This window comes from Henckelia pumila, chromosome 2, assembly GCF_033568475.1.
Source record: "Henckelia pumila isolate YLH828 chromosome 2, ASM3356847v2, whole genome shotgun sequence".
NCBI classification, from domain to species: domain Eukaryota; kingdom Viridiplantae; phylum Streptophyta; class Magnoliopsida; order Lamiales; family Gesneriaceae; genus Henckelia; species Henckelia pumila.
The window spans coordinates 149,683,291-149,755,379 of NC_133121.1; the positions used below are offsets into that span (position 1 = coordinate 149,683,291).

The 72,089-nt window shown below is 34.2% G+C and overlaps 5 protein-coding genes and 1 pseudogene across 9 annotated transcripts; 4 read left to right on the forward strand and 2 right to left on the reverse strand.

The window, feature by feature from the left end:
* Positions 1-25,231: 25,231 nt before the first annotated feature.
* On the reverse strand, positions 25,232-27,164 carry LOC140878668 (protein FAR-RED IMPAIRED RESPONSE 1-like; annotated as a pseudogene).
* Positions 27,165-29,655: 2,491 nt separating this feature from the next.
* Positions 29,656-33,074, forward strand: LOC140884751 (uncharacterized). The gene is made up of 5 exons (XM_073291599.1): positions 29,656-29,808; positions 30,936-31,049; positions 31,667-31,746; positions 31,979-32,103; positions 32,596-33,074. Exons 1-5 carry the CDS (start codon positions 29,756-29,758, stop codon positions 32,665-32,667), a joined length of 444 nt encoding a protein of 147 aa, XP_073147700.1. The 5' UTR covers positions 29,656-29,755; the 3' UTR covers positions 32,668-33,074.
* Positions 33,075-33,860: 786 nt separating this feature from the next.
* Positions 33,861-37,316, forward strand: LOC140883455 (uncharacterized). Of its 2 annotated transcripts, none has more exons than XM_073289923.1 (8): positions 33,861-34,077; positions 35,071-35,183; positions 35,869-35,940; positions 36,068-36,103; positions 36,290-36,335; positions 36,477-36,561; positions 36,667-36,724; positions 37,118-37,316. In XM_073289923.1, exons 1-8 carry the CDS (start codon positions 34,017-34,019, stop codon positions 37,166-37,168), a joined length of 522 nt encoding a protein of 173 aa, XP_073146024.1. In that variant the 5' UTR covers positions 33,861-34,016; the 3' UTR covers positions 37,169-37,316. The 2 variants fall into 2 exon arrangements, with proteins under 2 accessions (XP_073146024.1, XP_073146025.1); XM_073289924.1 differs by having other exon boundaries at positions 33,861-34,064.
* A 7,867-nt stretch (positions 37,317-45,183) lies between these two features.
* Positions 45,184-48,385, forward strand: LOC140883064 (uncharacterized). The gene is made up of 8 exons (XM_073289371.1): positions 45,184-45,339; positions 45,739-45,851; positions 46,606-46,677; positions 46,832-46,867; positions 47,118-47,163; positions 47,271-47,355; positions 47,876-47,933; positions 48,045-48,385. Exons 1-8 carry the CDS (start codon positions 45,261-45,263, stop codon positions 48,093-48,095), a joined length of 540 nt encoding a protein of 179 aa, XP_073145472.1. The 5' UTR covers positions 45,184-45,260; the 3' UTR covers positions 48,096-48,385.
* Positions 48,386-48,846: 461 nt separating this feature from the next.
* Positions 48,847-51,637, forward strand: LOC140882804 (pentatricopeptide repeat-containing protein At1g80150, mitochondrial). 2 transcript variants are annotated; one of them, XM_073289009.1, is made up of 3 exons: positions 48,847-50,754; positions 50,909-51,094; positions 51,277-51,637. In XM_073289009.1, exon 1 carries the CDS (start codon positions 49,331-49,333, stop codon positions 50,555-50,557), a length of 1,227 nt encoding a protein of 408 aa, XP_073145110.1. In that variant the 5' UTR covers positions 48,847-49,330; the 3' UTR covers positions 50,558-50,754; positions 50,909-51,094; positions 51,277-51,637. The 2 variants fall into 2 exon arrangements, with proteins under 2 accessions (XP_073145110.1, XP_073145108.1); XM_073289007.1 differs by having other exon boundaries at positions 48,847-50,686; positions 51,277-51,635.
* Positions 51,638-52,030: 393 nt separating this feature from the next.
* On the reverse strand, positions 52,031-54,188 carry LOC140883628 (DNA polymerase zeta processivity subunit). 3 transcript variants are annotated; one of them, XM_073290175.1, is made up of 6 exons: positions 54,011-54,188; positions 53,607-53,874; positions 53,437-53,517; positions 53,242-53,354; positions 52,949-53,138; positions 52,031-52,371 (listed from the first exon to the last, which is right to left on the reverse strand). In XM_073290175.1, exons 2-6 carry the CDS (start codon positions 53,635-53,637, stop codon positions 52,172-52,174), a joined length of 615 nt encoding a protein of 204 aa, XP_073146276.1. In that variant the 5' UTR covers positions 53,638-53,874; positions 54,011-54,188; the 3' UTR covers positions 52,031-52,171. The 3 variants fall into 3 exon arrangements, with proteins under 3 accessions (XP_073146276.1, XP_073146273.1, XP_073146274.1); XM_073290172.1 differs by having other exon boundaries at positions 54,006-54,188; XM_073290173.1 differs by having other exon boundaries at positions 53,954-54,188.
* Positions 54,189-72,089: the final 17,901 nt, after the last annotated feature.

Below are 72,089 nucleotides of genomic sequence, written 5' to 3' on the forward strand. Positions count from 1 at the left end.
ATCGGGTTTGGTTTGATAATGCATGGTAGTTAAGGATCGCAAGAATATATATTAGTACAAATTATGATCGAATGGTTAATACTTTGGAATAATTTTGACTTACTGAGTCCAACACATGAACAATAACAGTACACATGCGGCTTAATTGATTGTAAATTTTTATACTTCATGGGATAAAATTTTGGACCACTAAGATCAATCTTGCCAAGTGAAAACAAATTAGGTTAGAATTCTCCTAGCTTCAGAATAATTCCAAATTAATTTGGAACAATCTCGAACATTTTTGGAACAAAAAAATAGGTAATTGGGTATGAGAAACTCATTGTTTGAACATGCACGAAGAGGTTATGATTTCGTACATAACACACATTATGATGATTATGATGAGTTTTCATGGTCGTATGAATTGTCGCCGAATTAAATTAGTACTGGTCTAATGTCATGTGTACTACTTTGGCAAATGTAGAAGATGAATACATTATTCATTATTCAATAAGATCACATGTAGTGATATCATTCATTGCTCAATGTCTACAATTGTGTAATTAGATGTATTTCTAAGTTTCAACAGTTGTTGAATGTGATATTTAGACATCGAATAGCCAAATTTGTAAGACGAAGCTTGTATTTGAACTTCAATATCAAAAGAGCATGTGTGATCATGGGTCTAGCACAACACATGAGCAAAAAGAGTACAAATGCAGGTTAATTGCACATATAATATTCTACTTCTCGTGATAAAATTTTGGATCACTAAGATCAATCTTGCCAAGTGAGAGTAAATTAGGTTCAAATTGTCATCGATTTGAATAATTTCAAATATATTTGGAACAATCTCAGATATATGTGTCACAAAAAAAATAAAATTAGGAATGAGAGATTCATTCTTTGTACACACACACACAAAGATTTTTATGATTTCGTGCATAACACACATTATGATGCTTATGATGAGTTTTCATTGTCGTATGAATAGTCGTCTGGTTCTATTAGTGTTGATTATCTAATATCATGTACACTACTTTGATAAATAGAGAAGAGGAATACATTACTCATTATTCATTGATATCACATGTGGTGATATCAGTTATTTTCCAATTTATACAATTGTGTAATTAGGTGTACTTTTAAAATTCAAAATTTGAATACGATATTTATAATCGATTTACCACATCTGTAAGACGATGCTTGTATTTGAATTCCACTATTAAAATAACATATATGATCATGGGGTCTAACACAACACATGAGCAAGAAGAGTACAAATACGGCTTAAATGCGTATATAATGTTTTATTTTTTGAGATAAAACTTTAGGTCACTAAGATCACTTGCCAAGGGAAAGAAAATTAGGTTCAAAATGTACTCTTTTTGCCCATGTATTGTGCCAGACCCCATGATCATACATGCTTTTTTAATAGTGGAGTTTAGATACAAGCATCGTTTTACAATTTTTGTTATCGATTCTAAATATCATATTCAAATATTGAATTTTAAAAGTACATCTAACTACACAATTGTAGAAATTGGATAATGAATGATATCACCACATGTGATATATATCATTGAATAATGAGTAATGTATTTCTCTTCTAAATTTGTCAAAATAGTGTACATGACATTAAATGACCAACACCACGACAATGAAAATGAATCATAAACATCATAATGTGTGTTATGCGCCAAATCATAACAGCTTCGTGCATGTGCAAAGAACGAGTCTCTCATTCCTAATTTTCTATCCTCTTATACCACAAATATCCGAGATTGTTCCAAATATATTTAGAATTATTCTAAATCGGAAACAATTCGAACCTAATTTACTCTCACTTGGCAAGATCGATCTTAGTGACCCAAATTTTATCCCGAGAAATAAAACATTATATGTGCAATTAACCTGCATTTGTACTTTTTTTGCTCATGTGTTGTGCTAGATATCATGATCACGCATGCTCTTTTAATAGTTAAGTTCAAATACAAGCTTCGTTTTACAAATTTGGCCACTCGATGTCTAAATATCACATTCAACAACTGTTAAAACTTAGAAATACATCTAATTACACGATTGTAGACATTGAGCAATGAATGATATCATCATATTTGATATCATTGAATAATGAACAATGTATTCATCTTCTAAAATTGTCAAATTAATACACATGACATTATATCAGTATTAATTTAATTGACCACAAATCATACAACCATGAAACTCATCATAAGCATCATAATATGTGTTATGCTCGAAATCATAACCTATTCGTGTATGTGCAAACAATGAGTTTCTCATACCCAATTACCTATTTTTTTGTTCCAAAAATGTTCGAGATTGTTCCAAATTAATTTGGAATTATTCTGAATCCGGGAGAATTCGAACCTAATTTATTTTCACTTGACAAGATCGATCTTAGTGGTCCAAAATTTTATCCCATGAAGTATAAAAATTTACAATCAATTAAGCCGCATGTGTACTGTTATTGTTCATGTGTAGGACTTAGTAAGTCAAAATTATTCCAAAGTATTAACCATTCGATCTTAATTTGCAATCAATTTATGTTAATATATATCTTGCGATCCTTAACCGTAACGCCCTGAAAAATACCCAATTAAATAATTTATGATAATTGGAATTAAATTTCCAAGTTTCATAAATTAAAGGACTGAAATTGAAGTTTGGAGATAGTCATGGACTAGATTGCAATTTTGGGAAAGATCAGGGACTAAACTGTATGGTTTGACCTATTAATTGCATCAATTATTAAGATTATATGCATGTGATATGCATTCACCCATTTTCATAAGAAGAACCGTGAGGGAGAGAGAAAGTCATAGCCAATGTTTTTCAAGCTTTTCAAGCCCCGATCCAAGGAAATCCAACCGATAGAATTTTGATTTGAGCACGGTTTTGCGATCCTCGCAACAAGAGCTACGTTTATCACTTAAGTATGATTAAATTCCACCGAGTTCTAATTTTGAGATGTTTTTGGATTCGGGTTTTTATGGTATAAATATGTTCTTGAGATAATGGAGATGATATATTTAAAACGGTTTGAGAAAATACCATCGTTTGAACATGTTTTTGATTTTTGAAGTATTTTCTGAATTTCTGGAAATTTTGGATGATGGATTTCGAAATTTAAGGATGATTTTGATGATGATATTATGATGGAATTGTGATAAAATTGATGTTGAGAATTTTGGAAATACTCAATTTTTAGACATTATGCCGTCGGGTTGAATTTTGAAGTAATTGTTAAATGATTATTTTAGCAAGGATGACAAGGAATGATATTGAGAAATAATGTTGTCCATTTCAGATTTTGAATTGGAATTTATTGAATTGGAATTGCAAGAAATCGAGTTGTTTAGAGTTAGATCAAGATTGAGATTGATTATTGTTCGAAATGCGATTTTTGAATCGAACAAGAAATTGATATGAATTTCATATGAATGTAGCTTTCAAGACTTGAGCATTTTCGGACTTGGAATTGAGGTATGGATAGACAATGAAGAGCTTGGGATTGAAACCTCGAGAAGATTTGAGATTCTCGAGCCCAATAAATCACACACTTATTTGCTATATTATTTGAATTATATGAATTGATTGAATATCATGAAATTATGAATTTGATTTTATTCGATGATTATCGATATATGATTCATGCTAATGATTTGATATATGAGATGAGATGCTCAGATTGAGCAGAGATTTTGATATATTGAATTGCATCATCTCATTCATATTGAGCCAGACTTTGTTCAAATTTGATGGCAGACTTGCCTAGATTGCAGCAGACGTTTGGGTCTATATTTGAGTAGCATGGAATGTAGAGCAACTTCCATGACCAGAATAATCTATATAGGAGTGCCGAAGTCCGGGGTTGAGAAGCTCAACGCCCACCCCGATTGGGAGAGTAGGTGGTGACGTTGTGTTTTCTTTTTCCTTGGGATCCCTAAGATCGAGATTCAGACTGAATCAGAGAATTAATAACCCCATATTTTTGAGCATGCATTTCTTCCATGCATTATCCATTTGATATTACTTATGGATTTATATTGATATCATTGAAATGTTTAAATGCTCATTTGTTTCTGTCATTCATACTGAGTTTTTATACTCATCGGTTTTTCGGCTGTTGCTTTGTCTTGTGTGTGTGCATTGCAACAGGTTGTTCGGGGTCAAGCTTTAGAGAACCTTAAAGATTTGAAATGAGATTAGAAGTGGAGCTCGGGTGTGGGGACCTCGGGTTGCTAATCTCATCTTAGGGCAATAAACGATTAATAAGCAATTAATCATAGCCTAAAAGAATATTCAAACCAAGAGCTAAAAAAAAAAAAAAATTTATTTTTTTTAAAATGAGCCCCTCGCTCGATCGGTAAAACTTGCCCGATCGAGCGAGCCAAAATATTCTGCTCTCGGGTCTGAACAAAAATGGCCTCGCTCGATCGGTGAAATGTTACCGATCGAGCGAGCAACAAAAAGCTCAACCTCTGTCTTGCAAAATAAGGCCTCGCTCGATCCGTCGATATTAACCGATCGAGCGGGCTCCAAAATACTGGAAATCTGCTGCATCAAAAAGGCTGTCAATTAATATACATGCATTGGCAAATAAATCATATCTCATAAATACATCAATTCAAGAGAATATAAACTAGGATTTATCAACTAACAACATGTACAAGATCTCTGTTTTCTAACATGTTGGCATACAATACATTTCATCTACTTAAAACCCGAGTCCTCACTTGCTAAAACTGTTCTTGCTGCTATCCAAGCCAACTCTAGCTTGATCATGCTCCAACCTGATGCAATGCACACATACAAACAAAGCAACAGCCGGATAGCTCCGGTGAGAATAAATCTCAGTATAAATAGCATGCATATACATCATTTAAACATATAACTAATTCACATCTTGAATTAACATAACATGCTAGCATTTATAAACGCATAATCTAAACCATAGAAGTCTCTAGGTTAATGCATAAATGCAATGCATGTGCCAAAGGATAGGCTAGCAAAGCTGATATCAATAAAGCTTGGTTCTTTGGGATCCCGAGGAATAAAATAGCTCTCAAACTACCGACACTCCCATTCGAGGCAGCATCAAGTATTTTACTCCTCTGACTTTGGTGCAACTATAGTGAGTCTTCTGGTTCTGAACATAAATCCATATTCTGTGCCATGATTCAAGCTGACTCTAGAAATAAATCTACATTCCATGCCACTCACTACAGCTCTCCAAACGTCATCTGCACTCTAGGCGATGGCTGCCCTCTGTGCTATTAAGGCTGGAGTTCAAGATGAATGCAACATAAGCTGTATGCATTAAAAGCTATAAAACACCTTGAACACTTGCTCAATAACCAACTAAGCAAAACAAAGCAGCTAATCACATAAAGATAGCAATAAATCTGCAAGCATCTCATAAAACATGTAAAACATGTTCAATACAGCAAATAATACAAATCAGCTTACACGGGGTAAACATTTACATAAATGTTCTGGGAAATTCAAGAAAATAGCTATCCTGAATAATCTATCCCATTTATGTAAACGTACACCATAACATATATAAAAACAGGCAAGTATGTGATTTTAGGCAACTCGATAAGCAAAACAATCTCAAGTTATTCTGCCCATCTTATTAATGTCTATTCATACCTGCATTTCTGATTCAAATAGCTGACACTCTGTCATCTAATTCTTGATCAACTACAAGCTTTCCAAATCTGACATCAAATTCTGCTCATTTCAATCAGTGCTACTTGAAGGTATTCTTGATTCAACTTCAAACACTTCAAGTCATACAAACTCGAACTCATCAATTCAACTTCGATAAGCTTCAATTCAAATCTGAAATAATGTATAACATATCTAAACATCAATTTCCAATCTGAATCGATGTTTCTTTAAAGCTGATACATTTCAAATCTGACTAATACAATCGGAATTCAAACCGACGTCGCAACTATTCGACTTCGATAATTCTTTCGATTCAAATATCATTATACCTTCATTCTAAATATAACCACATATTCAATTCATCCACTAAACACTTGAATATGAGCTCTAGACATATAGAATGAATAACAATTCAAAATCTTGAACCGGCGGCGTAACGATACGATTTCGATCGTTCCAAAAGCTTAAACATCAATATTGTCATCTATACAATATATTATCATCACCAATTCCAACAAAAAAGTCACGTGAATATAAACCCCAATATTCAGATTTTGAATAAATCTTTCAAAAATCGGAAACATGTTCAAACGACGATCTTTTCTCGATCCGTCTTAGATATGCTATCGTCGTATATGCGAGAACATATTCATACAATCAAATCTTAATTCTAACAACAACTTAAAATTCAAACATGGTAGAACTTCATAAAACTTACGTCAAAACGTAGCACTCAAAGCTGTGATCGCAAATATACGATCAATCGAAAATTCTAGGCGGATCAAAAGATATCGGAGCTTAAAAAGGGTTGAAAATGGCTTTGGGAACCCTTTTCTCATCTCTCTCGGCCATTTCTGGATTTGTGGGTGACTTAATCTGATTCCCACGTTTAAACATAAATATATATCCACTTATTTGCATTTTGGCCCCTAAACTTTGGCCTAATTGCAATTCAGTCCCTGAACAAGCGATTTAATTCAATTTCAATCCTAAATAATTTAAGATTATTAGAATTCAAGTCTAAAATCTAAATATTCTCAAATTAAATATTCTTGGATTAAAATTAAATCATTTCGGACATTATTGCATTTTAGTCCCTGAATTGCTCAATATTTGCAAATTGGCCCTTTCTCGGATTTTATCCTCAAATTCATTCTTGATATTTATCATCTTGAAATTCACATCTTAAATTCCATAAATATCAATTGCAAATATTTTTAATCTTTTAATTTAAGAATTTCGGATAATAAACTTCTTAAAATCCGAAAATCCTCAAATTAAATATTTCTGACCCAAAATTGCAATTCCACATTTCTTAACTTCTTCAAATAAATATTTTCTCATATCCGAAATTTAAATCTTAAATCCCGTCATTAAGAACTTAATATTTACGGACCTTACATTTCCTCCCCTCTAAGGAATGATTTCGTCCTCGAAATCGCATCGATCTTACTGCTGATTCTTGTAGGCTGTGTAGCTGACTGAAGTAATACTAACTTCAATTCTCTGAGCTATCGATACCTATTCTGATATCTTCTCTTCTATCATAGCTTAATCTTCTTTCTGATTGCTTCTGCAATCCTATCAATTCGCATTCACATATAATCACTGAGTCAACTTATATCTAAGTTGCTCTTTCTTGTGATCTAACTCTGCATCAATTACTTTGTCTTGATTACAATTTTATCAACTTCTGTTGCATCTGAATTGAATACACATACATGTTCTAGCTGATATTCTTCAGCCAATGCATATGGATAACAATTCATCTATCTGATACTTCATGCTTGAGTATTAATCAATAAGCTAGATCAAATACTCATAGAAATCAATTCTGAAATTTCTTTCTAAATCTACTGATGCTCGATAAACAATTTTTGAATTGATCATTTTGCTCAGGCTTCAAATATCTATATCTGTTGCCCATTTTCTAGCTCAGTCACTGCTGTTCTATTTCTGTTCAAAACAATCTTCACATTCTCTATCATTTCTTGACTCATAGCTGGTCAAATAGCTGATAGTTCTGAAAGATCATTTCTATATAAAGACATTTCTGTGTTTCTGATCAATCAATCATCAAAATACTGTCTTTATAGCTATTCAAGAGCTCTTACAGGAATCATAGTAATCAAGTGGCACATAATCAATCAATTAGTACCGAATCTAGTACTCTAGTTCTGAGCATATCCTCGGAAATCTGGATAATCACATCTGATAGTCCACTAATCAGAGGATGGTATACTGAAATCTCATACAACCCAACACTCAGAACATCTGACAATCACTGCCACAATCTAGAAAACCAATCTAAAGTCTCTATCTGAACAATAGATTTCACTCATTCCTGTAATCTGATCATCTTGCTAAATGCATAACCATTATCTTTTATGGTTGTATCATATCTAATACACCATATTCTTGAATCTGTCGAAATCGACTAAAATCTAAATTTGCATAATCATGATGATTCAAGTAGATTTGAACTAAAGTTGTTCGTAAAGTTGATCTTCTTTCAACTTTTATATAACTAATCTGTTACATAACTCACTTGAGTTCTTCTTTTCTGCTTCTTTTACTGGAATTCTAATATTGGTAACGTCAATTCTGTCGTATCTGCTTTCATTTCTTTCACTAATACTTATTTCCAAGTAATACTACATGTAAATCATACATGTTTAGACAACTGAATGGATATTCATCTGTTGTCATATGCCTCTTTCAGAATCTGATATTCCATATCTAGAATATTTGGCATAATTCAACAATTAGTCACTGCAAAATTCATCTGTTCTGCTCTGCTGTCTTATCTCTTATCTTAATCTTGCATTCTCAATCAATAGTCTATTGCTTGATCTAAAATCAATGTTTCTTTTATCTTTTCAAACCAATCAAGTTTAGCTTGGATCGCAACAATTCTGATCTTTTAAATATCTGTCAAGCACAAACTTACAACAAATACAGATCTGTACCCAATAAATCCATCAATTAGCTAAAACCCATAAATCTTGCTGATGGTCTGAATCTGAATTTCTATCAGTTACGAGCCAAATACTTCAAAATATACTGAATAAACACATCAAATCATCAAGAATTCTCAAATTTCCAAACAAAGGAACTCGCTCAAGGAAATGTCAGTCAAAATCAAATATTCTGAATGACAGCGAGTGAATCAAAGTAGACTCTAGCAAAGAAATAAGAGTCAATCAATATCAATCGAGGTCAAAGAATACAACCTCTGCATCGATATCAAGAAATTCAAGAATCATGATTTCTATGATGTAATAAATATAGCAAAATTGAAGATATAGCTCAATTGTAACTGATTGTTCTGATTCTCTAATGATATGAGTTCATTTATTAATTTTGAGCTGACAATAGTCGAATATAATCTTTTCGACATAACTTATCGTCATAGCATCATTTCGGTACTACATAATTCTTTTCTACTCAATCTGCTAGCTGTTTCTGAAGTTCTTCAGATCAAGTAATGCTCTTCTATACAAGTTGTCATAATACTTTCGTACTAGACACCACTCTAAAAAGAATTGCATTCATGTCATAGAAAAGTCGAAATAGGCTTGAACTATTTCTGTACATTCTAACCACTAACATAGCTGTCAATTCTAGGTTAATGTTGTACTAGTTCAGTATATCGACTAGACTTCTACTGACATTCTTCTACAGTCAACATGATCTAATCAGTACCGAAATAACAAAATCTTATGTCTGAAACTCATATCATACATTTCTATACATTTCTGTTGCTTTACCATTGCACAAATTTCTAGCTTAATATCCCATATCTGATATCAGTACATTCAATCTTATTTCCTCAATTCTATATTGCATCGTCTATAACTAATCTTGCACATGCATTCCATCTACTTAAAGACAAAATCTCAGCAAATACAATAAATAAAGGCTCATCAGATACAGATTATAGCATAACAAATCACTGATCTATGAATGTATGCTATATAATCAATATACAAGTGGTTAACTAGAATTAACTCACTTACCTGTAAGATTCTTATCTGATACAACTTGAGCCGCATTTTCTGTACTTGCTTATTGCCTAAGCAATTATCTGTCATTCAACTATTCTCTTGATCTGTTTCAGCTAGGGGACTTATGCTTATAGTTATTCATTTGCTGACGTTGCGATTGAATCAATCTTTGCTGATGTTGCCACTATTTCTTGCTGTTCTTGCTGCATAGCTATACTGCTATGGACTATCTGGTGATGATCATAATTGTGAGGCGTGAATAAGAATTCAACTCTGCCTCATACTACCGGTTCATGATTTTGTTTTTTTTTTTTTCTGGCTTGAAATCAACTTGTACTTCTATTCTGCAAAGTCTACTGTTCTATCTTTTGTAGCATATATGGAAATAAACAATTCTGTTTACTTACCTGCCAAACAATTGCAATACTTTTTCTGGCTTCACCAACTTCTAGCTAAGTCCTGGAGTTGATATAAAATCAAGCTGATTCTATGTTCATCTAAATATGCTTCTCTTGAACAGCTGATCCAGCTCGTCAATTCAACCCCTTTCTAGACATAGCCTATGTTGTATCTTTCTGGTTGGTGATCAATAGCTTTGGAGTTGTTCAACTAACATACTCCTAAGTGTACTGAATTCAAATACTTACCTCAACACTGTTCTGTGCTATCTGCTATTCTGTTCTATCTGAGGTTCTTATGCTATCTGCACAACCTGTCTGATTTGATAACAGAAGCAATATATATGGCAGGGATTATAAAATACAATTACAGTATAACATACATATAATCTCATGCTTCTGACTAGAACACATACTTGCAAAATATCATGCTTTTTCCAATAATACATGCTTGCAACGAATTCATTTATGCTAATGAATTCAAGCAATCAGGCATACATATCAGCATATAAGCATGTAATTCTGATCTCAATAAAGCAAGTAGTGTTCAATCAAATAATCATAGTCGCATACAAAGAAGCAAAAACAAGTAAAGCATAATCATGCAATACTATAAATGCATGCGACTCAATCTATCCCGCTCAACTTATATCTTAGTCCAAGACTTTACGCTCCAAGACTTTACGCTCTGATACCACCTGTTGTGGGGACCTCGGGTTGCTAATCTCATCTTAGGGCAATAAACGATTAATAAGCAATTAATCATAGCCTAAAAGAATATTCAAGCCAAGAGCTAAAAAAAAAAAATATTTTATTTTTTTAAAAATGAGCCCCTCGCTCGATCGGTAAAACTTGCCCGATCGAGCGAGCCAAAATATTCTGCTCTCGGGTCTGAACAAAAATGGCCTCGCTCGATCGGTGAAATGTTACCGATCGAGCGAGCAACAAAAAGCTCAACCTCTGTCTTGCAAAATAAGGCCTCGCTCGATCCGTCGATATTAACCGATCGAGCGGGCTCCAAAATACTGGAAATCTGCTGCATCAAAAAGGCTGTCAATTAATATACATGCATTGGCAAATAAATCCTATCTCATAAATACATCAATTCAAGATAATATAAACTAGGATTTATCAACTAACAACATGTACAAGATCTCTGTTTTCTAACATGTTGGCATACAATACATTTCATCTACTTAAAACCCGAGTCCTCACTTGCTAAAACTGTTCTTGCTGCTATCCAAGCCAACTCTAGCTTGATCATGCCCCAACCTGATGCAATGCACACATACAAACAAAGCAACGGCCGGATAGCTCCGGTGAGAATAAATCTCAGTATAAATAGCATGCATATACATCATTTAAACATATAACTAATTCACATCTTGAATTAACATAACATGCTAGCATTTATAAACGCATAATCTAAACCATAGAAGTCTCTAGGTTAATGCATAAATGCAATGCATGTGCCAAAGGATAGGCTAGCAAATCTGATATCAATAAATCTTGGTTCTTTGGGATCCCGAGGAATAAAATAGCTCTCAAACTACCGACACTCCCATTCGAGGCAGCATCAAGTATTTTACTCCTCTGACTTTGGTGCAACTATAGTGAGTCTTCTGGCTCTGAACATAAATCCATATTCTGTGTCATGAGTCAAGCTGACTCTAGAAATAAATCTACATTCCATGCCACTCACTACAGCTCTCCAAACGTCATCTGCACTCTAGGCGATGGCTGCCCTCTGTGCTATTAAGGCTGGAGTTCAAGATGAATGCAACATAAGCTATATGCATTAAAAGCTATAAAAACACCTTGAACACTTGCTCAATAACCAACTAAGCAAAACAAAGCAGCTAATCACATAAAGATAGCAATAAATCTGCAAGCATCTCATAAAACATGTAAAACATGTTCAATACAACAAATAATACAAATCAGCTTACACAGGTAAACATTTACATAAATGTTCTGGGAAATTCAAGAAAATAGCTATCCTGAATAATCTATCCCATTTATGTAAACGTACACCATAACATATATAAAAACAGGCAAGTATGTGATTTTAGGAAACTCGATAAGCAAAACAATCTCGAGTTATTCTGCCCATCTTATTAATGTCTATTCATACCTGCATTTCTGATTCAAATAGCTGACACTCTGTCATCTAATTCTTGATCAACTACAAGCTGTCCAAATCTGACATCAAATTCTGCTCATTTCAATCAGTGCTACTTGAAGGTATTCTTGATTCAACTTCAAACACTTCAAGTCATACAAACTCGAACTCATCAATTCAACTTCGATAAGCTTCAATTCAAATCTGAAATAATGTATAACATATCTAAACATCAATTTCCAATCTGAATCGATGTTTCTTTAAAGCTGATACATTTCAAATCTGACTAATACAATCGGAATTCAAACCGACGTCGCAACTATTCGACTTCGATAATTCTTTCGATTCAAATATCATTATACCTTCATTCTAAATATAACCACATATTCAATTCATCCACTAAACACTTGAATATGAGCTCTAGACATATAGAATGAATAACAATTCAAAATTTTGAACCGGCGGCGTAACGATACGATTTCGATCGTTCCAAAAGCTTAAACATCAATATTGTCATCTATACAATATATTATCATCACCAATTCCAACAACAAAGTCACGTGAATATAAACCCCAATATTCAGATTTTGAATAAATCTTTCAAAAATCGAAAACATGTTCAAACGACGATCTTTTCTCCATCCGTCTTAGATATGCTATCGTCGTATATGCGAGAACATATTCATACAATCAAATCTTAATTCTAACAACAACTTAAAATTCAAACATGATAGAACTTCATAAAATTTACGTCAAAACGTAGCACTCGGAGCTGTGATCGCAAATATACGATCAATCGGAAATTCTACCGGGCGGATCAAAAGATATCGGAGCTTAAAGGGTTGAAAATGGCTTTGGGAACCCTTTTCTCATCTCTCTCGGCCACTTCTGGATTTGTGGGTGACTTAATCTGATTCCCACGTTTAAACATAAATATATATCCACTTATTTGCATTTTGGCCCCTAAACTTTGGCCTAATTGCAATTCAGTCCTTGAACAAGCGATTTAATTCAATTTCAATCCTAAATAATTTAAGATTATTAGAATTCAAGTCTAAACTCTAAATATTCTCAAATTAAATATTCTTGGATTAAAATTAAATCATTTCGGACATTATTGCATTTTAGTCCCTGAATTGCTCAATATTTGCAAATTGGCCCTTTCTCGGATTTTATCCTCAAAATTCATTCTTGATATTTATCATCTTGGAATTCACATCTTAAATTCCATAAATATCAATTGCAAATATTTTTAATCTTTTAATTTAAGAATTTCGGATAATAAACTTTTTATAATCCGAAAATCCTCAAATTAAATATTTCTGACCCGAAATTGCAATTCCACATTTCTTAACTTCTTCAAATAAATATTTTCTCATATCCGGAATTTAAATCTTAAATTCCGTCATTAAGAACTTAATATTTACGGGCCTTACATCGGGTCTAGCAGATGAATAATTTTAAATACATATTGAAAACATGTTGAATTTTGGAGTTTCAAACTTGTTGCATTTTATACTTGTTTGAATAATTTTCGGACATCTCTTTATTGTATATTATGATCAAGACTTTGAGAGGTCACCATTCCGGGTCTTTGGAGCAAGAAAAGAAGAAAAAAAATAGAGATTTTCGAAGCCCCAGCGCGCCCGCGCATCCGGTGCGCAATTTTGCGCAACGGAGGCGCGGCCACGCTCCCTGAGGGCGCGGCCGCGCTGCCGCAGCGGTGGCGCCCCCGCGCCTCCTACTCTAAAAAAAAAATTCTTTTCGCGACGCGTTTTTGCGTCGCCAAATGTAAGGCATGCGTCGCCAAATGTCTTATTGATTATTTTTTTAATATTTGCACCCGAGGTCTCCACATTAACTGCCATGCATTATCAAACCAAACTCGATATATATACAAGACTTGACACCTTTCACATATCATCCGTTTTCAAGGACCATACATATATATAAAAAATCGAATATGAATATATATATATACATGTTCATTTTAGTAAGAGCAATTTATCAACCCGTAAATACGAGCAATTATTCTAAATTATACAAAGTATGTACTGTTATCTTAACTTTTTGTACCAAAATATAGAACACACATACAAATTGGTTTCACTGAAGCTCAAAAAATATTAAACCACCTTTAGTTTACAAAATGTCTTCATGCTAATTAATTATTGTCGCACTTATATTAACCCCAAAAGCATAACTACATAATAAAAATCATTCAAAAATGATGGATTTATTAATGATAAAAAATAGGAAAAATGGTTGACAATGGATTTATTAATAAAAAAATTCGGTCCATGCAATTCCACCATTTCCATGGTAGATTTGGTTGCTATAGTTTTTTTTAAAAAAATTTTAATCAGTTATAAAAAGAAAAAGTGAATAATAAAAAAAACAGAGCAAAAAAAAAAAACTACAACCTGCATTGAAATTAATGCCTCGGTGATTTCCTATTTAGAATATAAAAATATGTGAAGATGAAAAAAGAACAAAAAAGATTATAATAGCTATATTTACAAACATGAGTAAATGAATAAAATAAAATAATATAAAAAATAAGGGTCATGCTATGTGTACATCCAGTTGTACACATAGTCTTACACACAACTATTAAATATTATTTTTTTCAAAACAAAAACTATTAAATATTATTTTTATCTCAAAATTCTTTAAAAAATTATTACTTTTCATAAACAATTACTTGTCTTGCTTTAATTAAATATTTTTAATGAAAATATAATTTTTTATTGTCTATTTCTACAAATTTCACGTTGAGAGACTAAATTACACAAAAAAATTAATTTATACTTCCCAAATAATATTAATTATTTTGATTTAATATGATTCATTCTTTTCCCTCTTTTTTTTTTAGCATTCGGCCTATCAAGTTCAGTAAGTGCACACATTAAATTTTACTTTTTATAAATATATATATTTCCTAGTAATTCAATCAACAACTGAACAAAGTGCATGAACTAAATATAAAAACCACAATATATCAAATTGGGTGGAATAAATATGAAAATTTCAAATTCGGACTCTTCCAACATATTTAAATTATTTTAAATTCAAGTACATTTAATTGTATGTTGTGAGAGCCTGTTCTCTTGATTAATATTTAATTATCAAACAAATAGGATTAATTAATATAAACAGCGAGAACGAGTAAAAAATTTTCTTTTGAGCCTACAAAAATTTCGACATTACCTCCTCGTAAATAGGACATCCCAAAAAATCTAAACAACACAACCTGTTAATACTCGAAAATAGAGTCCTATTCAACAACACAAACCCTACAGCCGCACTGGCCAGGACTAAATACGTGTAGAGCCGACAAGGCTCGATCATTCCAAAATCAAATCCAAGACATCAACAAAGTGTATAATACACCTACTTGGGGCATCTCCCCAGCAGAAATCTAAATTGGACATAATACATATAAATATCGGGTCCTTACACATGTCCAATTAACATGCTTCATTATTAATTACACCGTTGGATCCGATCACTTCATCCTCATTCGAACACCATCTTGATGAGCATAGTGTTGTCAATTCTTGATCAACTCCATAGTTTGATACTAAATGTACTCCATAATCGACATTCCAAGGATGGTGATAAACACCCTATGATTATTAGGCCAAATGTAAGAAACAAACATATATGGATATGATTAACAACATGACAACACTGAAAGAGTGGGTGCCCGGTTAGCCAACTTGTGGCTAAGGGCTTTTGTGACTCTATGTATAAACAATCTTTGTTTAATATAATTTACATTCATTAATGGCATTTTCTTTGTCTTTCTTCATATTGTTATATTGTGATATACTATTGATGTTTTGATAAAGACCTTGAATATACTATAGTGTAAGTAAGATGAGATAGTGAATAAAGAGAGATCACTATTATGAAACACATCTTATAGTCACTGTATATTCTAAACAGTTCCTAGTCAATTGATCCGTCCGCTAATAAGGATAAGGATCGCTCGAGATTGAGACTAGCATTTGTGATGCAAAGTACCATGTTTCATTGGTAATGGACATGAAGATGTTAAAAGCATGCAAATGGATATTCATATGATGAATGATCGAACTACCCTATTCGGACTTTCCAAGTGGTTATTACTTATCGAGTGGATAAAGTCCACGGTTTTGGTTGTACACCATTAGTTCTTACTACTTGAAATATCATTGAGACTCTATATGCTAGTACTGTACTTTGACTCGTTTACCGACTCTATTGGGGTCATCAGGTGTCGGGATTGGGTACAGTTACGACACATATAGGAGTCGATGCTTTGTTGTCAAGGACTCACCACATACTTGCGAGTGTGGATATCCTATGCGATCTGAGGAGATATTAGTGTGACGAATCTCTGGCCAGAGTACATGATGTGTTTTAGGTTACTCGGTTTTCCTAGTAACACATGGGATGTCACTATTTGATCTCCGAGATGTAATGCATAGTTATCGAATCTCGAACGACTCTCGATGCACCAATGGTTGTTGATTCGATCGGGATATATGGATGAAGGGACCGTACTGTACGCTAACCAAAATCTACTGGTTCTTGCAGGCACTATCAGTGATACCTAGGGAATCATGGGGCGATGTTGCTAGACGCTCTTACCATGATTCGTTGGGCAAGTCGGAAATTGTTGTTCCGAGTCACAAGGAGTTATGAGCCCACGGCTAGCTGTATCCCTGAACCATTGAGGGTCACACAAGTAATGGATTACTAAACCCCGTTGAGATAGTTAAATTTAAAGAGTTAAATTTAATGAAAGAGAAGTTGGACTTCTTAACTAAAAGGGAGTGGAATTTCTTAAAATGACATAGGGATTGACATTTTTGGAAATCACTGAATTCGGATTCAGAAAAATTATCTTGACTTTAAAGGTGCAGAAATGGTTTCTGTGCACATTGGTAAAATCGGTTTATCAATCGGAGTCATGATGAATTTTATATTAATTTCTATAACAACGGGCTTGGCTTGTTGGGCTTAAGTTATGGATTGTGGGCCCTAAGGAGTTAGAGTCTTAATAAAATTATAACTTAATCTAGTTTAGAAATTATCTATAAATACATGTGTAGTGTTCGAAAATTGATACAATTCATTCTAGCAATTTTCGAAAATCCTCTGTCCCTTTTGAGAAAATTCGGTCTGTGATTTTTGTGAAAAATTACATTCCGAATTAACAGATCAAATCTGTTTATTCTCATCGATAAACATCTGATTGATTTCTAGTGCAATCAATCAGAGGGTTTCTGTTTTCTGTTCGTGGACCTTATTCCGGAGATTGATCGTGAAGCCATCGGTTCCCGAGATATACAAGAAGAGCAGATTAAATTTTGTTGGTGTCCATAATCAAGCCGTTGCTTGAAGAGGTAAAATATTATTAATTGTGATTATTATTATTTTACTTGCATAATTTAATCGTAAAGTTTTGATACCCATGATATGGAATCGTTCCATATATAAAAATAAATTTTTTAAACTTCCTCTGCACCGGGTATCAATTCTTAATTGATCTGAACACGTTTTCCAACAGTGGTATCAGAGTCAGGTTGCTCAGATCAAACGATTAAATTAATCGATTGTACAAAATTTTTGGCCTCGGGTTTTTGAAACAAAAACAAAATTTTAAATTAAAATTTAATGGGCACATCGGGCAGCGACCGACGCTGCCCAAGGGGCAGCGACGGGCTGCCCTGCCCGGGCCCCATTTTGGGGCGCGGGCTGCCCGGGATTGTCCGGGTAGCCCGGAAAAAAAAATTAAAATTGATTTTTTAATTAAAATTTTAATATTTTGAAATTTTAGTTTTTGGTCCGATCGAAAATTGTTTTTGATTGGTTCACGAGGCATCAGATCGAATTGTTCGAGTCCGAAATTTTTAAAATTGATTTTTGGATAAATTTGAATTTTTGAAAAATTTATAAATTTTATCCGTTAAATTAGATTTTATAAAATCAATTATTTTGGTACAATTGATGATAAGATATGATCTTATGAAAGGATAAGATAAAATTTGATTTTATCTTTTTAAATATGATGCCATTGCATGTTATCCAATTATTTAATTATTGAATTAATTATTGGATAAAAGGATGATCGATTGCCATGACCAAGTTTGTAGGTGTATGTTAGGTTATTTACATTTGGTTTTATTGTTGTTGGGTTTTATTAATGAGCTTGGTTTATAGCCCAATTTGAATTGTCATTTGTAATAAAAAGTGGGCTTGGTTTATGGCCCGTTCCCACCCCTTAAATATGTATCCCCTACTTGTCATCGAAATTTATTGTAAATTTGTTAGACTTAGTGGGAGATAAAGATTTAAAGACAATGGTGGGCCCAGCAGACGATAAAGACCGAAGAAATGTAAATGGAAGCTCAATGTAATAGGATTGCATTGCATACTTGCATATCACCTAGGATTGGACTTAGACTCGTGATTGGCAACCACGGGTCGATTAGATAATGGGATCGATCATCCTTAAATAATATATGATATTATTGATGTATGCATGTTTAGACTAAATTGTATGAATCCCGCAAGCATACATAAATTGCATGATGAGACAAATTTTCAAAAAATTAAAATCCCTCATTTTAAATATGATTTAAAATTGATATCAAGATTTATAAAAGGGAATTTAAATATTGTTTAAATGTTCCTACCTTCCATCAACGATCAATGTATGAGATGCTACCCGCGGATACGGTCCGGCTCATATTATTGGAGGGGCACGTTTGTCGAAAAGCTGTACATTGGATCGACACATGTTGTAAGTTGGGTGGAACTCCCATGGGATTGGCTCATATTATTGAGGGATCCACATGGCGACCGTCCATCACAACTTAATATTGATGGGTTATCTTGACATGTCACAATAAACGGCGTCATATTATTGGTCCCTTATTGGACATGAGATAAAAACATGGGGGTTACTTTGGAAGTAATTGGGCTCTACCTTTTGAAAATTATGGTTGGCTGATATTATTCGGGACTATGATTTGTCAATTGGACTCCATGTTCCCACTAAGGAAAGGAGTTTCCCGTTTTCACTAGAGGGTAGTGAAATCGTTAAAATAGTGAAAGTGTAATTCATAAAATTAAATTTCGCCATATTTTATGTCTTAGTAAATTAATTAAGAAATCACTGATTATTGTCTGTTTCTTTTCAGTATTTCATTACAATGAATTCGCGCAATCCACTATACTCAATTCTCGAACAAAACAAATTTACTGGCGCAAACTATACGGAATGGTTCCGTAAATTAAAGATTGTTCTAAACTCGGAGAAAATTTTCTACGTGTTAGAAAAGAATCCTCCAAAGGAAGCACCGGCTAATATAAGTCCGAAAGAATTGGCAAAACTTGATCAATGGTGGGACCATGATGTCAAGGCTAAATGCTATATGCAAGCTTCAATGTCTGATGAACTCCAGAGGCGATTTGAGGATGCCGTGAATGCTGCTAACATACACATGCACCTCAAGGAACTTTTTGGAGCTCAGTCAAGGTCGGAGAGGTATGCCACCGTCAAAGAGCTCATGACATGCCGCATGCGAGATGGGACTTCGGTCCGTGAGCATGGGGTACATATGATTGGGCTCATTGAAAAGTTGGTAACACTCGATTTGACGTTGGAGCATGAACTAAACACGGACTTGTTACTTCTTTCACTTCCTTCGTCGTTTGACGGATTTGTGGTGAACTTCAATATGAACAAGATAGAGGTCACCCTTGAAGAGATGGTCAATATGTTTGTGTCTTATGAGGCCACATTAAAGAAGGATAAACTGGTACTCTTGGTTGGCTCCTCTTCTTACTCCAAGAAGGGACCAAGTGGAAAGGGTAAGAAACGTTCTGCCCCACCCAAGAAAATTATACCACAAATGAAGGCCAAAACAAAAGCTTCAAACGTGAACATATCCGGAGATGTTTGCCATCACTGCAAAAAACCCGGTCATTGGAAACGTAACTGCAAGGAATACCTCGAGCAGTTGCGAACTGCAAAGGGTATGTTTTACATTGAAATAAATGCTTCACTTAATACTACTTCTTGGGTATTGGATACCGGATGTGGATCTCACATTTGCAATGATTTGCAGGTGATGACAAGAAGTCGTAATCTTAGGATGGGTGAGACCCAGCTGAGGCTCGGAAATGGTTCCAGAGTTGAAGCCAAAACAGTGGGAGACGTTTATTTAGTTTTGCAGAACAATTTTAAGTTATTTTTGAGAGATGTTTTATTTGTGCCAGATTTAGTTAAAAACATTATTTCTGTTTCTATGCTTGATAGAGATGGTTTTTCTTGTAATTTTGTGAATGGGATTTGCAATATTTACAAGAATGAATGTTTGATTGGAAATGGACAACTTGAAAACGATCTATATAAATTAAAATTAAAAGATGTTCCAATTAATTATGTTGATAAACCGGTAACAACAAATAAAAGGAAAAACAATAGTCAAAACCCGGCAAACCTTTGGCATGCTAGGCTAGGTCATATTTCCTCAAGGAGGATGAACAAGCTAGTGGGAGAGGGCATGTTTGATATGTCTGATATTAACTCTCTACCTACTTGTGAGTCCTGCCTAAAAGGAAAAATGACTAAATCTCCTTTCAAAGGGAAGCCTGAACGTAGTCAAAATCTGTTGGATTTGATCCATACAGATGTTTGCGGACCATTTAGTATCGGTACTAAATTTGATCACACCTACTTCATTACCTTTACTGATGATTATTCGAGGTATGGGTATTTATATTTAATGAAATATAAGTCTGAATCATTTGAAAAGTTCAAAGAATTCAAGGCTGAAGTAGAAAACAAACAAGGTAGAAGTATTAAAGCACTTCGATCGGATCGAGGTGGAGAATACTTAAGTACCGAGTTTTTAAACTATCTAAAAGAGAATGAGATTCTCTCTCAGTGAACTCCTCCTATGACACCTCAGCTGAATGGTGTCTCGGAGCGTCTCAATCGAACTTTGTTGGACATGGTTCGATCTATGATGAGCTTCACTGAGCTCCCACCTTCGTTTTGGGGCTATGCGCTTGAAACGACGGTATTGTTGTTGAACAATGTCCACACTAAAGCAGTAGATAAAACTCCATACGAGTTATGGAATGGCAAAGCTCCTAAGTATTCGTACTTAAGGATTTGGGGATGTCCTGTTTACGTGAAGCAGACAGTGGGAGATAAGTTGGATAGTCGATCCACCTTATGTTATTTTTTAGGATATCCGAAGAATTCAATCGGATATTATTTCTATCATCCTTATGAGATAAAAGTGTTTGTTTCGAGGAATGCCACCTTCATGGAGAAGGAGTTCTTATTAGATAAGAAAGGCAAGATGATGGAACTCGAAGAAATTCGAGAAGAACCCGAGATACAAAATAACGACCACACACCTCAAGAACCTTCAACGGACACGCCTATATCTAGGAGATCCGAGAGGACTTCTAGACCTCCTATTCGATATGGTCTTCTTTTTGAAAAGGATCAAAGTGAACCCGACATTGGATGTGATCCAAGAAACTTCAAGGAAGCAATTTTGGATGCGGATTCTAATTTATGGCTTGAAGCTATGCAGTCGGAAATAGACTCGATGCATACAAACCAATTTTGGTCTTTAGTAGATCCTCCCGATGAAATTGTTCCCATAGGGTGTAAATGGATATACAAGAGAAAACTTGGGCCTGATGGTAAGGTACTTACCTACAAGGCACGATTGGTAGCAAAATGTTATACTCAAAGACAAGGAGTTGTCTATGATGAAACTTTTTCACCAGTCGCAATGTTCAAGTCCATAAGAATCCTTATTGCCATAGCAGCATGGTATGACTATGAGATATGACAAATGGATGTGAAGACTGCATTTCTTAATGAAAACATTAAGGAAGAAATCTATATGATGCAGCCCGAGGGATTCACATCCATGGGAAGCGAGCATAAGGTATGCAAGCTTCAGAGATCAATTTATGGTCTCAAACAAGCATCAAGAAGTTGGAACCAGAAATTTGATGAAACAATAAAGGACTTTGGTTTCATCAAAAATCCGGAGGAACCGTGCGTGTACAAGAAAGTAGTTAAGGATGCGGTGACGTTCTTAGTGCTTTATGTTGATGACATCCTACTCATTGGGAATGACGTAGGGATGTTGCAGTCAACAAAGATATGGTTATCAGGTAGATTCTCGATGAAGGATTTGGGTGAGGCATCCTATATTCTAGGGATACAGATCTATAGAGATAGATCTAAGAGAATGATAGGACTCACTCAAGCAACCTACATCGATACCATATTGAAAAGGTTTTCTATGGATGAGTCCAAGAGAGGACATCTACCTATGTGTCATGGAGTTTCTCTATCCAAGTCTATGTGTCCCAAGACTGACGAAGAGATAGAGAAAATGACACACATACCATATGCGTCAGCCATAGGTAGTATTATGTATGAGATGATATATACCAGACCGGATGTAGCCTTTGCTCTGAGTGTCACGAGCAGATATCAGGCCAACCCCGGTCAAATGCATTGGAAAGCCGTGAAGTATATTCTTAAGTACTTGAGAAGGACTAAGAATATGTTCATGGTATATGGAGGAAGAGAACTGAAATTGGAAGGCTATACCGACTCTAGCTTCCAAAGTGACGTGGATGACTCGAAGTCTACCTCTGGATTTGTGTTCATGCTCAATGGCGGTGCTGTCTCTTGGAAGAGTTCCAAGAAGGACACCACAGCGGATTCCACCACTGAGGCAGAATACATTGCGGCATCAGCTGCTGCTAAAGAGGCCGTTTGGATGAGGAATTTCGTCCAAGAGTTGGGCGTCATTCTTGAAGCTGTTGGTCCAGTCCCGGTGTACTGTGACAACACGGGTGTCGTTGCTCAGGCAAAGGAACCAAGGTCTCATCAATGATCCAAACACGTACTGAGGAAATACCACATCATCCGGGAGATTGTGGAAAGAGAAGACATCACTGTCGAGAGAGTGACCTCTACAGACAATATCGCTGATCCACTTACTAAGCCCTTGCCAGGACCATTGTTTGACAAACATCGCGAAGCAATGGGATTGCGTAGTGTGACTAGTTGGCTTTAGGGCAAGTGGGAGATTGAAAGAGTGGGTGTCCGGTTAGCCAACTTGTGGCTAAGGGCTTTTGTGACTCTATGTATAAACAATCTTTGTTTAATATAATTTACATTCATTAATGACATTTTCTTTTTCTTTCTTCATATTGTTATATTGTGATATACTATTGATGTTTTGATAAAGACCTTGAATATACTATAGTGTAAGTAAGATGAGATAGTGAATAAAGAGAGATCACTATTATGAAACACATCTTATAGTCACTGTATATTCTAAACAGTTCCTAGTCAATTGATCCATCCGCTAATAAGGATAAGGATCGCTCGAGATTGAGACTAGCATTTATGATGCAAAGTACTATGTTTCATTGGTAATGGACATAGAGATGTTCAAAGCATGCAAATGAATATTCATATGATGAATGATCGAACTACCCTATTCGGACTTTCCAAGTGATTATCACTTATCGAGTGGATAAAGTCCGCGGTTTTGGTTGTACACCATTAGTCCTTACTACTTGAAACATCATTGAGACTCTATATGCTAGTACTGTACTTTGACTCGTTTACCGACTCTATTGGGGTCATCAGGTGTCAGGATTGGGTACAGTTATGACACATATAGGAGTCGATGCTTTGTTGTCAAGGATTCACCACATACTTGCGAGTGTGGATATCATATGCGATCTGAGGAGATATTAGTGTGACGAATCTCTGGCCAGAGTACATGATGTGTTTTAGGTTACTCGGTTTTCCTAGTAACACATGGGATGTCACTATTTGATCTCCGAGATGTAATGCATAGTTATCGAATCTCGAACAACTCTCGATGCACCAATGGTTGTTGATTCGATCGGGATATATGGATGATGGGACCGTACTGTACGCTAACCAAAATCTACTGGTTCTTGCAGGCACTATCAGTGATACCTAGGGAATCATGGGGCGATATTGCTAGACGCTCTTACCATGATTCGTTGGACAAGTCGGAAATTGTTGTTCCGAGTCACAAGGAGTTGTGAGCCCACGACTAGCTGTATCCCTGAACCATTGAGGGTCACACAAGTAATAGATTACTAAACCCCGTTGAGATAGTTAAATTTAAAGAGTTAAATTTAATTAAAGAGAAGTTGGACTTCTTAACTAAAAGGGAGTGGAATTTCCTAAAATGACATAGGGATGGACATTTTTGGAAATCACTGAATTCGGATTCAGAAAAATTATCTTGACTTTAAAAGGTGCAGAAATGGTTTCTGTGCACATTGGTAAAATCGGTTTATCAATCGGAGTCATGATGAATTTTATATTAATTTCTATAACAACGGGCTTGGCTTATTGGGCTTAAGTTATGGATTGTGGGCCCTAAGGAGTTAGAGTCCTAATACAATTATAACTTAATATAGTCTAGAAATTATCTATAAATACATGTGTAGTGTTCGAAAATTGATACAATTCATTCTAGCAATTTTCGAAAATCCTCTGTCCCTTTTGAGAAAATTCGGTCTGTGATTTTTGTGAAAAATTACATTCCGAATTAACAGATCAAATCTGTTTATTCTCATCGATAAACATCTAATTGATTTCTAGTGCAATCAATCAGAGGGTTTCTGTTTTCTGTTCGTGGACCTTATTCCGGAGATTGATCGTGAAGCCATCGGTTCCCGGGATATACAAGAAGAGCAGATTAAATTCTGTTGGTGTCCATAATCAAGCCGTTGCTTGAAGAGGTAAAATATTATTAATTGTGATTATTATTATTTTACTTGCATAATTTAATCGTAAAGTTTTGATACCCATGATATGGAATCGTTCAATATATAAAAATAAATTTTTTAAACTTCCGCTGCACCGGGTATCAATTCTTAATTGATCTAAGCACGTTTTCCAACAAACACAAACATAAATGTCATACCATTAATTGCTGTGAGAAAGAAATTTGATTCATAACAGAATTCTGAACACCTGGTTGAATAATCACATTATTGTATTCAATGTTTTTCGGTTGAAAGTTCTTTTCTTTGCTTGATTTCACCAATACCTATGAAACCAACATATGTATGAATAGAATGCATTATATTGATACTAATTTTTATATTGATGCATTATATTGATACTAATTAATTAAAGATGTATGAGGAATATTTTTTACCTTCGATTTCTTAGAACACTTCTCCAACGGACCTTTCTTTCGAAGCTTCTTAGGGGCTCCTTTTGTTTTAGTGTACTTTGGATCAAGAACTTTGCAAGTATCTATAGAATCTTGAGTTGTATCATCAACATGATCGGATTGTACTTGCATGCTCTGTGGTGATACCAAAGTACGACCACAACCTGATCGCAACTTTGATATAGCAAGATCACTTGCTTTACTTTCAATCCACTCGAGAAGCTTTTGAGTTTCTTCATCATTATCTGCAGCCATGTCTGCAACATTTGTAAATGCCTCGCACAACTTCTCATAATTTAACTGACCAGAAGTAGTTATCCATCCATTATAATTGATCTTCACTCTCATATACAATCTACTCACATATTTCCTCCAACGTCGAAGTATATATTGCTCAGGAACGACAGAAAACTTGTTACGGAACAAAACTGCAATAGCATGCCTACGAATTATTCCCCTAAACTCAAATAGATGACAACTACAAGAAAATATGCATTTATCTCTCTCAAACATAATTTCAAATTTTTTTTCCTTAACTCTTTCATGTGCTGTAAAGTCTTCTGTAACCACATATCTCGTGCCAAAAGACCCATCTTCACTGGATTCAATGTCACAATACATCTTTCCCGTTAATTCTTGTTGAAATTCTTTAAATTTTGCAATTGTATAAGCACTTTGAAATTGCCTCTCTATATCAAATCTAGTAACGCAAGGGACCATCTTTGAGAAGGATTTAAAATCAGCTTGAAACTCTTTCTCAACTTTACTCCTCAGAGCTCGCTCATATTGCTCCACAAATTGTTTCAAAGATGTTTTCGAATGGACATACCCGTCGAAAAAAGAATTCATACTCTCGCTTCATTGGGTTGTTGACATTCCGGCCCAAAATGAAGTTCTGAGAAAACATGGAACCCAATGAGTTCTCTCTCTAAAAAGTCCAATCAACCAATCATTATTTTGCAATTCATGCATATCAAGCTTCGAACTCATTTGTGTTTTGTGATTCATACACCAATTCATGTATAGATGAGAGTATGGAAGCCTTTTGACAATGATATCCAAAATTTTCAAGTAATTTCTTAAGGATGTGCCATAAACACCACCTATGTTTTGAGTTGGGAAATACTGCTTCTATGGCATTTTGCATTGCCCTATCTTGATCGATGATTATCCCTTGAGGTGACTTAAATTCCATGCACTCTAGCCATATCTTAAACAACCACACAAATGTCTCTGTATCCTCACTAGAAAGTAAACCACAACCAAGCAGTGTTGAGTGTCCATGATGATTAACACCGACGAAAGGAGCAAATGGCATGTCATACTTATTAGTTAAGTATGTTGTATCAAAAGTTATTACATCTCCAAATTCCTTATAAGCTTGTCGACACCTATTATCTGCCCAAAATATATTCTTTAATCGACCCTCATCATCCAAATCCAAGCTAAAGAAAAAACCAGGAGAAAGTTACTGCATTTTGGAAAAATAAGCTTGAATGGCAGCTGCATCTCCCTCTCCAAGTCTTAATTTCCTGACCTTATCAATATAATTTCGACAATATTTTTCAATAAAATTCATCTTTTCATATCCACCTGCTTCAACAACAACTGAGTTATAACTTTTATGAAGAGGAATACCTGCTATATCATTCACTTCTAGTTGTCGTTTCATGTGAGCATTCAACTGACGATAACATCGAAATGCTCTAGACTTGGTTGGACTAGTTTGATGATTATGTTCGAGATGGACACCGGTAATTTTCTATACTCCAGCAACATCTGAACAAGCTGTCAGTCTAGCTTTACAGCCTGTTTAACCGGTTGGTTGGGGCTTCATTGTAGTGCTTGTATTACTATTTATGCGGCTTTTTCGGCCAAATGTGAATGCAATGTACATGACAACCCCTTCTTTATTCTTCCGTGAAGTTCTTTTTCTAACTGGAAAACCAACATGATATGCATATCTTTTGTAAAAGTCAAAAACTTCATTCTCATTTTCAAATTTCATTCCAACCTTGGGCTCAATCTCAATGTCTTCTGCAAACAAATGTACATCATTCACTACACCATCATTTTTTGAGTTTAAAGCACCTACACAAAACATGCATAAAAACATGCATCAAGTTCATATAAATATATTTAAATAATGCCACTAACTATCTCCATTATTCTACAGAAAGTGTAGCAGGAAAAAGAGATAAAGGTTTGAATTGGTCTGCGCTTGACTTTTTTGCTACTCTCCTAACTATCCATTATGTATAAGATTTATGACCAAAGACTACTTCATCAGCGTCTTCTTTACACATATGTCTACACCCCCTTCTTCTCATTTCTTCACAGTAGGAAAAACTATCTTAAAAAAATTGAAATACCCAACAATTAGTCCTATGTATGCTGTTTTATCTAATTACCTAATTTTCTAAACTTTCCATTTTCCAGATCCTAGTCTTTCTTATTTATGAATAATTATCCAGTTTTTTTAGATTTATTGAAAGACAAATCCATATTAAATCTGCTGCAAATTTCAATCAAACAGCATTTCCACACAAATATCATAATACCCCCATTTGGGAGATCCGAGGGGTTGGTTTTGGTTATATCCTTCTTGTTTCTTCATCATAAATAAATATAGATACTTTTATTTTGTTATTATTTCCAGTTTAAACCTGTAAACATGAAGTAGAAATGAGATTGGAGATACAAAAATTACCAGGGTCAGACATCAGGGAGGTTGGCGAAGACGGGAAGATTACTGGCCAGTATAATCTATGAGGAATAGGAAAACACAGATCGATGGAATAAACAAAATAACAACATAAGAACTCAAGAGTTGCCAATACCCGAGTTCTTTCATAACCAATAACCAATAGATTCAACAAGTACAAATTACAAGCAGAAGAATTTTGTGAAATGAAATATTAATTTTAGATATAAATCTCCAAAAATAATAATAATAAATTAAAAATTCATTGAATAATGAGTTCAAATAACTCCAAGAGGCAAATATCATTGAATCAAATGATTATGTAATAAAAAAATTTCTAGCACCAGAGATGTAAAATCCAATTTTACAACCAATCAAGCATATTTACAAGAAAAAGCTATAGCAACCATAGATTAATTAACCGAGGTGGTTTATTTAGCTTTCTCAACATACTACCGTAATAAATAAAAAATATAAAAAAATACAAAACAAAGAAACTAAAATTACACGATTAAAGGTGAAATGAAAACACAACCATCACAATCCACTCATTTGGGTTTTCCGAGGGGTTGTTTTGCTTAGATATTAAATCCTCCTTGTTTTTCATCATAAATCAATATAAATACTTTTATTTTGTTATTATTTTCAATTTAAATCTGTAAACATGAAGTAAAAATGAGATTGAAGATACTAAAATTACCTGGTTTAGACATGAGAGAGGTTGCTGGAGACGGGGAGATGACTGATCGGAAGATGAACGGGTCACACCAAAAAATGAAAAATAGAGGAATGGAAAGAGGGAAAATGAATTCGTGAGCTTCAGATCTTTAGAGTTTTTTTTTTTTTGAGCTTCAGATCTGCAGAGTTGGATTAGCAAAAAAAAATGAGAAAAGTTAGTAAAATATCGAGTAAAATATCGCGAGATATTAATTAAGATGCTTTTAGTGAGATTTTAAGGATAAATTGTGTCAGCTCGTGTGTACAACTTTTTGTACACACAGCATTTCCCAAAAAATAATTGAAGGCACTAGAAACTAGAAAAATGAATATAATAACCACATGAGACACAAAAAATAATAAAAATAAATAAAATAATATAATAGGAAGCTAAAACATATATTTTGTGTGTGTCAGGGAGTTGTAACAAACTTTATCTGAAATGGGGACTGATCAAAGATTGAAGTTTGGTAATGGAGATTTAAAGACAATTTGCCCACACTATCAAGTCATATAAATTACTAAAATTCATAATAGACTCAAGCCCATGATATTATCTATAAATAGCTCAAACTCATACTGACTTGAGCATCATAGTGTTTTTGCTACATCATGTACAATTTCAGATAAAGTGGAAAATTTTCTAATTAAAAGTATTTTCTTCTATTATTATTCTTATTCTTATTCTTATTCTTATTCTTAAAATCCATGGAAAAAATAAAATAAAATGAGGTTCATTTTTCTAAGTAATAAACGCCGTCTCAAGTAAAGACGCGATTTTTACCTGCATATGGTCGGAATTTTGTAGCGTTTCTAAATCCATCTCGACGAATCATCAAAAAATGCTGCTGGCAGTTTTGATCGCCAACTCCGAAGGCAATATTCTTGTCGAACGGTGAATTCACTTTCTCTGTATTTTGTCAATATCTTCGAGAACCCTCTCTTTTCATTGTGTTTCAGATATGTGCTGAATAATTCTCGATTTGATTTGGTTAATTTGTGTCGATTGTAGTTTGTTTTCTGATCATAATTGACTTGGGTTTCTTCGAAACTTTCACTTCCTTAAGTTCCTGTTGATTGGCTGGGTTCAGCGGTGGTTGTTGGTTAAAGAGATGTTAGACAAGCTTGCATTGTACCTTTAACTTTGTTCCGGCAGATTTTCCTTGTTTTTTGATATGGGTTCTGTGATTCTTGATTCGAAAAGAGATGTTAAACAAGCTTGCAATGTACCTTTAACTTTGTTCCAGCAGATTTTCCTTGTTTTTTGATATGGGTTCTGTAAATCTTGATTCGAATTTGGCGCATTGCTGTGTTGAATATAGCTTCGATTTTTCTCCGACTAACTAGGATTGATTCATTTTTACTTTTTTGAATATAGCTATAGTATGTATGAAGAAAACTCAAATAGTGCTTTTCCCCGTATTCTGAACTGGGGCTGCATACTTCTTGATTGATTTGATTATTCTTATGTCAATGTAATTTCTTTTCTTTTAAGAATTGAATTGGGTTTCTTCAAAATTTGTGCTACTTCCTGTTTCTGTTTTGTGAATGGAGGTTAAATGAGTTACTAATAATGCCCATCACTGTTCTAGCTGCTTTTCTTGACATTCTGGTATCTGGACTAAATATGTTTCGATTTTGATTTGTTCTCTTGTTGTGTTAAATATATTTTATTTATCAGAATTCATTTGGGTCTATTCAAAGTTGGTATTTTTGTAGATTCCTGTTAACATTGTGTGGGGGGAAGTCAAATGAGCTTAAAATGAGATTGTAAAATTGAAGCAAGATTCGTATTGATATAACTTCCCAACAGTTCATGAAAATATTTTCTGTTCTGGAGTTGTGGTTATATTTTAGCTGCTCATGGTTAAAATTAGTTGGAGTGAATATTTTGACCTGTTACAATATGCGTTGGGGCTTAAATTTGTTTTCTTCTTTGAGTTAGAAAAGAGAAATGGTTTCATGATGATTAAAGGTTAATACTTTATAATTTAATATTTCTTCGGTTTCTGGTTGCTGTAGTTTCAATGGAGTCCCAGCTGAGGAACGACTACATTGGAGATCTTTCCTGGTGAAACTTGGGGCAGATAATCTCAAGGGAGTCAAGAATGAGGAGCTCCTTGTGGCTAATCACAAGTATGTTGTGAATTTTTCTTTGTTTTTCAACTTGGTGTCTGGTTTTTTTGTTCTTGAACGTAGAATATTGATCCCAATAATATGGTCATGAAGGCCACTAGCTCTTGAATTTCTGTGGATAATTCTTATGATTAAAGAGGATGATAGTGGCGATATGTTCCATTAAATTTTCCATGCTTTTAGGATTACTATTAAGCAATTTTAGATATGCATACATTCGCATATCGTGCTGTCGCTAATTAGGTAAATGAAAGCTACTTTAGGCAATTGTATTCAGGAAGAGGTGCTTTGCATCTGAATGTTTTCTAGATTCACTGTGCTTCTGTTTTTAGTTATTAGGGCTTCTGCTGGATTTGAATTCAAGATTTGGTGAGGATTTTAAACTTTTGGCTTTGGAATTTCGTCCATGGTTAACAGCTGCTTAAGTTTTAGTAGTTAAACGTTCAGGCAGTTAATGAAGAAATTACTAGAAAACCGCAATGACTTTTCTGCGGTTGTGTATGGAAGCTTGCAAGATCGATTGTTTATATGAAATTTTTTTTGAATATTACAGAATTTGTTTTTGTTATCTGCCGTCTGGAATTCTCTCTCTTAAATGCCATTGCTTTGTTGTACAGGTCAGTTTATATCGTATACACAGTGCTTGGGGATGTCAGTATATTTATTGTTGGCAAAGACGAGTACGATGAACTTGCTTGTAAGTTCCTCATTTTAACGTTTGATTATGAGATTATTTCAGCATGTCAGGTCAGAATAACTGCAATGTACTTAATGTTAAATTATCATAGATTTAGCATAAATCAACTTTTCAAAAAAAAGACGAGAAATATCAGATTTTTTTACGTCTCCATGGATCCTTGTACTCTTCCAAGAGCTTTTGAGGATGTTATTAAAACCATATAAATGTGAAGTTTATTCTGATCTTTTAGTGGCGGAAGCTATCTTCGTGATTACCTCAGCTCTGAAGGACGTTTGTGGAAAACCTCCGACTGAACGCCTTTTCCTTGACAAATACGGAAAAATATGCTTGTGCTTGGATGAAATTGTGTGGAAGGTTAGTATAATATATTTCCTCTTCTGGTTTAGCTTTAAAGTTGCACATCTTCATGAACATGATTTTTATACTTTCGCATTAATGAAATTGTTGTAAATGCAAAACTCGTGGAACATTTGTAGCTGTTAGTCATCAGTTAGTCATTGGATTAATCGAATTGCAAGCAACATTGCTTCGTAATCGTGTAAAAATTTCTGTAGACTCTTTACCTTTGAAAGATTGTCGTTTCTGAACCAAGATTGCATTGACTTCATGAGTTTCTTGTCAGGTTATTTGCATTCACTTCCCCTATTCTTTATGCATTTGATACTTATTTCCCTTGTCAAGTGTAAAAATCGTAACCCATCTAGGGAGGTGAGTGTCAAATAAATAAAATGTAGGGGATGTGACGTTTCTCGTCCATAATGCATTTCGATATCTTATATGTCATATTTGCGGGCATCAAGAACCGAATTTGACCAATGGGAATTGAATTTTTTGTCTTTTTTGAAGGGTTTGTTGGAGAACACCGACAAAGACAGAATCAAGAGGCTGGTGAGGCTAAAGCCACCAAACGACTTCTAATCTGTTAGCGCTTTACCTTGTGTAATTTATAAAGAAGAATGTCTCATATTCATGCTGCATTTGGTATGCCAACGATGACCGGAGGGCTTTCATAAATGGTCTCGAGTTCTTCATTTTATAGTGGTTTTAGCGTACCCATCCCTCGCGTCTACAGGTGTTCAAAACTGTTAGATGATTATTTTTCTCAATTTGGAACTATTGATCTGTATCACCACAGTGATTTCTTGACAACCTGAGATACTCTGTCCTTTTATCTCAACTCATATTTCTCCTACTTTGGGAACTTAACCCATGTTGAGAATGGAGATTTTGCTTATTGTTGATGCATTGACCTATCTCATACTTTGTCATCTTATCATACGAAAGTAGTTTACGAGTACTTTATTCAGCATTGGCAAATCTTGGTTCGAGTTATTTTGTATAGAGAAGTCGGATTGGAAAAATATGTGATGTTTTATACTAATTTTTTTTTTTTTACAAATAAAGTATATTGGATAGAGAATTTACATTCATTATAGTGTCGTTTGAAGTTTATTTTTGAAATTAAATATATTTATTACGAATCAAATTTTTTTTTATGGAAGAGCAACTTCTTCGAATACGCCAATATATGATTTGTTACACAGAAGATTCAAGATTTGTTCTATGACGGCGACAAATGTTGTTACTCGTACCATCTTATAATTGTTTAAAAACTGATCTCTGTTATTTTGCCAAATGTTGGTTGTTTTAAAGAGTTTCCCTGTAAAAACGAATTTTCGAATGTAACACGCAAGAGTCAAGACAACTTGGAGGTATAATTTTTTTATACGCGTATTTTGATTTGGAGACACGACTTGATAAATAACAGGTTAATTCAAGATCAAAATTAAAAATTTTGAAGGAGGCAAAATCATGTTTTTGTGAAATAAACTTATGATGTGTTTGGATGGAAGAATTTGAGTTGAAGAGAGATCTGAAAAATTGATTTTAAAGTACACAATTTTAAGGTTAGGATGTCTGTAGATCAAATTTTACCAGTAATCAAATTGATTTGAAATCCGCGGCTCGATACAATGCTTGGGAATACGTAGTTATGGGTTTAGGATGTCCTTAGATATTTTTTGAATATTTCATATTAAATTTCATGAAAACTATCGAACTTTGACAAGGCAGAATGTCCGTTGACTCTGAATGAGTTCCAGTTTGTGACCGTAGCTTGTTGTTGCTGGCCAATCAGATTTCATGGATCATGTCATATCGTTGAACTTTCCAAAAAAGAAACTTCCTATGTTGTCTCTAAATTGGGTTCTATGCAAGTTGCTAGTTATTCACTCTTGTGATTGAAGAGAAGAAGCAGAACATAAGAGATGATGGTTTCTTTCAAGTCTATTCGTATTCGGCAGGCGCTTCATCAGGCACTCAGCCTTGGTTTCTTTTATTCCACTCTTCATCCTCTCCATTACTATTATAGACTCAATGTTACATGCAAATTCTGCTCCGTTTCCTGCATTTTTCGCGTTCTCACTTTAGTTTTTTTTGTATTACAATAGAGTTCCTATATGGGTTTCGGCTGCCTGGAGTTTACATATGCGTACTCACAGTCACAAGCCTCACTCAAATGCATGAAACAGGGAATTTTATGTGTTGCCGTTGTTTAATCTGAGTGAATTACTTTATATATTACATTTTTTTCATATAGCTAAAGGATTAGTAAATAATGTGCTGGTTGAAATGCTTTGTTGATCTCACTTTTGAACAAGTTTGATCCTTTTCATGGCTGCAAGATTATGGAGATGGACCGTTGTTTTCGTTTGAGGTTCAATCAACTAGTAGAATTTTGTATGCAGTGGCAAATCATGAGTATAGATTTAAGACATGGTTCTGGGAGCAAGGTACAGGACTTCTAGGCATAAAGATATTATGGAGAGTAGATATCATAGCAGATAATCAGAGAATTATGATAGGCAACTGAATTGAATTGAACCAAACTCGGAAAATCATGCCTACAAAGCAGTTAGGAGAAAGAAAGTGTACGTAATCTGGTAGTCAGGGCAACTGGAACATAAAAAAAAACCATCAGACAAGTTTTCCTTGTTTCCTTGCATGATTTCGAGATCTATGAATCCAATCTGCGTCGAACTTTTCGTGGGGGTTGGAGAGGGGAGGATCTCAGAGCTAGATTCATGTTTCACATGGTTTATAGAGATACTGTTTTTCAAGCATAGCATTCATGCTTGCCTCTTTGCATCTCTATTTGTATAACATGTTGCATACGCTATGTTTGCATCCGGCTTTTTGATAAAGAAATTAAACGCAGCACTAGCATATTTCATCTCTTTACCCCCTGGTGCAATGGTTTACAATATTCAATGCAGTTTTGTTGCCCATCTGGCTGAATATTTTTGCTTGTTTGTGATTCAGGCATAATTGTTACATCTGCACTGATGATATGGAAAGGGCTGATGTGCATTACTGGGACTGAATCCCCCGTTGTCGTCGTTCTCACTGGAAGCATGGAACCAGGCTTTGGAAGGGTTAGCTTTAGTTACATATCGTTTTAGTTTACGAGAATCTTCATGACCTCTCCTCTAGGCAATGCGTCGTGGATGCTGGTCTTCATGATCAAACCACGCAAATTCTATATCTCCTTGGGTGCTTAAATCTTAATCACTATATTTGTGATACTTTATTTGAAAAAAAAAAATCAATCTTAGGAACTAAATAATTGTGCGTCCGATGTTCATTTCACGTTCATTTAACGAGGAAGTTGCACAGAGTAAACTGAAATGACTAAGCCTAAGATAGTTGGCTTAAATTTGGAATATCCTAAATATAAAGAAAATGAAGACACTCATTTCAGAATTTGATAAGAATAAGGCACATTTCGAAACGACTTATATGGAGAACCATGTCCTTATATCTATTAAGAACAAACAAACTTGACTGAGTTGATTCATCATAAGATGTGCTTTAGATAGGTTTGTAGTTTCTGGGATGTCTTCTAACCAAAGTATTTTCGCAATTTAACTGTAATATCCTGAGTTCCCATTCTTTGCACCATATGTTAGAAAATGTCATGCTTTTGGATTTTAAATGTCATTTACTTCTGAATTTCCCCATCTAGGAGTTGCAACACTCTATATTTGCCTTCATAATTACTATTTTGTTATACTGGGTGTTTGAATTATGCACAAGTGTACTTACAAATTTCATTGACAGGGAGACATTCTCTTCCTACAAATGACAAAAGATCCCATCCGAGTAGGAGAAATTGTTGTGTATAACATTAACGTAAGAGGATTCAATTTCCTATCTTCATACAATTGAAAAACACACGTAGCGCCATATTTTTTGCTGCATCTGGATTCAATTTCTATGCGGCGGTATCTTTTTATGGTTTATCTTTTATCATTTTCAGGGACGTGAAATTCCAATCGTCCATCGTGTCATTAAGGTAAACGTCCTTACATGATGTTTTGGGAAGAATATCCACGATACAACAAATTTATTCTTGCAAAATTTGCTGATATCAACCGTCTACTGTTTCGTATTTGTAAATGAGCTGAACTAGAGCTGACTTCCTAGCTTTGATTTGGCAATTTATTGATAATGTGCTGGTTCTCTTCAATTTGCATGATAGATTCATGAGCGACGAGACACGGGAGAAGTTGATATTCTGACAAAAGGTACAAAACTTCATAATAAGCCGCATGACGCTAAAGAGTGGACATTTCAAGGCGTTGAGATGGAAACATCTAAAATTTTATCACATCTTTCAATATTTGTTTCTTGCTTTTATTATTATTATTTATTCCTTTTTCTGTAAGGGGATAACAACCTTGGAGATGACATCTCTCTTTACAACGGCGAGCTCTGGCTGCAGTGGCACCATATTATGGGAAGAGCTGTGGGGTACTATTATAACAACAACTCCGTAAACGTTATAATGGAACACTTTAATCTTATAATCTTTCACAACACAACGAAAGCTAACTCCTTTCTTTGATTTCGTTGCAGTTTCTTGCCTTATGTTGGCTATGTTACAATCATTTTGACAGATAAACCTATTATAAAGGTTGGCAAATCCTATACTTCAATCATTTTTTCATGTATCTCTTGGAGAACAATTTTATGCAAGTTTCGCAGTAGCATTCAATGGCTTAACTATTTTGGTTCCATTTACTTCGTGTATAGAGCAAGTTATATTTTATAGGTGTCATAAAAGCAACACAAATTCTGGGAATAACCAAAGTTCCGAATTCAATATAGGATGCTTCTGCATTTTTTTCATTCGCTTCCACAAATTAAGGTGTTACTTTATGGGATTTTGGTCTATTCCGTCGTTAGAGAATTGTATCGATCATGATTCTGGCGTCAATATTTGATTCATACCTATGCTCGTACGTACACAGCTGAAAGAAGAGAGCATGTGCTAACAAAATCCCTTTTTTTTTTTGGCCTTTTGCAGTATGTTCTTATTGGGGTACTAGGATTTCTTGTGATTATATCAAAAGACTGAAACTCTTGAATTCAGTTGAATTGAAAGGATCCATTTCTCTCTTGTCCGAACATGCAATTGCTGCTGCTCTTTCCTTTGTAACTTTCGAAGAATTTGTTGTACTTTGTATTGGTTATCAAGATTCTATAGTTAATGCATGTTTATTTTCATCTCATTCTTTGTTTTTACATACATACTAGTATTTCACCCGTACGATGCACGGATTATATCTTGTATATAATATAAATAAATTGGATCAAATGAAAATATTGACTATAAAATTAAAATGTAAATAAATTTAATTTTACAATGAGTAATAAGAATAATAATGTTAAAAAGGTACTTTTTAAAACGGAAAAAATAGTGAGAATGAACATTTGAACGAATAATCGAAATATGAATTATATATCATATAATTGTAAAACAAACAAATTATCTTATAAATTTTGAAAAATTTCCTTAAATACAACATTTGTTGTTGAATTTTTCTGGTTGGTCTTACCATCACATTATCAAGATTTTGAGACCCTTAGGATTGATAACTCTAGATACAGCGACATACAACTGACTATGACTAAACACGGGATTCCTGAAAAAAAAGTCATACATGAGACAATGATTGATCATTACTTTTTTAATTGTCACTGCATATAATACGATCAAATGATATTATCTTCTTTGAAATTTAAAAGGAAGTCTTGGATCAGAAGAGGTTAAAGACATTCTTGGAATAAGCACTTTGTGACCCGCATTAATTCCAATCAGAGTATGTCCTTCCAAAACATGGTTTTCGAGTCTCGTCACTATCAATCTAGTGTCGTTGCATAAACCGAGAGAATGATCTATGTTCCGCAGCAACATAACCGGAGTTCCAAGTTTCAAGTTAAACTCGTGATTTGGTACTCCAAAACATCTTATTCCATTTAAATATTCAGGGGTATGGACATCATGCAATAAGTCAACGTTTTTTATCAGAGTGACATGCCATATCAGAATTTAAATACAATCTTTCCTTAGAATGATTCAGATATATCATGTATTCATTTATGGATTGAACGACATCAAGAGTCGGTGCCAAAATAGCTCTGTGCTGAAAATATGCAGTATCACTGATAGAAATGTCTGATGACGGATATATACTCTCGACTATCGATGCAATAGGATCATTACAATCTTTCAGCAAAAGTTCATCTGAAACATCGATTGTCGCATGACCATTATTTGGTTCTCCAATATTTCCATCTCCTATATTAGCAATCCAATCAAAAAAATGCTTTGTTTTATTAAATTCTTCATCAGAACCTAAATTTTGTAGTTGCATGTTTTTTTTTCAATCTCAAAACCGTACAATGTCTCCAGATATAAGAAGAATTGATGGTCGCCAGAACAATATCTTGCCTACTGCCATTTGGAATAACAGACAATATTTAACAAAAATCGCCACCGAAAACAACGGTTTTACCCCCAAATGGCAAATGAAGGCTCGAAAGATTGACAATTCTCATGATATCTTTCATGCTTTTATCTAAAGCTTCAAAACATAACTTATGCATCATTGGAGCTTCATCCCAAATGATAAGCTTAGATTTTTCAATAAGCTCAGCAAGAGGACTTTCTTGTTTGATATATATTGCATGTTGAATCTTCATTAGGATTAAATGGAATCGCAAAGCGTGAATGAGTTGTTCTTTCACCAAGCGGTAGAAGAGATGCAATATCACTGGACGCCACATTCAACACAATCTCTCCCTTCGATCCCAAGAATGCAGATAGAGTCTTTCAGAAAAATGTTTTTCCAGTACCTCCATATCCATATACAAAAAAAACCCCTCTCTTATTTGAATTAACTGCATTCATCACCGTAGTACATATTTACTTCATCAACATTTTTTCCAAACTCTCATCTTCTGAGCTCCGATAGAATGATGTCGTCACACGATCGTATTCTTTATATATATATTTGAACAAATATTTGATAGCCCAAGATTGGTTGTACCATATTTTATGGTTGCATGTATGCGTGTTCCTGAAAGCGAGAAAAATCATAACAAATCGAAGTTAAATTGATGATAAATTTAAATCACAAAAGGTTTGCGATAAAAAAACATAACAAATTGAATTAAAATAGAAGATGAATATAAATCACAAAAAGTTTGCGTACCTCAACATCTTGGAATATACATTCTATTGTCGGATATTCCTTACTTTTATATGGAGGTAAATCGTAACAACATATTAATCATAATTTCAGTGCCCAATATCAATCTGAAAGATTTATTTGACGAATAACTTTGAACAAAGATGTCATTTGGTGCGTATCGAGTAGAGACTATGTTGTGATTATTTGATTGAAGTTGAAATTATAATTATATTTAAACAATAATTGTGCTCAATTCAATATTGAAAATGTTCTATATTTTTGTTAATTTTTAGATTTTGTTATATTTAAAAATGAGTCGAGAAGTTAGTAGTAATTTTGTATAGTTTTAATTACGGTAGTGATTTTGTATGCTTTTAATTACGGAATTATATATAGTGATTTTATATAGATTTAATTACGGTTGTGATTTTGTATGGCTTTTTATACGAAATTAAATATTGAAAATATTATGTAATTTTTAATTACATAATGTTGTGATTAAGTTTGGAATTTGAATTGTTTGTAAAGATTCCTCCCCCATCAAAATATGCCAAATATAAAATAATTGATTTAATAATTTGTAAAAGTATGATTTTTTTAGATCAATATTTTTTCCGGTTTTGTTCTGAAAATTTCCATTTTATGAATCTTAGGTTGGATTTTATGTTAAACGTTTATTTATGATTTTTTAATTTTTTTGAAAGTAAATATTCTAAAATAAACGCTTCAATAGGGGAATAATGTAAATAATGCTATGTAATTTTAATTGGATATACATACATATATATATATATATATATAGATGCAAATATTATGGAATGTTTAGTTATATGAATATTGTAATTTAATTCCGTAACCAAGGAAATGTTTTATATTTTTGTTAAAACTCAGTTATTCTATATTTTTGTTAATTTTTATATTTTGTTGTATTTAAGAATGAGCCAAGAAGTTATTAGTGATTTTGTATAGTTTTAATCAGTGTTCTAAAAGGCGCCGCCTAGACCCGTCTAGGCTTCGTCTAGGCGCTAGGTTGTTCCCCACTGTCTCGCTTTCTTGCTAGGCTATGTCACTAGGCGTTTCTCGTCTAATCTCCCGCTAAAAATAAAAAAATAAAAGAGAAACACGAAGCGAGAAACAAACACAGAAAGAAAGAATAAGAGTAGAAAAGAATATCAAGAAAAAAAATTAAACTCAGATTACATATGAAGACTTGATATCTATTAATATTTATGTTCTTGTTGTTGTTGTTGTTGTTGTTGTTGTTCTTATTATTATTATTATTAAAATTTTATAAGAGTTTCGTACAAAAATTGAAAAAATATAAGATATAAAAATTATATTTTATAGTAAAACTCATTAATATTCCAAGTTATTTATTATTTAGGTTTTTTAAAAAAAACCACCTAGGCTGCTAGGCGCTAGCCGCTAGGCGGTGGGTCACCGCCCGCCTACCGCCTAGCGCTTTCTAGAACATTGATTTTAATTACTGTAGTGATTTTGTATTCTTTTAATTACGAAATTATAGATAGTGATTTTTTATAGTTTTAATTACGGTTGTGATTTTGTATGATTTTTTATACGGAATTAAAAATGCAAATATTATGTAATTTTTAATTACATATGCCAAATATAAAATAACTGATTTAATAATTTGTAAAAGTATGATTTTCTAAAACTATCTTTTTTTTCCGTTTTTGATTCAAAAATTTCCATTTTCGAATCTTAGGTTGGATTTTATTTTAAATTTTTATTTTGAAAGAAAATATTATCAAAGGAATGCTGAAATCAGGGAATAACGTAAATAATTTTTTGTAATTTTAATTGGATGTATATATATATATATAAATAGATGCAAATATTATGGAATATTTAATTATATGAATATTGTGATTTAATTCTGTAATCAAGATCGGAAATGTTTTATATTTTTGTTATTTTTTAAATTTTATAGTATTTAATTAATTACGGACTGAAAAATAATTAGTGATTTTGTATAGTTTTATTTACAAATTATACATATATATATATATATATATATATACACACACACAAAGATTACGGAAATATACATAAAGACTACGAAATTATATATTTTTATATAAATATATGTAAATATTCATACGTAATTAAAAATTGATATATAATTTACGAGATGATGTTTATAATATGATTTTGGCAGGATTTTGTCAAAAATGACAAAAACTCAGTTATATATATATATATATATATATATAGATTAAACATTTTTCTAATCTTTCGAATTTATTTTTAAATAATTCATGATTTTCAAGGAAGTTGCAAAAATTTCGAGTATATGCCAAGAAACATGCAATTGCTATATAGACGTTTTTTTTTTGTATAAAAGGAATGATAAAGAGAAGATTATTCTTGAATGTAGTGCAAATCTCTTGGAGAATTTATGTTTCAAGACACAAAGCTGAAAATATTTTTGAAATTAGAAACTGTAATCTAACATCTATGTGTGGAGATTACAATCTGTGTAATAAAGGACATCCTAGAGTTGATGTTGCCTGGGTTTTCAATCTTGTGATGGAGAGATTGAGGGGAGAACCGTCATATCAACCATGTATGATGTTAAAAGATGAGATTATGGGGTCGAGGTTTGAAAAGGGAAAAAATGGCTATGTATGGCATTCCCTATTAATTTATTTTGATACATGTGCTGTGGTTTTATCAGTGGATCTAAACTCTTAGGTACCGTTTGGTACACTAGATGAAAGGAGAATGAGGCATAAATTTTTACTCATATCATGTTTCTCTTCATTTTTTTTGTTAAACCAATGTCATCTCATGACATATTATGACGTTGTATGTGGGCTAGATTTAAAAAAAAAATCCATCACAACCCATGTGAGTGGATGATGAGCTTGATATTATTTGAATTTTACTACTATACCATTCTATCCACAATCGAATATTTTATCATGCACAAGAAATTACATTTTTTATAAGCTTGTAATTGTGTGCAATTGTCAATGAAAATTAAGAGCTTATATAATAATATACACAATACTCCTGTAAAATTAAAACATACAAACACCATAGTTATTCATCTTTGCATATTGTTTATCTAGATCTCATCATGTTTTTATTATACTTCTTCTCATCCCTCATACATCTCATCCATGATACCAAATGGTATCTTGGTTTTCTTGGATGTCACTCACATAAAGAATAAATACAAGTGAAATATTGTGGTTGTCATTGCAAAGGATGCTAACGATGATTTTTTATATATTAGTATATGCTGTTGTGGATGCTGAAATGATAATAAGGGGATGACTTTATTTCCATCTTAAAGGTAATCTAGTTTCACATCACTATATGATATCAAAAGGTATCTTGGTTTTCTTAGATAACACTCACATAAAGAATAAATATAAGGAAAATATTTTGGTTCTCGTTGTAAAGGATGCTAACAATGATCTTTTTACATTAACATATGCAGTTGTGGATGCTAAAAATGATGATAATTAGGCATGACTTTGTTTTCAACTTAAAGGTGCTCTAGTTTTACATCATTGTATTGTTTTCGATGAGTTTACATTTTTCTCCTATAGGCATCTCGAGATAATTAAGGCGGTTGACTTAATATTTCCATGTAGTCATCATGCATATTGTCTGAGGTATTTGGTAGATAATTTCGCGAAACATGTTTGTATATGTGCACTAGTGTTATATATATATATATATATATATATATAGAAATTTTCAGCTGCCCAACCATGTTTTTCCACTTGGTCCGCGAGTTTTAGTGGTTTTTTTTTGTTTTTTTGCATCACTAAAACCCACTACCGGGTTTTAGTGGTCGCGAACCAAGTGGAAAAACATGATTGGACAGCTGAAAATTCCTCTATATATATATATTGTTATTTGAATGCAAGTCATGCGAAGATACTCACTTCACAACAAAAAACAATATTGGTCATCTATTTTCAAGAAATTTGTGTACGGCCCATCAAGACAAGAGTTTGTAAGACATATTAACAATATCATAATACTGATGTCATTTGCCAGAGACTTCATAGTCAATTCATGTCCAAAAATTTAGACAAATCATGGTTTCAGAGAAGCGTTTGGGTATGATAAATAATAACATGGTTGAGTGTTTGAATAATAATTAGGTTAAAGGTCAATATTCATTGTGCAATATTAAAGGTCACTATTCATTGTTAGAATTTTGATATCATGGACAACCACTATAAACACTTACACAAGCAACAACTGACGTGACAATCACTGATTAGATGTACAAAATATCACATCAGTTTTTGTTCATGTAGATGCCCATGATGGTTGTCCATGATATCAAAACTATTCATTGTTATGAACGTATTGATGCACGCGTTGTGTGTTTCTATAATATTTTTATATTAATTTGATTTATATTCAAATAGGAGTAATCTTATAGTTGCAAAAATTATCTTGGACTAATCTGTAATTTGAACTATCAAAATTTTAAAAAAAAAAAAAGAAAGAAAAGTGAGGGCAATTTAGGCAAAACAAAAGATGATGTTTAAAGAGAAGATTCTTTATATAAAGGGAGAGATAATATTTTCATAAATATAATAAATTATATTTTAGCTTTGTATATATTCTGGTTTATTGGTGAATTGTAATTTTATGAATATAAACTATAATATTATATAACATTGATAAGGAGAAAAACATCATTGTATTATATATTTATAAATTTAATATATATTATTTTTGAATATATGATTTATTAGTTGTTATATATATATATATATATATATATATATATATGTGTGTATGTATGTATGTATGTATGTATATGTTTGTATTAGTTAATATTTGTAATGTTTTTTTATAATGAGTAATATTATTTATTATAATATAAAACTTAAATAAATATAAATTTATGATTATAATTGTACTCAATAAAATAATTTTGAAAAATAAAGTGTGTATTTATTTGAATTTAACAATAATACTGGACTTGTCATAGGTGGGGTGGTAAGGAATCATGAGGGCCAACCGATTCTCGCTTTTGGTCGGAGAACTCAGAAGCCTTTTTTTTGTGATGTATGTAGAACTCGAAGCGATCCATGCTGGTTTACTCGTAGCTTTGAAGAATAATTTACAGATTCATGTTATCTCTTCGGATTTTTTCTTGGCGATGCAAGCAGTCACTAATCCAGATGAGAATTGGAGTTATGCTAGTGCGCTAGTTGGAGATATCAACCGTTTATTTGGACCAGCTGCTACTAACTCTATTACACATGTTCGCCGATCAACTAATGATGTAGCTCATGCTCTTGTAATTTTTGCTATTTCTTCCCCCTCCCCATTTGTTTGGGTACGAGACATTTTTTTTTTGTTGTTGATAAATCTTGTAATTAAAGACCTCTTTTGACCTCTTTTAAGATTACAAGTTTTATTTGTCAAAAACAATAATATTGAACTTAAAAATAATTTAAGTAAAGGGTAAAATCAACTTTATAACCAATCATGTACCAATTGAATAATTTTTAATAATTCATGCATCAATTTGATATTTGATCAATAGTTCATGTACCAAAATGAATTTCATTTATAAAAAACCATAACATTGTTTTTAATGTTTCGATTGTTTCCTTTTCTTATGGATTTTTATCCGTTTCCATTATTGCTATAAAAAATAATATTTTATATGAATGTCAGAATATTGTCTCATAAAATTAACCTTCATTAGTTTACTTTTAATTGGTCATAAATCAAAGATCCTATTGATTTTTATTTTTTTTTTTCCTTTTTGAAGCGAAATCCTACTGGTTTATTATTATTGCGAAATAAAATAAAATGCCACGTTGGCGTCAAGTTGAAATGACAGGTTTTGGACAGTGACCAATCAGATTTCATGGATGCTGTCATCGTTGAACATGATGTTTCCTCGTTCGAATTTTGCCAAATTTCTTGACAAAAAACTTGGCGAAAATTTGAACTGAAGAAATGGGGTGGATTCAAGAAACGGTGGTTTCGGTCAAATCTATTCAAATTCGACAGGCCCTTCATCAGGCACTCAGCCTTGGTTTCTTTCATTCCGACTCTTTTTATCTTCCTCACTTTTAGTTTCATTACCACATGCGATTCTGCTATTTTTGCTGCCTTGTTTGTTTTAGAATTTTAGTTTTATGGGTTTTTTTTTCCTGCATTAAGTTTATGCACACTCGCACTCAAATGCACGAAATGGGAACTGTTGGGGTAGAGACCAGAGGGTGTTGTGTTGGGATTTGGTAAAGGGATTAATCAACTGATAATTTGGGGAAAAAAGTGAAATCTTTTATTTGGTTGCGCGATTGGTTTATATTGCGCTTTTTTCTTAATTTCTTGTTTCACTTTTTTACAAGTTTGATTTTTTTTTAAAAAAATTGAATTGTGTTTGTAACTGATAATTTTTTTTCCTTGTATGCGCTTCTTTGGAATTCAGCTTTGATAGTTGCCTCGGCACTGATAATATGGAAAGGGCTGATGTGTATTACTGGGAGTGAATCCCCAGTTGTCGTTGTTCTTTCTGAAAGCATGGAACCGGGCTTTGCAAGGGTGAGTTCGTGAACCCTGCATCGAATTACACTCTTTTCACTCAGCTTCATCAGCTTAGGAGCTAAAACAGTGGCGTTCCATGTACATTTCGAATTCAAGAGTAGGCACAACTAAACTGTAATGTGAATCGAGCCTGCCTGCTGGAGCTTAAGATTGTCTGGGCTCAAACTTTCTTAAAAACTCAAACTTGAGCTCATTTTTAGCCATTCATGCGCCTGGTAGCTTAAAATTTGAGCTATTGAGCTTACTCGTAATATTTGCTAAAGAATATTTTCATGAAAATAATTTTGAGCCCATCTCATTATCGTGTGAAGTCCAAATTAAGTAGCTTCATGTTCGTATTAGGAATTCAAAATCTAAACCCACTAATTTAATAATTTGTTATATAACTCCCTCCTCAAATTCAATTTAAATGAGTGTAAATGAGTTGACCATGAGTTCGTGGTTTGTGTCAAGATGCAAGGGCTGAGGCTCACCAAGCATTTATCTTAGGCATATGCCTTGTGGGCTTTTAAAAACAAAGTGGTGTACATTCATGACAGCTTGATTTGAGAACCTTATCCATAGGTTGTTAAAACTTAAAACTTTGGAATTTAAATGTCCTTCAGGCTAGTGTTTTCCAGATCTACGAGTCACAACTCATGTTCTTTTGATTTATCTTTAATTTCTATGTTATTTGTTGACACCATATGTGCCTTTAGAAGCTCAGGCTTTCTTCATTTCATATAAATAAGGCAGACTTGTCAATCAACAGGGAGACATTTTGTTCCTACACATGAGTAAAGATCCCATTCGAGCTGGCGAAATTGTTGTATACAATATTGATGTAAGAGCTATTCCTTGTATCATTCTCAGTACAGTTTCCTATCTTCCCTACAATGAAAAATACATGCAGTGTCACCTATCATATTTCTTCTTGATCTGAATTTGACTGCTTTTGCAATGTAATAATTTCATTATCTATCTTATATCATTTTCAGGGTCGTGAGATTCCAATTGTCCATCGTGTTATTAAGGTAATTCTAATCACATGAATTATTGGCTACATCCATAAGGAAAAAACCTTTTATGCATAACTTTCTTTCAAATTTGAGTTAATACATGTATCTATCAGCTGTCTTGTTGTCTCCAAGGGAATAGCCGAATGGATTAGTATGATATCTCTGAACTGATCTTGAGATAACTTGCACTTTAGAAAAATTGTAAATAAACTTGGGTTCATGCATTTACCCTGATAATTTACTGGTTTTTCATGTTACCTGATAGGTTCATGAACGACGTGACACGGGAAGCGTTGATATCCTCACCAAAGGTACCACATCATCATAACAAGCTTAGAGATATTAAGAGTTGTGTGGACCTTTTCAAGAATTGAGATCTTTCTATCTTTATATGTCGTTTATGTTGATTTTCTCTCAGGGGATAATAACGACGAAGATGACATATCTTTTTATAATGGTGAGCGCTGGCTACAGAGGCACCACATCATGGGAAGAGCTGTGGGGTAAAATCTCAACTTACATTTAGCATTCATAGTTCGTATACTTCGAGCAAACTTCAATTATGGGAAACAAGAACACTCCAAATCTTTGAAATTTGAATGGAGGACTGTGATTTGATTTTTGCACCGATATCTGTTCCAATCAATTTAGCCGATTATTCTATGTGGATATATCTGTGACTCACACCATGCTGTGATGCTCTGGATTATGTACAATTTGAAGGATTTGAGCTTCACTGTCTTCATTAGTTACAAGGACAAACACTCAATCCTATAATATCAAAACCAAAGCCACATGTTCCATTGCCACGAGCTGCACTATTCTGTTGGGCTATTCATGTGATACAGTGATCGAGACATGATATTTGGGTTGCTATACGATTTAGAAATTTTGAATTTCACTATAACCATTATTCATCCACTTTCACTTTTGCATAGGTTCTACACATCTTCTGAAACGAATCGTAGAAATGCCATATGAATTAGGAAGAATGCTAACTCCTCTCTTTGATGTCGTTTGCAGCTTCCTACCTTATGTTGGTTATGTTACAATTTTCATGACAGAAAAACCAATAATAAAGGTCAGCAAATCCCACATTTCAATCGTTCTGTTGTGTCGGTAAAACATTATTTATTCCTCTTGCTAAAAAGAAGAGTCTACATTAACACAATTGTTTTTTGTTTTTTGGCAGTATATTGTTATTGGTGTACTAGGATTTCTTGTCATTACATCAAAAGACTGAAACGTTTGAAGTGCAATTGAAGGGATTAGTGCATTTCTTGAAGTTCTGAAAATGGCAACTTGCTGCTGATTTTCCCTTTGTAACTTTAGAAGACCTTCAGCAAAGAATGGCAAATTTGTTGTACTTTGTTCTGCTCAACAACATTCTTTGAGTAAAATGTATTTTCTAATGGATTGATGACAAATGAATTAAGCTACATTTCTAAACACTTGTATAAAACGCACGTGCCAAATTTAGTTTTGGAAAATTTTGTGTACTTGATTGTTTTTGTTTGTTTAGAAAGAAAATGTTTTGATTGTATATTGAAATTCTTTGTAAAATAATATAATATAAATTTTTAAATGAAATAATATTTTGATTTTTTTTTTTGGGAGAAATAATGTGATTTTATGGATGAAATTAAACGAATTGTCTAAACTCTAAAGTTAGATCAGATGCAACGATCCTAGTATCACTGTTAAATTACAAATTATCATTTTATCATACCACTTCATTGGTAGTATGATTTATTTTACTACAAGAAATTCCCATCCCAAAAACTATAAAAATAAAATTCCATCCCAATTCTTTTTTTTACCTTTTTTTTTTTTTTAAAAGTAAAGTCTTCAAACTGGAGATATTTGGTATACGATCAAGTTGCATAGGACCAATAAAATTCCTACACATGAGTAGCGAAGATATTTTTAATTGTGCAACCTAACGTAGCAGATCACTAACAAACCAAGCGAAATCAAAACCCCAAACTCTAACCTATTCCACGCAAACCCCATGAACGGAAGGCACCTTTCTTCCTCTCCTCACAAACCCCATTTCTGAACTTTGATATTGAAGGCTCTCCATCCACAAATACATCTTCCATTGTTGGCAGACTCAGTTTTGCTACTTCTTCACCGGCCCTTTCACGGAATCTCATTCTCGCCGATCCCCCATTACTTTTTTTTGGATGCTTCGTGTTATAGGTTCATTTGTTGATTCCTCGAATTCTTTTTGATGCTCTTATAGTCAATCCCGCTATTCCTTTGCTGGCCCAATGGTAACTTTTGATTCTTGACGAAACCCCATTGGTTGGTTTGTGGTACCCGCTGTTATAGTTGGTCCTTTTATTGGGATTTCTGCATTTCTTGTGTTTGTGTTGATCCTATATTGTGAGATTTCCAAACTTTTGTGTCGATGTTGATGAATTTATTGATCTTGGCTAGTGGATATGTATAATCGATTGGGTTTTGTTTCAGAACATGCTCTCTCTGCGATTGGTTCGCAGATTCAGCAGTGTACCACATTACACATTCACCTCCCCCAGTGCATTTTCACTTTACAAGACTAGTTCTGTTCGGAGTTGTGGACGAAAACCTGTGGAAGTAGACGAGCCGGCACTTGTTAGGTTAAAAAACGAAAGGGACCCCGAAAAGTTATTTAATTTGTTTAAGGCTAACGCCTGTAATCGTGTTGTTGTTGAGAACAGATTCGCATTTGAGGACACAGTTTGTAGGTTAGCTGGGGCGGGCAGGTTTGATTACATTGAGAATATTCTTGAGCATCAGAAGACTCTGCCACAGGGCCGACGAGAAGGGTTCATTCTTAGGATAATAATGTTGTATGGGGGGGCTGGAATGACTAAACATGCTCTCGATACATTTTATGATATGCATTTATATGGTTGTAAGAGGACTGTGAAATCGTTTAATGCTGCTCTGAGGGTGTTGGCTCAGTCACGTGATTTGGTGGCAGTTGAATCGTTCCTTAGTGATGTTCCGTTTAGATTTGGGATAAAGCTAGATGTTTGCTCTGTTAATATTGTTGTTAAAGCATTCTGTGAAATGGGTATACTGGAGAAGGCTTATTTAGTCCTGGTGGAGATGGGAAATGTAGGGATTACTGCTGACGTGATCACATATACAACACTCATAGCAGCCTTTTATGAAGCTAACCGTCCTGAAATTGCAAATGGATTATGGAATCTTATGTTACGCAAAGGATGTTTTCCTAATGTAGCAACCTTCAATGTCCGGGTTCAGTTCTTGGTGAACAAGGGGCGTGCCTGGGATGCCAACAAGCTTTTGGCATTCATGCGACGCCATAAGATATTTCCTGATGAAGTTACGTATAATTTGGTTATTAAAGGCTTTTTCAATGCAGGATACCTTGAAATGGCGATGAGAGTTTATTCTGCTTTCCACAATGATGGCCACAAGCCAAATCAAAAAATTTATCAAACCATGATCCACTATCTTTGTAAAGCGGGAGAATTTAATGTGGCATACACCATGTGTAAAGACAGTATGCAAAGGAACTGGTATCCTAGTGTGCATACCATAAACAATCTGCTTGAAGGCCTTCGTAAGGATGGAGGATTTGACAAACTTGAAAAGGCTAAATATATTTTAAGTATGGCTCTGAAAAAGGTGCCTTCTTATCCTGCTGCTCAGGTTAAAACCATGAAATCTGTATTATCGAGAGATTAAACAAAAAATTAAGGATTCCACCACTATCCAGAGGAGTTGTTGGGGACACACGCCCGAAAGATCCGAGGCAATGACCAAAATACAGTACTCTTTAAGTGGAACTCTTTTGCTGTTGAAATAAAGCACACGGTAAGACAAAAGCTAGAAAAGGATACAGTGTGGTTCAAGCTTAGCTTTTTGTCAATTTCCCCTCAAAGGTTATGCATGTTTATGTCTGTATATTTATGTTGCATCTTTACTCATGTCAGTAGGTTTAGTAAATTTTAGTACTTTAATAGCACCATTTTCTGCATCCCCATTCTGTGTATTTTCATTTTTTTCTGATAGTTCGGTTGTTATTGTTCTATTCAGCTTTGTGGTGATGAACATCATTGAAGCCCCTCTGTTGGGATTTGGGAATTGAAAATCACTTATTAGTCCATGCATTGAGTTGAATGTGGTCGTACGGGCCGGATCCATCAGCAATTGTGGATGGAAATGGAAGTTTTTTGATAGTATTAAATCTGGAGTTGATTTCATGAAAGACATCCCAAGAGGGTTAGACTGGCTCTCTTTCTTTACCAAATTGTTCTCTCTGCATGGACATTTACGTAGAGTGTGCATGGATAAATACAAACTATATAGCCAAATGCAATTCTGAAAGCATGCATTTTTACGTGCCTGCGACTGTTTCAGTCTATGTGAATATGATATGATTGTCTTTTGCATTTGTTACGCAGGGCTTGAGTTTGCGAAGCTTGGGATTTCAAGATTTTGAAGAATTTCTGAGATGGATATTCATATACATACATACGTTGATGGACAAATTGAAGAAAAATGTTCCGTCTGATTATTATTATTATTTTAATTATTATTGTTTATTATTTACTTTTTTGGGGGGAAATTTTGAAATTTAGTGTTAGGCTCACACGGAAGTAGAAAAGCATACGATGGTAGGGACATGGCCAATTGGCCATGATTTTTGTCAATCTGAAATGGAGATTTGTAAGTGAAGTATCGCATTGGCAAGGAGATCAATCTTTGTGCATTTCAATTACTTTTTATTTCGTTAGGAATATATCTAGATATACATATATGCATATACACCTAATATCGATCACGTGTGAGTTCATTTTATTTATCTCTGACCTTTCAAGGAAGAGTTTTGAGAAAATATTTGAAGAATGGATTTTAAATGATATTATCTTGGATGTGTTTGAAATCCATTATAATTACAACTGAAAATGCTTAACTTGACATATAACGGATTTGAAATTACTAAAAAAAATTTAAAGTTAAAGAGTTGAAATCAATCCATGGACCCAAGCACAACTTGAATTGCATTGGTACAACCATTATCATCGTATAATGACCGAGTACTCCAAACAATTAACCACCACCTTATTATCTCAAGTCATGATCTTGTGAACCAATCAAAAAATTATCTGAGACGTTAACATTCATTTCTTTGCAGTTGACTTGTTCTTCAGTTCATCATCACCAACATATGCTATGATTCATCATGTGGGATTCCGATCCAAAGAAAGATTTTACATAACAAAACATGATGTTACAACAAGGGAAATAATTTGATTCATTGTCACCGTGCAGAGAGTTTTATTCACAAGATGTAACCTATTCCTTTCGCTCATGGAGACTAGGATGTTCCAGATAAAGTTGCAAACCCAGAGGTTCACTGCTCATGGATTTGATTGGAACGATTACCGGTGGTTGCTGCCATTGCTTTGTATCAGTTGGGATCCACATGTCTGCATCTTTGCTAGTGCTAGCCTCAGGAAGCGACCGAAAGTAAGAAGTTATTTCCCATCTGCAATCTGCCAAAACAGAGGCTGAAGTTGTTGGGAATATGAAACCAGCTGTTCGCAAATATACACATTGATCTGACTTCAGTAAGAAGAATTGAGCGAATCCGAAATCCAGGGACAAATTGATTGTGTTAGCTTTCATGATACGTTAATAGGTCTTACCTAAAAGTTCTTTGTACTAAAATTTATTTCATTCCAGAAGTGAACTCTACCACAGTAAACTAAGGTAATTTCGACCAAAACCAGGACCCAAAAAATCAAATTCCAAAATCAACCACATAAAGGCTCTGTAGAACATTCCAACTTAAAACCTTAAGATTTACAAATTCATTACGTGTGTGCTGGTGAGCGCAATAATGAAGGCGTGGTATTGAATGATATTATACACTTCCAGTCATCTTACATGAATGCAGAGCTAAGGTTAAGCACTAGCAATATTTGGCTAAACATCATAGATATGGCCATTAAGACCAAATCTCAATCATATTAAAATCAATCGTTGAAATCACACAATGCAGGGAGGATGCATAAATAGAAAATATTGGCATAACATAATCCAAGAATTGCGACACATATTCTCACTTACTGCGAGGAAGAACCTTTGTCAGAGGTTCCGATACAGGAAGTTTAATCAAGAAGGATCTAAGAGAGAACTCCAGGTCAGCTTGTTCAACCGTTGTGCCATGTGAAAGGTTCACTTTAAGCTTGAAAACAAATCTTTCAATAGGAATGTCATCACTATCATAAAAAATCACCGCAACCCTCTCGACCAATCCCTAATTAAAAAAGGGGATACAGTAAAAGCCAACTTCCAAAAAAAAGCTCACAAGAGTGCACCAAATTAGTGAGATTTAGCCATTTTGTTGTAAAATGAGACACCTTTTCAATAAAGGGCAGGAGACCATTAACAGCAGAATGGATGTATTCGCTAAGCTGAGGGTGTCTGGCTTTATGAACTACCACATTCAGGTATCTCCGCCTCTCAAATGCCCCTAAATGCAACTGTTTTTAGCTTTAAAAGCACCAGAAAGAAGATGAACAAGGGAACTCTTTTTCTATACATTTTAATCTCACCATTTGGATAGACTCCTTTGAGAAAAACAACGGAGGTGATAGCAACCTCCAAGAATTCAACCAAAATCAGAGCAATGTCACCTGTTAATTCATAAAACGATAACATGAAAACGGGTAACTACAAATGATCTCAGATTAAGTTTTGATGGGAAACAAATTAAGAAAACAACCTTGTGGGGTTCTGTTCTCCTTGCGATCCATGAGCAAACTTCCCAAATTCGAAGGTATCTCCTGCTTTCACAGCTGAAGAATCGTGTATGCTTTTTTGTTGTAGTACTTGAGTTACACAAGGAGGGTGTTTAACTTATTAAATTTCTTTGGAAAAAGACATGACCGGCTTTGTGATTGACCCAAGTTCAAATTCCCCTGAGCAGAGCACGAAGTTGCTCGTTATAAATAGCCCCATAGTACTCTTATCAACAACGCAACTTCACACCCCTTCAAAGATAAATCCAAAAAAATACTGTAAGCAACAATCACAGACTCTGATTACAACTAAAAGAACTAGAATCCTCACCATAATTCGAAATTACAGAAGGCCTATACAGAAGTGGGAGAGGGAGGCGTACTCAACAGAGAAGGGACTCCGGCGGCTCTCAGAGATTAACGCGATGAGCTAAGGTGGCGGGATTAAGGTACGAGGCTCGATTATGCGGCAACCATGGCGAAGACTCCGATCAATGGACCCTGTCTGGCCCGACTCATAACCTATTGCTCCTTTTCTCCCTTTTCATTCCCCCCACCCCACTTGTTATTTTCATGTTTCTTTTTTCATTTTTTTTTTTTTTAAATTCTTACCGGTGAAAAAAACCTATTACATGGTAATAATATATATTTATTGAAAAAACCTATTACATGTTTTAGTGATGTAATCAATATAATTTTTGACATTGCAACTAATAAAAATATTTGCAATATTTTCGAACAATATAACACTTGCAGTTTCAATATTTGTATTATTTACGGTCATGATTATTCTATATTCACATTAACAGTTTAGAATAAGATATTATCAATAATTCATGTAAGTTTATAAATATAAGTATTACGTTTATTGTAGTTTTACATTAACACAATATTGATATTGAAACTTATGTAATTATTACAGCTCGATAGAGTTTTTTATTTTTTTTTATTAATTTTGAAAAATTATGACATGTTTCGTACCATGAATTCGTCTTATTTTTTATCTCATGTATGTATGATTTATTATTTATTTGTTAATAAGTGAGATATGTTAATCAAATTATATTAAATATAATTTTGTAATTTTATATGTTATATGTTGATCACTATTGATTTATGGAAAAAAAATTGGTATAGATAATGCATTCTAAACCTTAATTTAAATTATTGCGTCAAATATTTTTTTCATTTTATATTTGAGATTTTTCTTTTTTTAACGATTTTTCATATCATGTGTTTTTTATTCTCCATGAAAGAATCATTATTATCATCATCTTTAATATAAATTCTTGTGATACTATCTTCATCAATCATTTGCATTTTTCTATCGTTATTATTTAATCAGGCGGTCTTTTTTTATGCTAAAAATATTTACTTGCAAATAATAACAATAATTTCATCATTCTCATCTGCATTTTGATATGTTATCGTCTTCCATTACTTGTATGTCAGTATCGTTAACGATCAATGTATTTGTTGGACATCCTCTTTTCTTTTTGATTTTTTGTTTTTCGAAATCTACTGATCTTTTTTTGCTTACAATGCTCTCATTTCTGAATTTTTTGATGAATTTTGAATGTCTTTAATTACAAATGTTAAATTCCATATTTTATCTCAACCGTTTTGTTGCATATTTTTCTTTGTTTATTCATCTGATTGAAAATTTGCATCAATGTAATTTTTATAAGATCTTTTAATTTAATGTGAGACGTTTCATCCATAATTTTTCTAGACTTATTTTTTTGATTTATTATCTAACCCGTAGTAGATTGATTAACATAGATATATTTACAGACTTCAATAATATTTAAATAATATCATATTTTTCTTTATTTATTCATCTGATTGAACATTTTCATCAATATAATTTTTACAGGATCTTTAATTTAATGTGAGACGTGTCATCCATAATTTTTTTAAACTTCTTTTTTTGATTTATTAACTAGTCCGTAGTAGATTGATTAATATAGATATATTTACAGACTTTAATAATATTTAAAAAGTATCAATCTTATAGTTTTGCTAAAAATAATTGAAGATATTTATCTCCAACTCTTGTAAAAATATTCCTTCGTTAATTGTAACATATCTAAAAAAATAATTGTTATAGTTTTTAGATTTTTGAGGAGGAAAAACAGTTAATTTTTTAAATTTCAACTTTTACATATATGATATTTGTGTGTTGGTTTATTTTTATTTATTATTTTAGATTAAAACTTGACTCCACATGAATTGATTTATTTCAACACCGATGTGTAATTTATATATATATATATATATATATATTAATAACGTTTAAAAATCTAATATTATTTATATTTATGAACTCATGATATAATTATTTAGTTCAATAGGTCCTTACTCAAATTATAATACACAAGTTTTTTTGGTGAAAAAATATGTCATTCCATCTACAAAAAAATAAAAACTAAAATATTTTGGTGTTTCAATCTTTTAGGAATCTGGATAATTATTTAATTTAATTAAAATTTTTGTGGAAAAAATATGTTCACTTTATCTACAAAAAAATAAAAACTAAAGTATTTTTGTTTTTCAAACTTTTTGAAAACTGGAGCATTATCTAATATACACACATTGTCAATTTTGGCCTTATCATAATAATTGGTTTTACAAAAGTATCCTCATAGAATATATTAAGTGTGTACTAACCAAGGACAAAGTTGAAAATACACAATGAAAAACTTTGACTTTGGTTCACACTTTTATAATTGGTATAGATAAGTAATATAATATATTATTTTTATGTCCTAGCCAATATTTAACTTTTATATGTATATCCTTATATGTATTTATTTTTACATAAATTTGTGTAGAATAAAAGGGCAAAGTTGTAGATTAACAATTGTAAAACTTTACCTTTTTATTAACATTTTTAGATAGCTAATAGATTATTAGTATTATTTTACGAGGAAATTGTCTTTTAAATCTCGGTTAGCAAACTCAAGTTGTCCCTTAGTCTTTAGTTGAGAGTTTATTTGTTACAACTCCCTGACATAAGTTGGCTTGAAGTCGATTCTATGGTCGCCTTGTCTATTATTGACGCAGATAACACTTCCTGGGAACTTAGTTCCATAGTAAACGCAAATTCAAAAGATTCTTCATTCTTCAGTGGTGCGTAAGTCTCATATTTACAGAGAAGCAAATGCTCCTGCAGCGGATGAGCTGGCTAATATGGGTTTGGTGAAGGGTTCGGCCATCTTGTGGCCTCAAGATATTCAAGGCCCTCTCAAGGGTATTTGCAGATTAGATTGTTCGGGTTTACCTTACATTAGAGTTTCGTCGGATATTTGTAATTAATGCTTTTTTTCAGCTTTCTTGGTTTATTTGCTTTTGATTTTATTGAGCTCTTGTAATTTCTTGTGAGGTCTTGGCTTCGTTCCCCTCGCATGTTTTTCATATTTTTTATCTAATAAACGGGTAGGGGTCTGCCTAACCCCCTGCCATAACAGACGTCTTTTGGAAAAAAAAAAACTCCATGGCATAAGATAAAATTACGAAATTACCCTCAAATAATATGAAAACTCATTAACACCCATTTGAACAATAAATATATATTTAATAATAGTTCTCTCTTTCCATAATGTTTGCCCAATATGCCTTATATTTGAACCTTTATGGATAAATCAACGACGATCTACACATTTGTGTCAACGTTTGGTGCAACAAATTGAGGCAAAAGGAGTTTAAAGCCAAGAAGTGTTAGATTTTGAAAATCTTTGTGAAGAACCAGCATCAAAACAACAAGTTTAAGGTATGTTTTTTTTTTTTGAAAAATTAAGAAATTTTTTAGATGAAATTTTATCTTGATGATTGGGTTTTTTCCCCCCCTTTTTCAATTGAGTGGTTCTTTGAGAGTTGTGTATGTTGTGTTGTGGTTATGTTGAATTCCATATATCGCGTGAATTATACAGATCATTTGATAGAATTTAAGTTTTACGTATATGAGTGGGTATGTGGTTCATCTCAACCATTCGTGGATTAATTATTTGAAATTCTTAATTGTTCTCGATTGTAACAATTCCATTGCCAATTTTTATAGTTTAGTACTGATAAATATTATATAGATGTCCTTATAGTATTCAAATCTGCTGCCTAAAGTGTATTTTGTGAATTTTTTTTTTCGTGTAATGTGTTATGAATAAAACCCATGATCTTCATATTTTATCTTATTGTATTGAATGTTATGCTTTTATTGATTGTGTTGAGAATGGAATCTGAAAATGATTTTTGAAATCTTGCGTTTTGTGGTTGTTGCAAGTACAAAAAGCAGATGTCTGTGATATCAATCTATAGTGGGTATATTTTCATGGATATATTTGTGGGGCTCGGCAAAAAACGTACATAAATTCTCTTGAATCCATGGTTCTGCAATTCATAGCACCACAATATAAGATGGTCATGTCTCTAAACGATGATAATGATGTCCTTAATATAATTAAATATGTATATGAAGTTCACAATGATTGAATCGAGAGAAAAGAGCAAACATGGACATCTGAACAATTTTAATTTTGGGAGGTAAAACACATATATATTGGATATATTGTCATATTGCAGTTTTGATAATGTTTTATGTTACATATATTAATATTGAAATTGTATTTTGATTTTTTTTGTATATTTGATCGATGTCTTAGTACTGATATTATTTACAATATGTACCTTGTATATAAAATTTTATAGTTATTGTTCCTTATATATATTTTAAATTTTATATTAAATTGATAAGGTTTCGTGAGGGAGACACACAATCAAGGATAGAGAAATGGATACATGCGACGAAAACAAGCTACATAACAGATGATATCCTAGAGCCAATGCATATTAAATCGCAAATGTGGCGAAATAAAAACTGATATGAGAGTCCTCTTATCGTCCATATACTATTCAGAAGGACTTGCAAAGAAATTATATCGTAGAGTTACATTACCGCAAAATAGTGGAAGGGCAAGGAGTGGGTGACGCATGATATTCATGACACAAATGAAGAATGCTGTGATAGATTAAGATGATACTGTCAGACACCCCAGGACTATCAAGGCAGAAAAGCAACTATTTGTGGAGAGTCATTTTTATGTATCGTGTGCAGTTATTTCGTACTTCTGATTTATTAGACCTTTTGTGGTTAAAATTTATTGTGTAGTTAAAAATGATACCAGACGCTGAAGTAATATATTATATGAATTTTGTACATGTTGTTTTTTTTTTTTTGAGGTTGTAGTGGTTGATTTATAGAATGTTTTTGAGTGTAACATGTTTATGAAATGTTTTAATTTGTTTCAAACCAATTTTTTATCGCTTCATTTATGAATGACAAATTGATATGTATGAATATACATTATCATACTATTATTCGAACATAGAATTTATATAAATTTTAAAATTTTATGTAATTATTGGTATTAAGTTGGTATTAATTGGTATTAATTTGGTACTAATTGGTGAGAATTCAGCACTAATTTGTAGTCCCTTTTATCCCGATAAATAAAATAATTTATGCTGAATTAGACCGTATATGTCACGCCTTGAGACCGAGACGCGGCACCGACATTGTTAAACAATTTAATATTGCAACAATAAGCCTCTTAGTTCATCAAAAGACCATAAAACTAGTCTATTACATAAACAAAAATGTCCTTTACAACTCAAAATAAGAATGCGGAAGCGATAACATAAGGAAAATCAACTAAAGACAAATCCAGTAATATGCTTGTCTTGAAACTTGGTCACCAACCCCAAAACATATCTTGTTCGTCCTCGTCGACTTGATCTTCATTCCTATCTGGGAAGGAAAATAAGGGGTGAGTGTTTTGAAAAACACTCAGCAAATGGGGGACGTTCGTATACCCAAATACAAAAAAATATATAAGAAAATGATTCTGGACGTAACATGTTTCAGAACATGTCACAACACAAGTCAAGACAGGATAAGTACAATTCTCAAACGAAACATTAAAACATACCAGAGACGGAACATGAAAGTTTAGACATGATTCTGGAATTCATCTCACTGTTCGCAACATTCATATACATATAAATACGATTTTTGGATATGACATGTCTCAGGACCTGTCACGACATGAGTCAAAACATGATAGAAACAAAATTATAAACGAAGCATCAAATCATATAAGAAACATAGCATAAACATATAGAAGGCACTGAAACTTAATTTCATAATTCATGGTTCATTTTTTGTCCGCTATATGATATTATTCTAAGGGGCGAGGACATATAACGGTATAAGGACATAGAACGGTTTTATACCCACCGTGTAGGGGCCATGTAACGGTTTTTACCCACGATATGAGGGCCATGTTTATCATATTTCTATCCATTTCAAAGTCAAATCATAACAGTGTCGTTTCAAAAACTCGGACCATGATGAACGAATAAAAAAAGTGGCTGAACATATACAATTCAGAGGGCTCGAAAAATTGATTTACGATCGAATCTTTCAACGCAAACATAATCATAAGAAGGAATCACATGTAATAGTAATGAATCTTGTATATAGCAAAGCATGAATCACATGGTGTACGATCAAAGTTTTAAAGCAAATGGATAAGAATTTAAAACACATACATAAGCCTACTTATGAAAAATATATATATATATATATATATATATATATATATATATATATATATATATATAACAAAATCCCACTTACATCTTGTTACAGAACCGATATGGGATCATAGATAGTCGAATATTCCTTGCTTCACGTGCGCTCCTCGTTGAAGAATGGTAGCTCGAATTTGGGACAATACTTTGGGTAACAAATCTTGCTTGAAAACGGACAACCCTAGGTCAAAAATTCTAGGAAATTATGCAGTTCTTTTCTTATTTGATATGCCACAAGTCACTAAAAAAATATCGGAAAGAAGGAGAGGGGAAGGAATTCTCGGATTTACATAGGACCGAAATTCAGTTACCTTGTAGAAGCTTCAGCGATCGTTGAACCGTTGGATCGATATGAAATTTGGTCAGAACATTCAAAAGAGAGTGACTCAATTGTGAATGGTGGAGATATGGTTTTGATGCCATTTGAGGCAGCAAAACAAAGACGAACAGAACCTGTTGGTTTCTAGCATAGAATCTGTACAATTTAGTTGTGAAGGTATTTTTCATAAATCTAACCGTTGGATTGGGCTGAAATTTGTACAAAATGTTAAAAACCATATTGTAATATATTATGAATGGTGGAGATTGGGTTTTAATGAAGTTTTAAGTAGAAAAACAACGACGAGCAGAAGCTGCTAGTTTCTTGCATGAAATCTGTACTGTCCGATTGTGAAGGTGTTTTTGGGAAATCTAACCGTTGAATTAGGCTGAAAATTTCACAGTATGTTCATAAAATATTGTGATACATTATGAAAGGTTGAGATTGGATTATGTGGCCAAATAAATGACAAACACAAGTTCTGGTACGTGGATTTTTAGGCGTGTTTCTTCTGCAGCTTTTGATCGTGTTAGTATAGATAGGGTTAGAGGGAAAATAATTTGCAGATTTCACAAGACATAAATCAGTTTTAATTTGGCTAATAAGAGCTGAAAAATTATAAGGATATTTGGCATCTACCTTGGGTGATTCTTGCCCCAAAATTCGGTTAATTCTATGACATAATATGGAAATATAAGACTTCTAATTTTGGTTAATTTATTCTTCCAAAAATCTTATTTCTTGGCTGTCAAGTTTCGAAATTTAGGGTTGACAAAAATAAATTTTTGTTGGCCGAGTTTGTATGGGTTGCTAAAAAATGAGTTCTCATAGTATATGTACTCTTATTGTTAATAATGTGTTGTGTTAAATTCTATGATCATGCATACACTTTAATAACAGAGTTAAAATATAAGCATCTTCTTACAAATTGGGCTATTTGATGCCTAAATATTATATTCAATAATTTTTGAAGTTATTAATTACATTTACTTACACAATTATAGATGTTTGACAATGAATGAAATCACAACATGTGATTTCATTCAATAATGAGTAATGCATTCCTCTTCTACATTTGTCAAAATAGTGCACATAACATTACATTATCAACATCAATGTAATTGAAAGACAATTTATACGACAATTAAAACTCATCATAAACACTATAATGTCTGTTATGCACCAAATCACATCATCTTTGTGCGTGTGCAGATAATGAGTCTCTCTCATACTAAATTGCTTCTCTATTTATGTTGCAAATGTCCGATATTGTTCCAGATTAATATGGAATGGTTTCGAATCCGAGACAATTTGAACCTAATTATTTTCACTAGGCAATGTTGATCTTAGTGGCCTGAAATTTTATCCTGATAATTATATTAGAACAATTTATTCTAAATTGGACTGCATCTGTACTTTTATTATTCTTGTGTTGTGTCAGACCCCACGATCACACATGCTCTTTTAATAGTGGAGTTCAAATACAAGCGTCACATTACTAGTTAGGCCAATCAATGGCTAAATATCATATTTAAAAAATTTTGAAGTTTATAATTATATCTAGTTACACAATTGTAGATATTGGGCAATGAATGACATCATTGTGTGTGATCTCTTCAATAATGAGCAATGCATTCATATTCTATATTTTTAAAAGTAGTGCACATGACATTAGCTGACCAACACCAATATAATTGAATGACGATTCATAGGACAATGAAAACTCATCATAAGCATCATAATGTGTGTTATGCACTAAATCATAATATCTTCATGCGTGTGCAAAGAATGAGTCTTTCGCATACTCAATTGCTTCTTTGTTTGTACCGCAAATATTCGATATTGTTCTAAATTAATATGAAAAGATTCTGAATCTGAGATAGTTCAAACCTAATTTAATTTCACTTATCATGGTCGATCTTGCTGACTTAAAAATTTTATTCCGGTAAGTTGAACAATTTATGTTGAATTAGACTGCATATGTACTATTATTGTTCATGTGTTGTGCCAAACCTCATGATCATGAATGCTATTTTAATAGTGTAGTTCAAATACAAGTGTTGTCTTACTATTTAGGCTAATCGATGTCTAAATATCATATTTAACAAAGTTTGAAGTTTATAATTATATTTAGTCACACAATTGTAGACATTGGGCAATGAATGATATCACCATATATGATCTCATTTGATAATGAACAATGCATTCATCTTCTATATTTTTCTAAGTAGTGCACATGATATTAGATGATGAACATCAATATAATTGAATGACATTTCATAGGACAATGAAATCCCATCATATCATAATGTGTGTTATGCACCAAATCACAACATCTTCATGCGTGTGAAGAGAATGAGTCTTTCACATACTCAATTGCTTCTCTATTTTGTGCCACAAATATCCAAGATTGTTCTAAATTAATTTGGAAAAATTCTGAATCTGAGACAATTCAAATCTAATTTATTTTCATGGTAAGGTCGATCTTAGTGACTTAAAATTTTATCCCTATAAATAGGACAATTTATGCTGGATTAGGTCATATATGTACTCTTATTGTTCATGTGTTTTACGAGACCTCGTGATCACCCATGTTCTTTTAATAGTGAAGTTCAAATACAAGCGTCGTCTTACTAGATAGGCTGATCAATGTCTAAGTATCATATTTAACAAATTTTGAAGTTTATAATTACATCTAGTACACAATTGTAGACATTGAACAATAGATGATATCACACATGTGATCTCATTCAATAATAAGTAATGCATTCATATTCTATATTTTCCAAAGTAGTGCACATGAAATTTGAGTTATATAGACAATATAGTTTATAAAATATCATTTTCTCAAAAATCATAATTTATCTAATTTATCATAATTTAGTGATGTTATATCAATTTTCTTTTGATAATCATTTTATTGTTAAAATAATACGTCAGTAAATCAGTTTTCTTGTGTATCATATCCAAACATATGAGCATTGCATATTATTAATAAACAAAATTTTCATAAAAATATTAAACAAAACAATATTTTTAATATCAAATAATATCAATTTTATCTATCAAATCAATTCTTAGATATCATTGTCAAACACCACAATGAAATTTTAATTAATCCATAGATTTCAAATCCAAATCCAATTTTCATTCCAATATCATTTTTAATTCCTCCAAACATAGTGTAACTAGTTGTATATATTTTTTAATTCTATTAAAATCTTCATTAAATAAGGACAAAATGAGAATTTTTTTTATAAAATTTACTTTTTCAAATATTCTCTTAATATGTGTGAAAACAAATACAAACTTAAATGACTGAGATATAGATAATATATTTAAAGGAATCCATCTCGGGCTGATTGCACCAAATTTATCATGAAACGTTTAAAAGTCATAAAACACTCGACTATTAAAAAAAACTCAAACACGTTACCTCATTTGTAGAAGTTTTTATGTCTGATTTTTATAAATATAATATTTAAATACAAATAATTTTAAATATATATATATTTTTCCTTTTTTTGAATTTTTACAACAACTGCTAATTACTATTGATACCCCCGGGAGGAGATCAATTCATTTCATCGACGACCCTTATAAAAATATCCAAGTAGGCAGGTCTGCACAGCTCCCTAGTCATTAATGTTTGGTCGAAAACTAGTGAGGTCGGCTAGAACACCAAGTCAGCCAAACGGTACCAGATCACTTCAAATATTTGACCTTCCATCTTTAGGAAAGATTTGAACAAGAACTTAGAAAATATTCACAGTATTGCAATCCCAATTTTCTCGGGTTCTAATTAAGGGTGGGTTGCACCAAATGTGGAGGCCTCTCCTATAAATTCTAGGTTTGATTTTTTGTTAGGGGTTGAACTCCATCGAGTGCACACACATCATTCACTATATTTTGTTGTCCTAGCATCTGACTTGAGCGTTGAGCGTCGAGGAGGGGGGGGGGGGGGGGGAATACACTGGAAACATCTTCCGGCCCCTTATAACACTCTTGTTGTTTTTTGTAGGCTCTTTCCAGGTCGGACTAGATCTCTTAGCTTGGACAATGGATCATGTTTCTCAGCATTATCAATTGGCGTCGTCCGTGAAAAATTCTGAGATAAGACGTAGATATGTCTGGTCGTTCACGCGGAGGAGGAAATGTGGCAAACCTGACTTTAGATCAACCTGCCAAAGCCATTCCGGATGAACCATTGTACATCTAATTATCTGCCACTAAGAGAGTCGTAAGTTCTGTGCTCATCAGACAAGAGAGGACATCTCAACACCCAGTGTATTTTTTCTCTCATGCCCTCAAAGGTGCTAAGCTCCGATACTCAGGAGTGGAGAAATTAGCATTGGCGATTTTCATGAAAGTTCGGAAGCTCAGGCCTTATTTTTTTTCACACCCCATTTTCGTATTGACAAACAACCCAATGGGAAGGATCTTGAAAAATGCTGACGTGTCAGGACGGAAAGTCAGCACAACTCCCTCACAACTAATCCCAAGTTGGCCAGATGGCAGGTCGGCCAAGATGTTATGTCGGCAACTAGGGAGGTTGGCTAGAATGACAGGTCAACCAAACGGTATCAGATAACTTCATAGATTTGAACTTCCATATTTAGGGAAGATTTGAAAAAGATCTCAGCCAAGATTCACGGGATTGCAATCCCAATATTCTCAGGTTCTAATTAAGGAAGGGTTGCACCAAATGCGGAGGCCTCTCCTATAAATGCTAGGTTCAATTTTATTGTTAGGGGTTGAACTTCGTCAAGTGCACACACATCACTCACTACATTCTATTGTCCTATCATCTGACTTGAGCATCGGAAGGGATATGCTGGAAACATCTTTTGGCCCCTCCTAACACTCTTGCTGTTGTTTGCAGCCTCTTGCCAAGTCATACTAGATATCTTAGCTCGACCAAGGGATCACGTTTCTCAGCATTATCATTTGGCTTCATTTGTGGGAAATTCTGAGATAAGATGTAGATATGTCTGGTCGTCAACGCGGAGGAGGAAATGTGGCCAACCTGACTTTAGATCAGCTCACTCAGTTGATCGCCCGCACAGGGAAAGAAACCCTTAATCGGAACCAGCCACCACCACCACCACCACCACCTCCACCACTTCCACCACCGCCACCACAAGGATGGCATCCCAATCATATGGATGTGATGTGGGAGGAAATCAAGAGGTTAGGTCGGCAGATGGGAGGCCGACCTGGTCCGATGCATAGGGAAAGCACCTTATCTTAGGTCATCTTAGACGAGGAGCTCCTCATGAATTTCTGGCATCCTGCGGTATGTGAATATGATGGTAGCTCAGACCCAGAGGAGCATTTGGGGAGGTTTGAGAAAGCTGCCATGTTGCGCAGATACTCAAATGGGATTAAGTGTTGGGTTTTCCTTACCACTTTGGCCAGGTCGGTTCAGTAGTGGTTCAATCTTCTACAGCCCGGCAGCATTCACAATTTTAATGATTTTAGCTCAGTTTTTGTTCATCAGTTTGAAAGTTTCATGAGATATTTGAAAACCTCTCTTAATTAGCTTGTTTACTTAAAAGCAGTCTGAGGTGGAGCCTTTGAGAGAATTCATCCAATGTTTTAATATAGTAGCTCTGGAGGTACCTGCTACCACTTCCGATACATTGGTAAATTTTCTCACCCATGGCTTAAGAGGAGGGGAGTTTTTTAAGTCCTTGGTGAAAAAACCACTAGTTACATTTGATGAGCTCCTTAGCCGAGCTGAAAAATATGCAAATCTCGAGGATGCTCAGAGGAAGAGGAGGATGGAAGGAGGGTCAGGACAAAAGTCAGGAGTGAAGACAGAAGGAAGGGAGGAATTAGGGAAGAAGCAGGCAGTAGATGATCAGAGTCGGGCCAAGATACCTTACCCTTATGTGCCCCTCGTCATGAGTCTAGAAAGGGCGATGCAGGTATGTGAGGAGAGACAGACATTAGAAAGGCCGAGGAATGCTGATAGAGGTCCACAGTTGCTTCCATCAAACCAGTTTTGTGAGTTCCACCAGGGGTATGGGAATATCACTAACGAATGCCAGAGATTGGGGGATGAGGTGAAGAGGATCATCCATGAGGATCCTAGGATAAGGGCCGAGCTCACCAGGCGAGCCGAGCCAAATCAGTATGCTCAGTGAGGCAGAGCTCCATAGTGGGGGAATCAGAGAAACGAAGTTTGGATAGATCGACCCGACCAATGAGGCTGAGCTCTCAAAACCATCAGGGGGATCAGGTCGAGCAAATAGCGAATCAACCTACCCGAGGAGTCATACATATGATCTCAAGAGGAGCTACGGATGGAAATTCAGGGAGAGTTCGGAAAGCTTACGGGCGTAGGTTGGAAAGTTTTGAGGTGAACTCTCAACCTAATCACACCGATGAGCCGGACATCATGTAGTGACCCTAACCCGAATACTCTATTAATTAGAGATTTAAGCTTAATTAAGCATGCAATAAACGATAATCAGAGATAAGATACGGAAGCCAAATAAATACTAAACCGGCAGAATACAACCGGTAAAACAAATAAAATTATACAACCCTATTGAAATAAATCAATATTTAATCCTAGCTACTGCTTCTGTAACTCTGCTTGGTTACCGCCTAATCTCAAGTCTTGGTGGAACACCTGCAACTGCCCCGTTGAATGGGGTGTCCAGGAAGCACAGAAACACTAAACGTGAGCAATAAAGCTCAGTACGAGAGTACTAATATACACATGCTATGAATGCAAATACAAATGCAAGTGTAGGGTACCAAAAAACCTATCCAAAAACTGCTCAGACAAAGGCTCCATGGTATGTAGCACGCTGGACCATCGCATCAGGAGGTGGCTCCCATACCATAAACACGTGGGCTTATTATCGGATCCAAAATCATGGAATCCACCCACAAAGTATAATGTGGCTGAGCGACCCCTCTACAGGTAGTATCAAGGGAAACAGGCTCAACGTGCCAATGCATGCAGCATAATATCCGTGGCATAATAAATGCACATATAATCAAGGCCACATAATACATGAAAACATAGAATATGTATATTCTACCAGGATAATACGTTCATACCTCAGTAATATACTCCTAGATTCCCCGCATCTATTGTCCAACACTACAATACAAAATACCCATGCATCACTAATCATGCTCTAAAATCCTTAGCTAATCTATTAAATACTCCGTAATATTTTTAGGGAACTCGGACCAGAGCTGCATTCGTCGTCAGCCCGTTGATGGCGACTGCCCCGCAACTTGGGCACTACTCCGCTACTACTCTGGAGACTGTTCGCCAACTCCCAGACCCGCCTAGGTTGCTAGAACACCTAAAATACCCTACTAAAGGAGAGAGGAAGAAAGTTGGAAGGTGCACTGAATTAGTCTCTCGGACCTCTTCTTTATAGCCAGAGTTCGGATGGTCCGAGCTCCCTCTTTGGATCGTCCAAACTCTGCATGTAAGCCACCTATCCTGCCAGCACTTTGGATGATCCGATCTAACACTTCGGATCGTCCGATCCCTAAAAAATACGTCATCCATGATGCCATTATGTTGACTAGTACTTGATCCAAATCTAGGATCTACATGAGTCAAAATCATGGCAATAACCTGGCATATTGAAAACGATCTTTCTCTCATGTCTGATTCTGCTGGAACTCACATAAGCCAAGTCTTCGAAGATCATGCTGATGATGATAGTCTTGGGCAAACCTAATTGTCTCGTCATCATCATATTTGATGTTTCAATCTTCACTCTAAAAGGATAACCCAAATATCCAAGCACTATATCCCAAAGGCTCTTATTGCATGCTCTGATACCAATAAATGTAGTGACCCTAACCCGGATCCACTACTAATCAGATATTTAAGTTTAATAAATCATGAAATAAACGATAATCAGAGATAAGCTATGGAAACCAAATAAATAATGAACCGACAGAATACAATCGGTAAAACAAATCCATTATACAACCCTATTGAAATAAATCAATATTTAATCCTAGCTACTGCTCCTGTAGCTCTGCTTGGTCACCACTTAATCCCCAAGCCCCGGTAAAACACCTGCAACTGCCCCGTCAAATGGGATGTCCAGGAAACATAGAAAACACTGGATGTGATCATTAAAGCTCAGTACGAGAGTACGAATATACACATGCTATGAATGCAAATACAAATGCAAGTGTAGGGTACCAGAAAACCTATCCAGAAACTGCTCAGACAAAGACGTCATGGTATGTAGAACGCTGGGCCTTCGTATCAAGAGGTGGCTCCCATACCATAAAAACGTGGGCTTATTACCGGATCCAAAATCATGGAATCCACCCACAAATATAATGGGGCTGAGCGACCCCTCTATAGGTAGTATCAATGGAAACATGCTCAACGTGCCAATGCATGCAGCATAATATCCGTAGCATAATAAATGCACATATAATCAAGGCCACATAATACATGAAAACATATAATATGTATATTCTACCCGGCTATCTCGAATAATACGTCCGTACCTCACTAATATATTCCTAGATGCCCCACATCTATTTTCCAACACTACAATACAAAATACACATGCATCACTAATCATGTTCTAAAATCCTTAACTTAGATATTAAATACTCCCTATTATTTTTAGGGAACTCGGACCATACCTGCGTCCGTCATCAGTCTGTTGATGGCGACTGCCCCGCAACTTGGGCACTACTCTGAAGACCGTCCGCCAACTCTCGGACCTTCCTAGGTTGCTAGAACACCAAAAATACCCTACTAAATGAGAGAGGAAGAAAGTTGGAAGGTGCATTGAATGAGGCTCTCGGACCTCCTATTTATATCCGGAGTTCAGATGGCCCGAATTCCCTCTTTGGATCGTCCAAACTCTTCATGTAAGCCACCTGTCATGCCAACACTTCAGATGATCCGATCTAACACTTCGGATCATCCAATCCCTAAAAAATACGTCATTCATGATGTCATTAAGTTGACTGATTTTGGACATCTGTACACCTTGAGTTCGGATCGTCCGATTGTCCAATCGGATCGTTCGATCTTACCCACTTCCAAACTTGATCAGTGCCCCCGAACTATGCATCTTCGGATGGTCTGATCCTTGGGTTCGGATGATCCAATCCACTCGATCACTTGGAACCTCTGGGCCATTTTCGAATGTCTTGAATCTGATTCTAAATTCATTAATCCCCTTGGAGATTGCTTATCCATGTTTTAACCAATCTAAACATGATTACTACATTCATAGCAAATTATTTATAAATTCTGGATTTGAGTTACTACACATCAGCTTTGAGAGATATTACTTGAAGGAAGTTTTCGTGCCCCATAATGACCCAATTTCGGTGACCTTAACCGTGGAAAATTATGATGTGGCTCGCATTTTTGTAGACACAAGAATCTCAGTTAACATAATAATCAAGGAAACTTTGGATCAGATGAAGGTAGAGGGATTTGATTTGGATTCCATCACCACAACTCTTTATGGGTTTACTGGTCATGCTCTGCAACCATTGGGTCAGATAGTGCTCTCGTTGTCTTTAGGGAATGAATAACAATGTGTTACGAAGATGGCCTGCTTCACGATGGTGGATGCACCGTCCTCATTCAATGGGATTTTAGGCCGCCCTGCCCTAAGTGACTTCCGGGCTGTGGCCTCAACCTATCACCAAAAGTTGAAGTTCCCTGTTGGAAAAGGGGTATGGGTAGTCTGTGGTGAACAGAAATCATCTCGGCTATGCTATGTAAATGAAGTAAAAATGTATGCAAAGAGAAGTAAGAAAGAAATAGGGATGGTGCTGATGGGCCATGCGCCGAGGTACGTCAACCGAGGTGTGTTATTAATGGCTGAAGAAGACCATGAAGTAATTGAGTTGAGATCTCAGGGGAATAAAATCAAATTGGCTGCTGATCTGAGCCCACAATTAAAGAAGAGTTTGATGGATTGTGTGAAGAGGAACCAGGATGTATTTGCTTGGTCCATATCCGATCTTGCAGGTGTTATTCCAGAGATCATGGTACATCATCTCAACACCTTCTCGGGAGCTCGGCCTTTCAAATAGAAGAAGCAACACTTTGGACCCGAGAAGGACTGGGTGATTAAAAAACAGGTGGATAAGATCCTTAAGGCATGACACATCAGAGAGATACAATTCCCTACATGGCTATCGAATGTGGTCCTGGTGCCCAAGAGATCGGGAAAGTGGAGAATGTGTGTTGATTTCAGACATTTGAAAAAGGATTTCCTGAAGGATTGTTATCATTTGCCTTGGATTGATCAGTTGGTTGACTCAACGGCAGATCATCAATACTAATGTTTCATGGATGCCTACCAGGGATACCACCAAATCCCCCTGGCTGAGGATGATCAGGATAAGGTAAGTTTCACCATCTCACATGGAACTTTCTGTTATGTGGTAATGCCTTTCGGTTTGAAAAATGCAAGGGATACTTATCAGAGATTGATGGAAAAAGTGTTCTTAGGGCATATTGGTCGGAATGTAGAGGTTTATGTCGATGATATTTTGGTAAAATCCCAGAATTATGCCGATCTGGTGACTGATCTAACAGAGACATTATCCTTATTTCTTATGGGGTTAAGCTCAACCCAGAAAAATGTGTTTTTGGAGTAAGGATTGGGAAATTCTTGGGGTATATGGTTACTGAGAGAGGGATCAAAGCTAGCTCGGAGAAGATAGAATCCATTCAATCTATGTCACCCCCTCAAAATCTCCAAGAAGTTCAAATATTGGCAGAGAGAATAACAGCTTTATCTCGCTTCATCTCTAGGTTAGCTCATCGTAGCTTACCCTTTTTCAGGGTCCTCAGAAAAAGCTAAAAAGTTTGGATGAGATGATGATTGTGAAAAAGAGTTTGAGTATCTCAAGAGTTACTTAGCCGAGCTCTCAGTGCTCGCCAAAGCCGTTCTGGGTGAACCATTGTAATCTACTTATCTGCCACTGAGGGAGCCGTAATTTCTGTGCTAACAAGACAGAAGGGGACATCTCAACACCCGGCATATTTTTTTCTCTCATGTCCTCAAAGGTGCTGAGCTCCGAATACTCAAGATTGGAGTCATTTGTGTTGGCACTGGTCATGACAACTCGGAAGCTTAGGCCTTATTTTTTGTCACACCCCATTATTGTATTGGCAAACAATCCAATGGGGAGGACCTTGACAAATGCTGATGTGTCAGATCGGCTGGTGAAGTGGAAAACTAAACTAAGTGAGTATGACGTCCAATATGAGTCCAGGACGGCTATCATAGCTTAGACTTTAATTATTTTTTGGCTGAAACTATGCATGCGCAGGTGGATGGTTTATGGAAAGTATATGTGGATGGGTCATCGACCAGCGAGAGCAGTGGGGTTGGAGTACTTCTTATCTCACCACTGGGTGATGATATAATACTGACAGTCAGGTTGTACTTCAGGGCATCTAATAACGAGATGGAATACGAAGCTATATTAGCTAGCCTCCGAGCTTCCAGGCAGG

Coding starts and splice junctions, on each gene's coding strand:
- LOC140882804 (XM_073289009.1), top strand. CDS start 49,331: ATGCTCTCTCTGCGATTGGTTCGCAGATTCAGCAGTGTACCACATTAC.
- LOC140884751 (XM_073291599.1), top strand. CDS start 29,756: ATGCTGCTGGCAGTTTTGATCGCCAACTCCGAAGGCAATATTCTTGTC. Junction 29,809..30,935: donor GGCAATATTCTTGTCGAACG/GTGAATTCACTT, acceptor TGGTTGCTGTAG/TTTCAATGGAGTCCCAGCTG. Junction 31,747..31,978: donor CGAGTACGATGAACTTGCTT/GTAAGTTCCTCA, acceptor CTGATCTTTTAG/TGGCGGAAGCTATCTTCGTG.
- LOC140883628 (XM_073290175.1), bottom strand. CDS start 53,637: ATGGATCGCAAGGAGAACAGAACCCCACAAG. Junction 53,518..53,606: donor GGAGAACAGAACCCCACAAG/GTTGTTTTCTTA, acceptor ATGAATTAACAG/GTGACATTGCTCTGATTTTG. Junction 52,372..52,948: donor GACAAAGGTTCTTCCTCGCA/GTAAGTGAGAAT, acceptor CTGTTTTGGCAG/ATTGCAGATGGGAAATAACT.
- LOC140883064 (XM_073289371.1), top strand. CDS start 45,261: ATGGGGTGGATTCAAGAAACGGTGGTTTCGGTCAAATCTATTCAAATT. Junction 46,678..46,831: donor TTGTTGTATACAATATTGAT/GTAAGAGCTATT, acceptor TATCATTTTCAG/GGTCGTGAGATTCCAATTGT. Junction 47,164..47,270: donor CGTTGATATCCTCACCAAAG/GTACCACATCAT, acceptor ATTTTCTCTCAG/GGGATAATAACGACGAAGAT.
- LOC140883455 (XM_073289923.1), top strand. CDS start 34,017: ATGATGGTTTCTTTCAAGTCTATTCGTATTCGGCAGGCGCTTCATCAG. Junction 34,078..35,070: donor TCATCAGGCACTCAGCCTTG/GTTTCTTTTATT, acceptor TTTGTGATTCAG/GCATAATTGTTACATCTGCA. Junction 36,562..36,666: donor ATTATGGGAAGAGCTGTGGG/GTACTATTATAA, acceptor ATTTCGTTGCAG/TTTCTTGCCTTATGTTGGCT.